The sequence below is a fragment of the Lepisma saccharinum genome, chromosome 19 (assembly GCF_977018435.1).
Source record: "Lepisma saccharinum chromosome 19, izLepSacc3.1, whole genome shotgun sequence".
NCBI lineage: Eukaryota > Metazoa > Arthropoda > Insecta > Zygentoma > Lepismatidae > Lepisma > Lepisma saccharinum.
This window is the reverse complement of record NC_139247.1, coordinates 38,155,956-38,228,044: the sequence shown is the minus strand read 5'-3', so window position 1 is coordinate 38,228,044 and position 72,089 is coordinate 38,155,956.

The window sequence follows — 72,089 nt, the reverse complement described above, 5'->3', positions numbered from 1 at the left end:
CAAGCTTCAAAATGCAGAGTTACATTGAAATGACTATAGCTCAGAAACTAAATGCCCTAGAGATATGAAAGATATACCGTTGTACGCAGAATGAATCACAGATTCAGACGATATATAATGTATGCACATTCGGCGTACATATTGAGGGGGAAAGGGGGGAAATCCCCTCAAAAATACTTTTCTTAAAAAAAATGGCGTTTCCCCCTGCCCCCCGAAAAAAATGTCAAAATGCAAAATTTATGCAAATTTGGCGTATATATGGAGGAGGAAGGGAGAAAACCCCCTAAAATTATTTTAAAAAATTGTCACTTCACCCAAAAAATGTCCTTGCACTTGGGCACAAAACGACACCTACGCACAACATTCACTGACGAAAAGCTAGAACGCAGTGAAAAATGAGCGCCAATTCTTGCAGCTGCTTGCAATTCTATTTTGAGACAATGCAGGGTAACCTCTGTTGCAACTTGTGGACACTTGTGCTAAAAAAACAAAGGTTTCCTTCAGCCTTCAGTGTGCTTCGAAATTCCATTCTCACAACGCAGATTCAACAACCAGTCTTCCCCTTCCCCCTGCCCCTGCTTGCGCCCTCATGGAAAACTTTCATTTTGCAATCGGATACTGATAAACAAGCTTCCTTCGAATGCAGTTCACAGGAGGGAGTGAAAAGCATTGCTTTAGAACAACAAAGCCGGTCTTCCTTTGTCGGCAAAAATTTGACCTTGAAAAGAGACGCAAAAGAGAAGGCCCTTTTCCCATGTTTCCCCCCTCCATTTTCATTTAGACAAAAAAAATTCAAAAAAACATTTCTGTTAAATACATGTGTTAGGAACAATATTAAAAAAAATCGAAATTCTAGCCAAAAATAGAAAAGTTATAACGTAAAAACTACGACCTTGACACAGTGTCTTGATCGAGACGCTTGGGACTGTGAGGGTGACATTTAGGTATCTCGATCGAGATGCTTGGGACACAAAAGGTTAAACAGTATTAATTTGTTTTGAAGAGTTCTTCAAATATCTTTTGAAACATTAGATCCTCATCCTAAAAATTATATGGTAGTTGTGTTAATAAAGAAACGAGAACATGAAAATTAGGTACAATCAGATTCAATCATTCCATAAACTATAAACTGATTATTTATAAAAAGCAGAATTTATCTATAAAGTAAAATTAGAATGTGATGAAATTGGAAAAACTAGAAATAGTAGACAAATTTTAGACACTAGAAATTTATTACTGTATTTATTGTAAATTTCATGAAAACTATAACATTAACAAAATATTTCGAAATATGAAAAGAGGCACATGAGTAATCCTCCTACCTCAAATTTTACATTTTCTTCAATTGAAATTGTGACAGGCAGATAGTTAGGTCCGGCCGACAGAATTGAAACAATTTGATGGGAATGTATGAATGAATGATTTTCTATTTTGATTTTTTGTTGTTTAGCAGCACGTTACTACCATTTTTGGCTAATCGTGACAATAAAGATGAGTGATGATGATATGATGAAATTGATGAAGGGACACTAACAAAGAACACCCATGTCCAGGCTGGGTTTCAATCCCAGTAGACATGAATGAATGAATGAATGAATGAATGAATGAATGAATGAATGAATCTAGGCTATAATGTTAAACATTGACTAATAGAGCAACAACCTTTTAACAGACAGCACCTAATAAGTGGCTTTTCACAGTGTGATGCTTGGTCAGGTTCCACTTCTAGTTCCCTTTAAATTATTTGTTTCTTCACTTCTTCTATCCAAGTATGTTCCCAGTTGTATTTATTTGTGCTTGGTAATCACCAAAATTCTGAGGTACTCTGTCGAGAATAGAAATTTGAAATGCTTGACAACACTAAGACCTTTAATTATTATGCCACATCTGACTTATTACTATGATCTTACTTTGTATGCACTACATCTTTAAATTGATCATAGATTGTGTTATTTTTCCACAAAGCTCTCAAGTTGACATGCATTTATTCAGTGTAATTAACTTTAGTAGCAATCTCTACAGCAATACACATCTCCTTTACAGATTTAACAAGGATATACTTACCGAAACTGGATGAACAAACTTGGTTTTCCCATGAATGGTACACCACAGGAATACACAGGGGCCAGCAAGGAAGGGATGTTTTCTGCAAGATAAGTAGGACATTTTATTTTAATCTTACAATATTTAGCATTAACATTTTTTTCATTTATTCTTAGTAGATTTGGAAGCGGCCCTGGCACCCACACAGTATCGAATGACATGGGTACCTGGGGGAAACCCTGGGGGTAAAGGCGGTCAGGGGCATGATGCTGATCACATCACCCCCACTCACAACCGGATCAAGAAAGTGTGGGGCATTACCCCCACACCGCCTATATGCCTTCATGGCGTGGTGCTAAGCACAGGGGAGCACTTAACCTTTTTATTTTTTTAGTAGATTTGTTTGTTTGATTTTTTAACTTCTGCAAGTAATGAATTGAAAACTGGAGCCAGTTGTCAGAAAAAGATATTAATACGATCCAGGGTAATGATATATAATTATAAACATGTTATTTCGTTAGTAATTTTAATTTGAAATGTGTATTTTTAACTCTCCTAGATATATTGAAAACAATTACTAAACGAACAGATACAAACACAAATATTAATTTAGAAAATTATGCTGAATGCTTATTATTTTCCTTTCAGAATGTTGCACATTCCACAAACAGTTTCTTGAAAAGTGATGGAGTGTAACATCTTGGAATCCTTGTGGCTTCCTTGTCAGCAAAAGACATGACATAAACCATGGCTCTACAGCCCGGGAAGGGCCTTGGCCTATCTCCCGACTGCCAGTCTCCCTACCACAATCCTAACTGGAGGTGTGGAGATCTTCAACCGGTAATGGGGTGACTTGAGGTCAGCTGTTATAGGAGATTTTTATGACCAGGTGACGCTACTCACTCGTAGCTCCCCAATCTCATCACGATGGTGGGTTGAGACTGAACACAGGCAGACTTGAATCTATGCTGTCCGGCAGTCGGAGGCCATGGTGGAGAACAAAATCCAAGTTAAGTATAAGGATAAAATTTTGAATTTTAGATTTAAATCTTTACATTATTATGAGGTAGTATAACAATCTATAATTATTAAACACTTTATTTCTTTAGTAATTTTAATTTCAAACAGGGCATTTTAAACGTTCTTAAATATATTCAAAAATTTAGTAAACTTATTGATTAACAAACAAAAATTATTTAAGAAAATTATGTTGATTGTTCATTATTTTCTTTTCAGATTGTTACACATTTCAAGATAAGATTCTTGAAATGCTACGCAGTTTAACATTTTGGCAACCTTTGTGGGCTCTCTTGTCAGAGAGAGATAAATCCAAAGTTAGTATAGGGATAAAATTTTGAGTTTTAGATTTAAAAACTAACATTAATACAAAGCAGGAAAATAATTTATAATTATAAGCACTTATTTCTTCAGTAAATTATTTCAAATAGTTCATTTTGTAAGTCTCCTAGATATATTCAAAAATTTATTGATCTAATACTTTCACAAACAAATATTATTTTACAAAATTATGTTGATTGTTTATTATTTTCTTTTCAGAATGTTACACATTCCATGAACCGTTTCTTGAAAAGTGACGGAGTATAACATTTTGGCATCGTTGTGGCTTTCTTGTGAGAGAAAGTTTAATACAAGGTCAGTAACATGACATAACCAATGGCTCTAAGGTCTCGAAGGACCTTGGCCTATCTCCTAACTGACAGTCTCCCTTCCACAATCCCACCAAGAGGTGTGGAGATCTTCTACAGGTAATGGGGTGAAGTGAGGTCAGTATGTCGGACCCTTGGCCGTTGTAGGAGATTTTTTTATGACCAGGTTATGCTACTCACTCGTAGGTCCCCAATTTCCTCACGATGGTTGGTTGAGACTGAACACAGGCAGACTGGAACCTATGCCGTCCTGCAGTTGGAGGCCACGGTGGAGGACAATATTCAAGGTTGGTATAAGAATAAAATTTTGAATTTTAGATATAAAACTTAACATTATCATCATGTAGAATAATAATTTATAATTATAAACACTTATTTCTTCAGTACACAAGTTCCCTCAGAGGGTGCTGGGAGGGGTTCACAAGCACAGTAGGCGATCTGCAGATGAACACTGTGTGGTTGGCAGTGTTGCACAATCATGCACTCTGTCTTCCATCAGCTAAACATATTGCCTTCTTTTACTTCATTCTGTATATTACAAGTCTGTTTTCTCTTTCAGATAAATCTATGTACTTTGGCCATATCCTAGTTTCTTGAATGTTCGGGTAAGTGCTACGTAATCAGATACTATGTAGATTAAACATTTTTGAATATTTTTTTCACTAACAAACAGACAGCTCAATGAATACTTCAACTAGCTCCACGAAAAAGGTAATTAATAATTATCAATAGATTTTAATATGATTGAAATACTGTAGTATAATATGTTCAAATAAGCTAGTAATGAGATTACAGACCTTGTCATTATGTGTAATGTAACTTGTGACCATACTAAATTAATTTCTTACAGCTTCGATTTAATTATATTCTTCCAATTTCAGGTTTTTCTTTTGTTTTTGATTTTTTGTGTAAAATAATCCAAAGGAAACGAATGGTAACTAGAGATTTGATTTGAATTTTGTTATTTAGCATTGCTGTTCTATCAGTTTTGGCTAATTGCAATGATGAGGATGAGTGATGATACGTTTGTACTGATGAAGGAATACTCACAAAGAAAATCCATAACTAGGCTGGGATTCAAACCTTGGATCTCTGATATCATAGCTTTTCCAAGAAGAGAGAGTTACTGTCAGAATCATTTTCTTTAGATTTTTAATAAACAAAAATTTCATACGAAGTAATTGGTGACAGTTTATATCTCATTGTAATATTAATAGTGTCTTTTTACAATCCACATGGCTTATAAGGTCTCTAATTAGTTTTAAAATGTATTTTATTCACTTCAACCTCTCTCTTCTTCATTATCTTCAGTAACATTTTATTTTTCCATGAAATTAAGGCACTTGATGTACATATTTTTGTCTTTTTGTAGGAAGATGAAATCATAATTTTTAACCACACCAGATGTTACTTGCCTGAATCAAACCCAATATGAAAATCCATGTATTTGTTGAAATTTATACTTATATTTATTGGCAATTATAGTTGCCAATATGAGTGATTCTGTTTCTTCATGCATTGACTCTTTAATTCATAGAATGATTAAGTTAGACAGCAAATAAATTAAACTATCTTGCATGTTCAACATAAATGTTTGCATCTTCTCCTACTTTTAAGTCTGCCAGAAATTAAACCAGAATAAAAAAAAGAGACAACACAAACATCCACTTGAATGTCCAAATGGGATTCCGAGCAGATGTAATTTCAATATCATAGTGTTCTTTCAAGAACAAATGTTTGAGATAATCTTGCCTGTCACAAGCCAAAGGTCCAGTATAATAATGGAAAGTAATATTACTTTAACCATTACAGCTGTACTTTGGAAGTTAACAGAACAGGCAAGTACCAGCTGACAGTCCTCAGTCTGCAAGTGGGAAGGGAAATTATGATTTCTTGTAATATTTAGTAGTATAATAGAGAGAGAAAGTTAGTGTATTGAAATACATAGTTATTCTATTTTGTTATTAACTTTTACACGCCTCGTTCAATAAGAAGACTTAAACGTTAAGAGGAAATTTTGGTCACAAAGTTTATATTTTGCATTGGGATCTTGCATAAAAATTTCATATTTGGAATTTTGAAAACTGTGGAACCATCTATTCTTTAGATTGAATGGCAGAGTATGAAAACATAACCAGGTTCTTTTATAAGGTGTGTCAGGAAAGTAAAGATACAACAAATATATATATATTAGGAAAAATGTGTACGGCATAAGATGACAACACTGTGAGTAAAGACGAATGTCCAGCAGACATTCATCATCAAATTGCGGCAGTTTATGGGAACATTATGAATCATTAAAATGTGACAAAGTGCCTTCATTGATGATGAATGTCTACTGTAAATTCGCCTTTTGCCTGGAGAATCGCATCACAGACCGCACTTCATTGGCAGGATTTTTTTTTTTTTTAATTTACAGCATGTGTGTCTCACACAAGCGCAGCAATGCAAATTATCATTACTGGAAAGAGTAACGATCAAGGTTGCTGTGAGTGTTGTCAACTTATGTCTTACATATTTTCCATAAGATATACGAGGCACATGTCAAAAAAAGGCCGATAATTTTTTTACTTGGGACTGGCAACACAGACAAAGCTGCGCATGCATGGAAGCATGCTTTAGTATTCTGTGCCTGCAACAGAGGTATATTTTTCAGTGTGGAGGTGCGTACATGTGATTAGCATGAAGTTGAAATGGCTGCTGTAATAGAAAATCCTGCCAAATGCAAGGTGAGGTCAGTGAATAGGTTTCTGAACGCAAAAGGACTGAGTGCAGCTGACATTCATCAGGAATTGTGTGCCTTACGGACCAACAGTAATGAGTGAAGGAAAGGTAAGACAATGGTGCTGTGCTTTTTGGGAAGGACGTTCAAATGTTCATGATGACGAGCGCAGCGGCAGGCCTAGTGTTCAGATGGACGACCTTGTATAATGTGTTGATGAGAAAGTGCGATCCAATCGCTGTTTCACCATTACTGATCTAGGCAAGGAGTTTCCTGAAGTGTCTGATGAAACATTGCACCAAATTATAATGGACAATCTGGGTTATCACAAACCATGTGCGAGGTGGGTGCCAAAAATTTTGACAAACACTCACAAAGATGAAAGAATGAAATCAGCATGTGATATTTTGGCCTGCTGGGAGAAGGATGGGGATGACTTGTTTTCTCACATAGTGACTGGAGACAAAACATGGATATCGTACGTCACTGGTGAGTCAAGGCAGCAATCCATGCAATGGTGTCACTCTGGTTCACTGCAACCAAAGAAATTCAAGCAAACACCATCACATCGCAAAATCATGGCAACCGTGTTTTGTGACCAAAAAGGTGTAACCTCGTGGAATTCCTGGAACCAGGACGAACCATCACAGCAGATGTGTATTGCCAAACACTGTCTAATCTGCAACATGCCATCCAAAACCGACGAAGACGAATGTTACGGTCTGGAATTCTGCTTATTCATGACAACGCCCGCCCACACACAGCTGACTGTACTGTTGCGACAATTAAAAAATTCCGATGGGAACATTTTAATCACCCACCATACAGGCCCAATCTTGCACCAAGTGATTACTTTCTGTTCCTTTCACCTCAAAAAGTGGCTTGCTTTGCAACGTTTTGATGATAGTGAAGTTCTCAAGACATTAGTTCTTGACTGGCTGAGATCCCAGGTGGCAGATTTCTACACAGAGGGTCTACGTCAACTTGTTCCACGGTACCAAAAATGCTTGGAGCATCATGGTGACTATGTAGAAAAATAGCCAAGGTATGCACTTGTATAGCATGAAAATAAAAATTTTCTCACTTGATTTTATTCTCTGTAATAACCAATCGGCCCCCTTTTTTTTTACATGCCCCTCGTATATCTGCTGTGCTGTATCTTTACTTTCCTGATGTGCCTTGTATTTTAAACTCATTACTTTCCGATCTAATGCACTTTTTACTTTGGTTATTGTGTTTGAATACTATGGTAAAAAGGTAAAGTTCCCATTGTATATAGCACCATGCCATGAAGACACATTTAGGGGATGTGGAGGTAGGGCCACACACATTCTTGATCTCAGCCATTTTAAAGATGATGTGATCTGCACCATGCTCCAGGCACCTTTATCCCCCACAAGGTTGCCCCCGGAACATATTGATTTGAGGCTGGGAGAGTGCCATAATTTATGTACAGTAAGGCTAATTGGGACTGAACCTACAGTTTATAGTGGGATCCAAACCACTAAGTGCCACCCCTGGGTATAAAACCCAGGACCCCTTGATTACAAGGCAATGATTCTACCTCTGCACCATTGGGGAAGCGCACTGACATCGATGGGTGTAGATAAATTACTGGTCTCTCGTCTCAGGTAAATACTTCTATCTATGGCTGATTTTAGGTAGTAAAGTCCTCCAATAAAAATGTATGCACCAAAATTATCCTTCTTCATTATTCACTTTGTTTTAAGTAACGATAGTTTTTATGAATAGAAATAAGAATGTTAATTAAGCAGAAGATAACATTTTCACAAACATTGGTTTAACTTTAATTAGGGAGTCTTGGAAGTGCCAGGTGAGCCAATTAGTGGACCCGAGCTACTTATAACAGGAGGATTCTAGCTGCTAAAGTTTCAAACAAAAGCATATTTAGTAAAAATAATTATAGGTGGAATGAAGTTCTCCATGTTGGTTGCACCATACCATAGGCATATAGAGGATGTGAAGATAGGTCCCCACAGATTCATGCTCTGGCTGCCTTTATATCCAGGGTTGTCCACAGGTAGCCATTTACTAGACACTGGGTGAACTATAGAGATACTTTCTGCAGGGAGAAGGTTGGAAAAATTCTAACCTTAGGTCACACACATGATTATCAAACAAGGGTCTCCTCTGGCAGTCAGGGACCCTACTGAATGGGTCATTGAGGCTTATAAAAAAATGAAGTATTCAAAAAAGAAAATATTGTTTTCAAAACTATTAAAATTTCAAAATAATTAATAACCTAAATCAGGTCTAATGCCTATGTTGACATACTTGTAATTTTACTCAACAAATAGTAAATTTTAAGACCACAGAGCTCAATTTTAAAAAAAACAACAACCTTGAGTTGTAATTTTGAAATATAAAACACAACTGGCCAAAGTTATACACAACACCTTTTGCTGTCAGCTGAAATGCACCCGTCGCTCGCATTTCCGGGAAAGGCAGGGAATCAGAGACTCATTTGCTTGCTATGTGGTGGCAACAGTCAGGGACGTCATTAAGGGAGGGCACTGGCCCCACCAAATTTCCATGTGGCCCCGGCAAACTGTTCTGTATTTGTTGGAAATTTTACTTTGATGACAAATATTGCAAAATAGGTCTACAGTAAATTTTGCTCAGTTTGAAACACTGTTCTTGAATTTTCAGTATATTCCACGGAGTTACCGCATTGTCAGTTGCGAAGAAAGATGTGTACAGATTCACGAAGTACAGGAGGACAGAATACTAATGGTAGCGTCGATACAAACTTGCCAGAGAAAGTTAGTAGATAGGTACAATTGTAAAGTCCTTTCACCAGTGTTTACTGCATAGGGTGGGTGGTTTCGGGGAAGAGGAGAAAGGGTTATTGCTTTGCTAGGTTGAGTCCGGGGGGTATAGTGGCATGCATGCCTGATATATAGGCCCTTTCCCATCGCCTGCAGAAAGACGTGTCTGTTGGAATGGGGGGGGGGGTAAAAAATGGATTATGGCAACATGGAAACAGTTGTTGAAGGAGGTATTATTGCTCTTGGTGTGGATGGCAACTGTGAAGTCGGAGTTTTGGGTGGAGGAGCGATGGTTATTTATCCTATGGTTCAGGGGGGTGGAGGTTTCAACAAGGTAGATGTTGCCGCAGATTTGGCAGATAAGGTTGGATAAGGCAGATAAGGCAGGTGCCCTTAGGGTGAAGGGTGAACTCACCTGCTGCAGTGGGGATCTGGAGGGTGGGGTAGGTGATAAGTATGGGGCAGGTCCTGCATCTGGGTTTATTGCACCTGTGAACTGGGGGGAGTGGTGTGGAGGGGGTGGGTGAAAGGTTTATCCCAAAAGATGTCCCTGGTGTCTGTATCACTGTGCCGGATGGGAAGGAGGGAGTGGAGGGTATGTCTGATTTTCGTAATGTGGGGGTGGTATTGGGTGATCAGAGCTGGAGGGTTGGTTTTCGGTTGTTTGGTGCAGTTGTGGGAGATGGCTCTTGTGATTTGTTTGTTGATGAGGGTGGAGGGGTAGCCAAGGTTGGTTAGGGCTTGGTGCAGGCGTAGGTTGTAGTTTTGGCGGGATGAGGGGGATGAGTTGAGGCATTGGCGTCTAAGGGCTAGGGAAAATGGGATGGCTCTTTTGGTGTGGTAGGGGTGTGAGCTGGTAAGGGTGTGAGCTGGAATAGTGGAGATACTGGAGGTGGTTGGTCGGTTTGATGTGTACGGATGTTTCCAAGTGGTCTCCCACAATGTGGATGTCCACATCTAGGAAAGTCAGTTTGTCTTTGGAGTGGAACCAGGTGAATTTGAGGGTGGTGTAGTCATTCAGTTGGTTTAGGAATGTCGTGAGGGAGGGTTCACCATGTGTCCCTAGAAGGAAAATGTATATATAAAAATGGTGTAGGAGACAGTAAACACTTACCACAATTGAAGAAAAGTTTGATATTTCGAGGCTATAGCCTACTGTCTCCTACGCCATTTTTAATTATCTGCCCTTTTGGCACTCTTACTCATTCTATCCCTTATATACATATATAGTTGTATTGTATGTATGTATACAGTATAGGCCTATATAGTGTATAAATAGTTTGTTTGGGCCCCCCAAAGGGATCAACCTAGCTACGTCCCTGGCAACAGTTAGGCTTTGCCATGCTTAGCTTTTTTTTGGAGGTGTCATCTGTTTTGAAAATGACTCGAAATGAAAAATTTGGCAACGTAAAATACCTAGAAAATTTCCCCTTCTCAAGGCAACTAGATAAAGTCAATTGTTTCAGTAATTCATGTGACCCTCCCTAGATTTCAACAGAAAAGGCAAAAATATAATTTTGAAGTTTGTTCTTTCGCTTAACAGGCTTTAGAGAAGGTTAGAAGGTTTAAAATATAAACAATATACATTTTTCAGATCACATCACCCCCACTCATGACAGGATCAAGAAAGTGTGGGGCTTTACACCCACACCCCCTATACGCCTTCATGGCATGGTGCTAAGCACAGGGGAGCACCTTACTTTTTTTTTTTACATTTTTCAGAATTTGGAATATTGTATAAGTTTTTCAAATTGTCCACCACCAAGAGAAATTTTCGAAAAAGTCTAGTCTGATAAAAATGTAGATGGCTAATGTTGTAAGTGTACCACACTGTTTCTGCATAGCCTGGGGCATCAGGTTTTAGGCTTGGGCTACAGAATGAATGCTGGTTTGAGCATCCTGGAGGGAAACAACAAGTTTTCTCCTGAGATTTTAGCCTGTGTATTGTACCAGTGGCCACCCACCATGGAAAATGGGTGCTTGGCCCTCAAGTGCTGTTGTGCTTGCTAGTCAAGCTTATTTAGTTGAAACAATGAGATAACTATGTAAACAATACCACAATAATGTATAGATAGTATGCCTTGTTATCTGCACATTGTCAATTGTCTAGCTGGTACTTCCACTATTTATACCTACTCTTGGACTACGTTTACTTTTTTTTTTTACATTTTTCAGAATTTGGAATATTGTATAAGTTTTTCAAATTGTCCACCACCAAGAGAAATTTTCGAAAGAGTAACTCTCTCTCTCATCTATGGGTGTACAATTTATTTTGGTTAGTGGTGGTGGGGATGAAACCTATGACAGATCTGTGGTTTTACTACAAACCTAGTGTGCTAACTAGTTACTCCACAGTACTTCTCATTATCCAGAATAATCAATAACTTCACAGTAAGCCCCTCATGACATTGTTCACTCGAAAACAAAACAAGAGATTCCCTCTCGACACATACCATTAGAATTGATATAAGTAGTAGAAGCACTAAACATTGGATAATGTCCAATTCACATTGAATGCTTATGAAGAACCATTACCACTAGATTACCGCGGGCCTCCCCCATGGCGCAGTGGTAGCGTCATTACCTTGTAATCGAAGGGTCCCGGGTTCGATACCCGGTGGAGGCACAAGTGGTTCGGATCCCACTTTAAACTGTAGGTCCAGTCCCGATTAGCCTTACTGTGCATAAAGTGGACTTAAAACATCAACTCAAACCAAACTAGATTACTGCATGGGACCACATTTCCTCACTTGTATCACTTGAATCCCCTACCCTTGAGCATACAACACTTGTGGTGGAATAATATGCAGTTGTTATTCCCATGTACAAGGCTCTTCCATAGTACAGAGCCTAATAAGCAGCACTATCAACCTAAAACCAATGAATGGAACAAAACTACTCCATGCAATCACAATTCTAAATAAGTCCATACATTACTATGTAAGACAAAAGACGGAAACATAAAATGGAAATCTACATGCTGACATGCTTAAACAATTCAAAATATTGTATCATAGTGCAACAAACAGCAGTACACCTAGGGTTACCAGACGTCCGGGTTTTCCTGGACATGTCCTACATTTTAGCCTTATGTCCGGCATCCGGGAGGAATTTGAAAAATATCACAAATATCCTACATTTTGGGCGTTACATAATATTAATTAGGAAAATACGTGTTTCAGTTAAGCAAAGCATTACAAGTCTATTGACTGCACTCCCAAACTCAATAGTGAAATTTATTTTGACTAGTCATTACCAAAAAAGAAAATAAAGGTTTCTGCTAGAACACTAGGGCCACATTCTGATGATGTCACTGTTCAGTGCCTGAGTGGAATTTCTTGCCTTGGGGTTTATTACTGATGGAACAAGGTGTTTCCCATTTCTATTCAATGCTTTGATTGTGAAGCAGGGGTTATAGAGAACAAAGTTATTGAACTAAAAGCTACCCTAGAAAAAAATTATGGAACCATTTCAAGTTATGATAATTGCTGAATATTTGATTGCAATTTCTGCTCATAATAAGAGAGTACTTTCATTACCATCAGCACAAAGGAGTCATGAGAGAAATAATATTTTCAAAAAGTCTGTAAAACGTTTGGTACTGGGGTTCAGCATAATTTTAAAGAGTTTGACTGTTCAGTCTATCATAAATATATTTTGACTAAATTTGGTAAAAATTGGCTCCTTTGAAAAGTGTCAGATAAATTCAAGTTGTAAGAAGTGTATTGTGCAGTAATGATTGCAAGTTTGGAAATTTTGCATTTAAGAATTCATTAAGAAATCATATTTTTTTAAAAAGCTGAAAATTTTAAATTACTTTCTAATATGTTCTGGAAATGTGTATTATTTATCGTGAATGTTGTGTGTCCTACATTTTGGGACATTATGTCCTGCATTTGCCTCATAGCGATCTGGTAACTCTAAGTACACCATTCTTCAATATGGAAAAGGATAATTGTATTCTCTGAAATAATAAGATACAGTAATAACATACATTTAAATATTAGTTTAATGTAACAATAATTGTAAAAGCAGATGTGTAAAATGTCAGCCTAGGTAGTTTCAGACCAGAATCACCCATTTCATTTTCATGTACCACTTTTGTATTGGCAAGATAAACCAAACTATATTTTAATATGGAGGTGATGACTATGTTCACTTAAGATTCAATTTCACTGCATCTCATCTTTCACTTCACAATCCATATTTGAAGACCAATTACCATAGACAAATAACGGTTATATGGAGTGCTGTAGCCCCAAAATTTCCACAGGGTATATGCAAATTTTTGTGAAATGTTAAGTGGAGACCCAGTTTCCATTAATTTTGGATTAGGTTTCCATCACATGCATGAAAAAAATCATTTCACATCTACAAAAAATTTGCATTCTCCTTGGCTGACTGGTTAACACACCGTGATATGATGCCTGGTGTTCAAGGTCTGATCCCTAGCCTGGGCATGGGTGTTTTGTGGATGTCCCTTCATCAATTTCATCATATCATCACTCATTCTCATCCTCGAAATTAGCCAAAATTGGCAGAAAAGTGAAGTAAAAGAAACCAAATTAGTCAATCAATCATCTACAGAAAATGTCATTCGTGGTAAATTACTGATGGTGATGATGTACCCAAGATTGGCATAAAATACAAAATAAATTAAAATTCAATAACATGCTGTGTTGTAGCCTACAAAACATTACTTTAGCCGTTACATTGCATTATATAATAATAAAAAATAAAAAAATCTGTTGCCCAACAGCCCATGAAGGGCCTAGGCATACCTACCGACTGCCGGTCTCCCTCCCATGCTTTCCTTCGTCACCTCTAAGCATGGAGATCTTCAACCAGTATTGGAATAGTCGGGGGGTCAGCCCGACGTATCCCCAGCCGTTATAGTAGGTCTCCATGACCGGATTACGCTCACTCAGTCGGAGCTCCCCAATTTCCTCATGATGGTGGGTTGCCACCGGCCCTATACGTAGGCCGAATAAATTCCGACCAGAGCCGGATTCGAACCTACGCCGTCCCGCAGCGAAAGATCTCAAGACGAGTCAATGCCTTAACCCGCTCGGCTACGGAGGAGGACCATTGTATTATATGCCTTATATTAAATATAAACAAAACAAAAGGAAAGATATATATCTTTGTAACAGAAGGTATACGCTAACGAGTAAGGTTAACCCCAGAATGTACATGGAGTATAGTTTAGTTAGTTCAGCACTATTTTCTCCTCCCAGTTTCACACACACTGGTTTCTTATCAAAGTTTGGGCCCCACCCCCCAAAAAATGTCCTGGCTACACACAGTGGCGGATTAAGCTTCCTCGCCGCCCCTAGGCACAAACTTAATGTGCGCCCTTCTCAAAAGAAAATTAGTAACTTATTTGCAGTATTTTTACAGGCTAATATAAAAATTAGTGAACATACTGAAATAAAAAAACAAAGGATAAAAATCAATAACAAACAATTCATTTTCTGTATGTGCTATACCTAAAAGTATGTAATGTTTTGAGAAATTAAATTCACCACTCACAAGTCATAAATGAAGCCGCTTCCGCCTCACTTTGGTTGCAGCAAACTCATGTGTAAGTTCTTCAAAGTTGATGTGTCCATCAGTCAAGATGTCTGCTTAGATGTGGAGAATAGATAACTCGTTCAGTCTTTTTAGGACCGAAAACGAACGTTCAGCTGAACAGTTTGTTTCCGCAGTACAGAAAAATATTCTTAATGCATTGTCCACAATCTTGTCTTACCTGCTATGAGTCTTTGCGATTTAGAAAAATCGTTTTCAGCATTCTGATTAATTCCACGTCTTAGAAGAATGTTAATTGTAGACTCATTCAGACACCACTCGGCAGGATCGTCACTAACGAAATTTGCACTCTCACTGTCATAATCAGGAACTCCTACGAACTGAGGGGAAACTACCTCAGGTGCACTTTCTTCCTTCACTAAACCCACAATATTTTCGACATTTTGCGTTTCACAGAGTTCACTCAATGTAGCCACTTCCACTTCAATTTTTGAACTGCTTTCGGAAATCACTTGTTCCTTTCGCCTAAAAAACGTGTTCACTGTACCAAGCTTTTTCTGTAAGGTTGCTTCTCTTTCACGCTTTTCGTTTGCAAGTTTACGATAAGCCGCCCCACTTAACTTTGTTCGCTTCATGCTGCCTGCTGCATATATAAAAAAATGCAAACGCACTAGCAACAAACTGAATGCACCAGCCAGAGAATACAGTAAGACAGAAACTAATTGCAGTCCACGCGAAAGCTGCACTCACTCACTCACTTATCAGCAGTGTTTATGTGTTTATTTTTTTTTATTTTTTAAGACTGGCATTGTTACAGATGCGAGTTTCAAACAATCAGTCTCCTTTCCTGCCTGGGCATTAACAAACGCTTAGTGGAAGATCGAGGGGTATGTATTTACAAAAACAAACCAACAAAGGCTGGGCGGCTTGCATTATCATTGTAAGCGATAAATGCCACAGCAAGGGTTAAAAACAAATTGATTGGCGCCTGAAGGAGGCAGAGCAGACGAAACATTTGTTGATAACACATAAATCCGATACATCAAGGTTTCTTTCGAATGAAGCAAAAGTGTTGCAAACCGTTGATTTGAGACATTGGTTTCATAAGTCTAAATTGCCACTGTGTACGTAAGACACTTTTTATTATTATTGATATTCTGGAAAAAAGATTTGCCGCCCCCAAGAGTTGCCGCCCCTAGGCACGTGCCTAGTGGGCCTATTTGGTAATCCGCCATTGGCTACACATCTGAATATTATTTTGTCATTGAGGTACCCACCAGTACACAACTCACTATTAATTCACATGCTGAGTAGTTGTGTGCAATTCATTGTGAGGAAAGAAATTTCAAATGTTTCAACTGGAATCCAGAAAGTAGACTGGAATGTTTGTGGTGCTTAAAATATAAGTATAAGTAAAAAGTAAAGTGCTCCCCTGTGCTTAGCACCACACCATAAAGGCGTATAGGGGGTGCGGGGGTAACGCCCCACACTTTCTTGATCCGGTCGTGAGTGGGGGTGATGTGATCAGAATCACGCCCCTGACTGCCTTTACCCCGCAGGGTTCCCCCCAGGTACCCATGTTATTCGATGCTGGGTGGGCGCCGGGGCTGCTTCCAACATTAGAAAAGTTCCCGGATTTGAACCGGCCGGGGATCGAACCCAGGACCTTTAGCAAGGTAGTCAGACGTGCTACCGACTGAGCCACCACGGCAGATTTTTATATAATGGGCATCTCAGCACATAGGGTATTTTTGCCCATCACTCAATTGGGGATAAGCACATTACCTAAAACAAAATTCACGACATCAGAATGAAAATTTGAAATTCATAAAGGAAAGAACACTAATAAATCTACAAATTATAACTCTTCAATGTAACGAAAGTCCTGTTCGCTGGCCACCAATTTCTTGCAACTATACATTACACTGAATATATATAGTATGCGAAGGATGAGCAGACTATAATGCAATTTTAAAATTAAATTGCAAGTCCTCAGCGTTCAACTGGTTTTACTTATGTTGCAAGAATTAAACAACACAACTCAACTTCATAAATATTATTTCACTTTCAATCATTCGATACAAACATTTGCACCTTTTGAAACAAGACATTTTTAAATCAATCTTCCTGTGTAACAAAAACAAATCGAAATCAACAACTGAAAAAAATATCGACATTGATACCTCAATGGTTTTCTGTTAATTTTATAAACTTGTGTACAACAGAAATAAAGTAAATAATGATTATTTGTAAATGTAGAAGACAGTTACACTTCTACATAAAGGCTTAGCTATAGCTAGGGGTAACCACTGTCAGTACCTATATCTTGGCAGATACACTGATGATACAATATACACTACACTGTACACCACTCCAGAACATAGTGCAAATGGTGCAGACACCAAATACACTATGTGGCACCAAATCAACAAGCTAGATGAATGTATGTTGCACTTTGTAACCAACTAGACACGTGAGTGCAAAGTCAAAAAGTGTAAGGAACTACACAGCGCCAGTCAACTGTACTTATCTTCCTATTGTTACTTGCTTACCTGCTAATTATCTTGCAAGAAATATTCTCATAATTTCTTTATTTTAAATGTGATAGTACTAAACAATGCTGCAGGCAACAATAAGAAATCAATGAAGGTTTAGATACTGCTACTAAGATACACATTTTCACGTAATTGTTGTTTCATAGTTTCATGGTGAGGCCCTAATGATGAATGTAAGTATTTTTATGAATATAGCTGGACCATGGTAAGTATAAAATTCTTACCTTTTCTATCCTAGCTCATATTCTCTCAGTATTTCATCCATTCTGTAGTTCCACGTGTTCCTTGATGATGAGCTTATGATGTCCACTCTTCTAGATTTGATTTCCCCATTGTGATGCATAAACTGTCTAAGCTGAATGCATTTTGAACATGTTTTGGGAAGAAACAGTTCTACAGCAATTCATCTGGTATCCAAATTAAACACTTGTTTCTGGAAAGTAAAACAAATACTGTTTAATTTATTGGAGCTTAAAGTAAGGTCTACTAAACATATCCCTGCATCATAGAGAATTTTGCAAAATTCATTATTTCATTACAAAATAATAAAATTTACCTCTTTAAGAAGCATGTCACCTTATATTCTATAAACTTCTCTGCATATCACTCTGTAATAATTATTACTAAATTTTCATCTAAAATGTGTTTTCCAAAAATTAACTCTCTCCATATTACACATTAATCTACATTATATATTATATATGAAATAAGAATGTGTTTTAATCAAATAGTATCAGTTTCATGGATTAAATGACTTCATGTGTTTTGTGTATATTAATATATTTTTATATTTTCTGTCCCACATTTGCACATTAGTATTACACAGCAAACATTTGATCACACAGTAAACCACAAGCTCAAAGCTAATTAACATAATCTAATTTTTACCCCCCCTGCTTGGATGTTATAAATACATAATCTAAACTCAGAAACATATAAGTATTGTCTCATTGTGCCATCTTGTGTCTGAATATGGAACTACGACTGGTAAAGAATTAATTAATTGATTTATTGCACTCTTTTGCCACTGTTAGCCGATTGCGAAGATGGGGATGAGTGATGATATGATGAAATTGATGAAGGGACATTCACAATTAACACTCAAGCCCAGGATGGGATTCGAACCCACGGCCCCTGGCATTGTAGCCCATTGTGCTAACCATTTGACCACTGAGACCAGCTGGGAAAGGATTAACTGAATTAATCTGTGAATATATCTTGAATGTTTACACCCAAGCTAAACTATTAGAAAATAAAGATCTGTGCATCAGACATTATTAGAATCCAATGCCAAGTAGTGTAAATATACTTAGTATGCTCACAAACAATAATTGTATGGCAATAGCCTAAAAGAAAGGCCCATCATTTATAATGAAACCACACAAACAATAGTGGGATTGATGATACAGTGTTCACTTTTATGTATCCCACCTCGTCTAAAAATTCATTTCAAAACAGTGGTGTATTCTCCCATACTACCTGCAGTAAACCAACTTTTTTCATGTCGGTAGAAATTGCTGGAAAGTTTAAAGTTATTGGACTTATGTTTTTGTTTTATTTACATGCCTGCATTAATGTTTTATTACTATTATATCTAATTAATACGTACAATAAATAAGAATTGTTTCGATAAACCAGGTCAAATTTTCAGAATGCACCACTGTTTCAGGAGTTGGTAAAGTAAAAAAAAAAAGTAAAGTGCTCCCCTGTGCTTTGCACCATGCCATGAAGGCATATAAAGGGTGTGGAGTTAGGGCCCCACACTTTCTTGATCATGGCCGAATGTGGGGGTAATGTGATCAGCATCATGTCCCTGGCTGCCTTTACTCCTCAGAGTTTCCTCCAGTTACCCAGTTAGCCGGGGATCGTTAAAAATAAAATAATAATAACAATAAAAGACATCACATTACAATAAAGTGTTAAAAATATCAATGTCTAAGGAGACTGCTTTCTTTCCGTGTTTTGATTTAAGAGATAGGCTAATCTGGACTGGACCTGAAGTTTTAAGTGGGATTCGAATCGCTATGTGCCTCTACAAGGTATCAAACTTGAGAACCTTTGATTGGAAAGCATTGACATTACAACTATGCCATTGGGGAGGCACAGAAATTGTTCTCATACCTAGTGGGTATGTTTCTGTAGTGCAAGGTAATTCTTCTTCTACAAAGGAATGCAAATATCTCAAAAATAATGCAATACATTTAGAATATCATATATGCTTCATGAGAAACATGTTCATATTACACAAAGTGCTAGGAATTGCACGGCACCACTGCCCACACAGAATCAATGTAATGCAAATTATGCCAAACATTTGATTCCAGTTCAGCTTGTGATTTGTTGACACCACTTTTCTTTTTAAGGCAGTACTTGAAGCATGGGATGGGGTGGTATCTCCCCCAGCTAGGAAAATTTGCAAAGCATCTCCCAGCTAACTCATGTCTCCATGTTAAACATAGGAACATCCACTCCAGTTTGCCTAAGGTTCGAGAAAACATCCTTCCCACATAACGATTTCCACTTAGAACACTGTATTACAACACACTACAGGAAAAAGCAGACAGGCTTACACCAGCAGATTTTGGTACCCACAAAAAATGGAACAATATGTGGCATTTAGGTAGCATACACCTATCTTCCAGAACATATCTTGATGAATCACATGAAGGTTTTCTATTGCCCATATGCCCATTTTATGAGTGCTGTTGAATCCAGCCACTTATCTCCAAAAGGGATATCAAACTTTCTAGGAGGAGGGAACATCACAGTTACAAAATTGGTGTCTACTAAATGTCTGTTTTTAAATTCCAGATTTGTCCAGGTCTATTTATATTATTTTCCAGGTCTATATTTTTTTAAACAAAGAAAAGTTGTTATTGTTAATAACCCCTACCAGGAGGCCAGTTGAGAAAAATTTGCAGTAACTAACAAAAGCAAGCTGTGTTCTCAAATTTAACTACCGTGTAATTCATATCCCTTGGTAGTAGTATATATTTTACATTTTGTTTTTACTACAAAAGTTCTAAAAATCATTAATTTAAATTCTAAGCATATGTTAATTTATATAATTACATGTTACTACATTTATTTCTTGGATGGGAATGACCAGTTACTTTATTTTTACAAAATTTACTCATACTCATACAAATTTATTCATAAAATATACATACAATGTGCTTTGTGCTTGTACAATAATTCTGTAAGTAACAAAAACAATGTGTTCAGATTGGAGTTCAGATTACACCGTGAACATTGAATTTGCCTACAACTAATTACATGTTAACAGATGAAAACAAGAGAGAGAAAAGAGAAGTTGGTAGGTGAAAAAGAAATAATACGGACTTCAGAGAAAAGGCACTACAGGACGACAGAAGTGAAGGGCTGTCGAGGGGCAGTTTAAGGTCATACCCAGGACCAAGCTTTCGCTGACTTTCTCAAAATTAACGAAGAAATCCCTTGAATCGCAGCATTTCCCCCCCCCCCCCACCAAAAAATCAAGTGGAGGCAGTGACAGACTCTGCTCATATATCCCCGTGGTCGCCATCCACATACTCACAAAACATAAGCCTCTAAGTGAACATATGCAGTGAAAATGGTAACTTTGAGAAAAATCCAGGTTTCTGGTTAAATTCCAGGCTTTTTCCAGGTTATCCAGGTACAAAAGTAGATTCCAAGCTAATTCCAGGTTTCCCAGGTCAGTAGACACCTGGTGTGGGTAATCTAAGATCAAAATTTTTTCGGCTTTGTCCCCGCATAAGGAGGTTCTAGGGCCCACCCAGCCTAAAATCAAATGGTACCTGGGGGAGGGGGTAAAGGCAGCCTCAGCATGGTGCTGATCACATCACCTTTAAGAGAGTCGACATCGAAAAAATGTGATGCCCACATACCTAAATGTGCCTTCATTTCACGGTGCTATATGCACAGGGAACTTTAACTTTACCTGTATATATTGCATTCGTTTCTGTACCCCTGAGTAACTAAGTTTGTTTCTTACATACGCATATACGAACCCTCTACTATGTTAATGGCTGACGGCCCCCTAAAGGCTTACTTATATATTACATATAGAGTAAGATTAAAATACAAGGAAAGTGAAAAATCTAAATTTTATATATCATAATAAAAATATATATATCATCGTAATTTATTGAAAATTTCATGAAATGCATGGCCTAACCAGGATCAAAGCAGAGTCGTTAGGATTCTGAAAAATTAAGTATTGTAGTAGACAATATGGCAGGTTGGTAGATCAGGCAGTAGGCCATTAAAATGTTTAAGTGCCATAATTTCCTAACTTTTTTCAATAAATTATAATTCTTTTATGCCATAGGCTGAGTAAACAAATATTTTTTTTATTGTTCTTCAGCTATTCAAATTTCTTCAATATTGCTAATATATGAGAAGTAGATCTTTAAATGGACAAAAATGATGATTACTAAACTTATAAGACCCAGGTAGATTAAATGACACTTCAACATTCTAGAAATAAAGGTATCTGAACTTAAGTGAAGTAAATAAGAACATTTCCACTGTCCAGGTGTGTTCCTTTTTGATTCCCCACATTTCTAAATTTATTCCCAACCCAGAAAATAAAGTTTTCTTCTCTGATAATATACAGGGTTTGCAAAAGTAGGTTACAGTTAACATATGACAAGTAGGCAAATCCTGTCAACCTACTTTTGCACCACCCTGTAGTTTCTTTCACTTTTGTGTCATTCGTCATATCTTGGGAGATTTACAAATTGTTTTTGAGTAGGGAAACTGATAATTGTGCATTGATATGTCAACTCTTTGTAAAAAAAAAACCTAATGTTCACAAGAATATGCAATGATTGAATATTAATAGTACATAAGCATCAGTGCCTTTAACACACATTGCGCAAAACTGCACTGAATTCCTTTGAACATATTTGGTTTTTCAGATGGGTCCAGCACACAGAATGGTAACAATCTGATGAAAATATATGAATCAATGGTATGTATTTTATATTTTTGTTATTTTGCACTGCTTTTCGGCTAATCAAGATTATTGAAATGAGTGATGAAATGATGAAATTGATGAAGGAGCACACAAAACAAAACACCCATGTCCAGGCTGGCATCATATCACACTGTGCTAACCACTCCATCACAAAGGTTGACATATGAAGGAATGAATCTAGCTATAATGTTAACATTAACTAATAGAGCAACAACAATTTAAGAGGCAACACCTGATAAGTGGCTTACTTTTAACTGACTGTTAATTATTCATTCCTCCACTTCTTCTATTCAAGTAGCTTCCCCAGTTGTACTCACAGTGCTTGGAAATCACCAAGATTCTGAGCGACACTGTCTAAAGTCCGCCTGGCCAAAAAATGGGAGGAAACGCAGACTGTCCGCTTGCAGTTCAAGGGGGGAAAGTGGTGTTGCTACCAGTTGCTACATGCAAAATTTTATCCAGTCAATTCTCTGTGCCCTCCAAAATGCTTTATAATGAAATGATCCTGGGTTTGATACCTTGTCTCCAAAATGCCATAGTGGTAATGTCATTGCTTTGTAATGAAACGATCCTGTGTTTGAGCACAAGATGCTACTTAAAACTACATCCTATCTGCACATCATAAAGTGGACCATTTATTCCCATTATTTACTGGAACAATAATAAACACAACTTCATTAAAAATGCAATTTATTTTAATATTTATTGGAGTTAACCTAACATATTTTTTAACAACAACTCAAAATGAAAGCAGTCTCTTTTATCTCATTTAAGATTTTATCATGTAATGTGATAGGTTTACTAAAATTTTATTGCTAGCCAACTCTTGAAATATTATTTAGAAAGGATGGGTTACAAATAAAGTGAGCATGCTAACATAGAGAACATCCCAGTATTGTTCATGTAGTGTCATCATAAACGATAGACCTTTATTTAAGTCTGTTGTCATCTAATTATTGTCTGTCTACATACTATGTATATTTACACTACTTAGTATCAGATTGTAAGAATGTCTTTACTTTCAAATCATTTAGTTTGGATTTAAATATTGAAGATATGTTCACAGATTCATTGAGTTAATCCTTTACCAGCTCTAGTTCTACATTCAGACACAAGTGGCAAAAGACTATACTTTTATTTTTCTGAGTGTAGAAGACTTATTTATAATCTCCAAGTAGTGCATTGTGACACCAGAGTGCAAAATTAGGTTATGTTCATTAGTTTTCAGCTTGTGATTTACCATGTAATCCAATGTTTGTTGTGGGATACTAAACTAATATCTAAATATGGGACAGAAAACAAAAATTATAAAAATATATTAATATACACAAAACATGCAGTTATTTTATTCATGAAACTGGTACCATTTGATTAAAGTATATTCTTTGCCTTATATTTTCATAATTTACAAATGAATATAGGTTAATGTGTAATATGGAAAGTGTTATTTTTTAAAAATACAAATTTTTAAACTAAATTTAGTAATGTTTATTACAGTGAATAGTGGTATATAGAGAAGATTGCAGAATATAAGGTGACATACTTCATAAGGAGGTAAATTTTGTTGCTCTGTAATAAAATATTGATATATGTCAAAATTCTCTAGGATGTAAGAATATGTTTAGTAAGCCTTACTTTAAGCTCCAATAAATTATTGTTTTTTGTTTTATTAAATTTCCAGCAATAAGTCTGTGATTGGATCCCAGATGAATTGCTCTAGAACAGTCTTCTTCCCTAAGACAATGTTAAGAATGCAATCAGCTTAAATAATTTATGCATGTCAACGTTCAAAATCACATGCAGAAGAGTGGAGATAATCAAGTACTTCACCAAGTTATATGCTGAACTCTAGAATGAAAGATATACTTAAAGTATGTGAGCTAAAATAGGGAAAGGTAAGAATTTCATACTTACCATGGTCCAGATTTATTCATAAAAGTACTTACATTTGTCATCAGCATCTCGTGAAATTATCTAACAACAATTACTTGAAAATCTGTATCTTAGTTGCAGTATCTGCATCTTCATTGATTTGTTATTGTTACCTGCAACATTGTTTACAACTATCACATTTCAAATAAAGAAAAGCATGAGAATATTTCTCGCAAAATAATTAGCAGCTTTGCAAGTAACAACAGGAAAATAAGTACAGATAAACTGGCCCTGCCAAGATCAAGACTTAGCCTATCATGGTGGGTTAAATTAGTTTGAAGTTTCCATAACTTTGTTATTCCTGCCTTCTAGTTTAGGTTGTGGCCTTATCTCCATGTCTTGGTTGCAATTCTTATTTTTGTCTCTTGTATTCCTTTTTGCACGGTTGTCATGTTACTTGGGTATGGGATCTTGAAACACTGGATAGTTATATTTCTATTGGCACGTATTGCCTTAGGACCAGGTAATAGGAACAATAGGCTTAATTTATTCTAGTCTAAACATGACAAGTATTTTCTAGTGAACTTTTAATTAACAGTAATTGAATTTTTTTTGATTTGGTAGAATAGGCAGACGGTCACCAATCCAAATGCTTTCCAAACATAATAATGCTTGATTTTCCTTTTCATTAGAGTACATTAATAATCTGGCATATTAGATTTGTTTCTTAATTAAGTCTATGCATTTTGTCAACAACTATTCAGGAACGAATCACCAGCAGTGTAAACTGAAAAATTAACGTGGTTTACTGCAACAATTCTCATTTATTGTATGTACTAATTAGATATAATAGAATCAAAGCACCAATGGCAGGCATTCTAGTAAAACAAAAATAGAAGTCTGACAACTTCAAATTGCCCACAATTTCTATATACAGAGTGTATCAGAAGTGATAGCACAAAGTAAAAAGTACACAATAGCAGGGCAGTTACTGATATTGTTTCAGTGTTGCACAATGACCAGATATTTTACAATGAAATTTCATACTTTTTGTTAGTATTTTTTTCATTTGTTTTCCTATTAAATATATTGAAAATAAACAAACAATTTTGCCTTTCATAGCTTCATAAAGCAAATTTCATTACGATCCATTAAAGAAAAGTAGGCAACCTGCGAAATTTTACAGTGAATGAGTAGATGCACAGGTACACGTTGCAAAGCTGGAACAACGGCCTGATCTCTAGAAGTCTAGAGCGAGGAGTATTGGAGCGACATTCAATGCTATTCTTCCTATCCCCTGCTTCAGTCAGCTTGGTCGTTGCAATGGATTTACAACACACCAAGGTCAAGCGACCCGTTTTGGATCCCCCGGCGGGTGAGGGCAGAAGAGGACGGACCAGCAACAAACGCTGGGATTAAATTCTCACTGTCCTCTGTCGTATAGAAACAGACAAAATGTTCACGTTAGGCAAAGATAAATATTTTCTTTTGGGGCGAACCTGAACCTAATTTAAATTATGTGTGATACCGATACCAATGCTTGAAACCTGTAACAATTTGATTTGATTTGTTGTTTTTTAAATCCACTTTATGCACAGAAAGACTAATCAGAACTGAACCTACAGGTTAAAGTGGGATCCGAACCACTGTGCCATGTGCCTCCATTTGTAACAATTAAAAACTGTTCAATATACTGATTTATATTATTGGATGAGTATTCCAGTCCAATTGCAAGCATCGATTCATCAGAGTTTTCCATCAAGATATTTAACTATTGAATCAGAACATTAAAGTACTTCTTACGTAATCACAAGAAACACAATTCTGCATAATATTGCTGTCGAATAAATGGAAACTTCAAATTTTGCATGATGATTATTAATTGTACTCCTCGAAAGTGTCACGTATCACTCACATATAAAATTATAAATACATATAATTACATTATAAATATATACAAATTAAAGTTATATAAATATATTATATATTGATGAAGAAATATACAATATATATTTGCTGCAACCAGCAACATTCTGAACCATGAGCCGCCACTGCACAATAGTAGAAGCAAGAAAGTCTCGGAAGACATGCTGTTCGACGTGCCTTTACTGCCATCATGCCAGCAATGTTGAGGAGAATTTCCCATCGTACATGGTGGAGAATCATACTCTGTTATGAAAACGATGGTGTACACACAGACACTCTGGACTAAACCATAACGAATAGTCACACTACCTCCGAGTTGTCCTCTGCCACGATCTCACATTAATACAATGCGGCCATCTATGACGATGTGGACACACAATAGGGGGTAATGGGACTTTGTGATCACTCTGTACATCGACTCAGTGTTGCACTTTGTAATCAAATACACACGCAAGTGCAAAGTGAGTCAAAAAAGTGCAATGAACTAGACAGGGCCAGTTATATTGTTACTTGCTTACATGCTAATTATTTTACTAGAAATGTCCTCATGCTTTCCTTTATTTGAAATGTGATAGTAGTAGACAATGCAACAGGTAACAATAACAAATCAAGGAAGAAGAATGAACTGCTGCTAAGAAATAGATTTTGAAGTAGTTGTTGATAGCTACAATTGATGAATGCAAGTACTACATGTATTTCATGAATATAACTGGACCATGGTAAGTATTACATTACCTTTTTCCATCCTAGCTTGTATTCTTACAGTATTTCTTTCATTCTAGAGTTCCATATATTACTTTGTGATGAGCTTCATCATCTCCACCTTCTAGGCATGATATCCACATTGAGATGCATAAACTATCTAAGCAGATTGTCTTTTTAACATTTTCTTACAAAAAAGACTGTCATACAACAATTTATGTAGGGTTCAAATCAGAGACTTGTTGCTGGAAATAAAACAATACATAATAATATATATAAAAAATAAATTAAAAAATATAGTGCAATATAGTCAAGTGGCAAGTCAATCATTACTTCTTCTCCATCTAAATGTAGCATAAGTAGATTGTATCTACAACTGATGGAGTATATCTGACTCTGTCATGCAATGCGTATATTAAAGATGCTCTTATATACATGTTGCTTGATAACATGACCATGTATATCAGGATAAATTCCCTATTAACACGACAGTTGTGAGAAAGGAGGGACTTCTCAAGAATATCGATAAAAGGTCAAAATTCATTACTCAAGGGCAGGGCATCAAATACGTTGAAACTTCACCAAAATTAAAATGCCATGACAGTCTTGATCTTAATCTTTACCTCGATTTGAATAAAACTGAGCTATACTAGAAGTATGAAATTCTTAACTTTCTATCCTAGCTCATATTAGTTTAGCAGTTTCTTTCATTCTAGAGTTCTACATATCTTAATAATCTCCACTCTTCTAGATGTGATTTCAACATTGAGATGCATGAACTAAGCTGATGGTATTTTTAACATTATCATAAGATAAAATACTTCTTACAGCAATTCATGTTGGATCCAAACCACAGACTCGTTGCTGGAAAATTAAAGAAATGCACTGAAGCTTAAAGTAATATATACCAGTAGGCTAGAGAATTTTGGTATATTTCACTATTATATTACAAAATAACAAATTAACGTAATTTAAGTGGTGCTATCCCCTGGTGCTACAATGTACTTCTACAACCAGAAACGTATAGTATTGACTTGCTTTGCACCTTGTGTCTCAATATGGAACTAGGACTGGACAAGGAATAACTCAATGAATCATGAACATATCCTCAATGTTTCCATCCAAGGTAAATGGTTTAAAAGTAAAGATCGTATATCAGACATTCTTAGAATCTGATGCCAAGTAGTGGAAAATATACTTAGTATGCTCAGAGACATTAATTGGAAAGCATTGGATTAAAAGAAAAACATAACATTAATGAGTGCTACACAAACAGTGTAACTCTATGTTACCATGTTCACTGTTTGTAATTGATCTTTTCTCAAAATTATTTTCAATAGTTGCTTACAAATAAAAGATTATCCTATTGTCTTACATGATAAACTGTTAAAAAAGGCAGTGGTGTAGCGGCTGTTACAATCTGCCACTGACTTCATTGTTTGTACACATCACAAGCTTGTCTCTTTTTACACTACGAGATTTCTTTGTCTAAAACTGAACACTGACAAACACGTAACATACTATGCAGTACAATAGTCTGTGGTAATTTTTGAATTTGAATTAATTTTTTTGGGTGCATCAGCACCGAGGCTATTTTGCACCCATCACACTATACGGGCTCCAGCCCCTTATCATAACAAAAATAAAAGCGCATTTGAAAACTAAAATTTGCTTACCTTGGTTAAAAGCTGAGGCTAAAAAGGGCGCTCAGTACAAATAAGGAAAAAAACACAGGACAACACAAACAAAATTATACTGGCCATGGGGCCAGTCGCCAGAGCCTCGTTAGTCTGCAGTCCAGGGTGTACTATGTGGAAGTGAGGTTGACTATTGGGTGCACTATGTGGAAGGAGCACCCCTTACACCCCTAGTCCATGGTAATAAAAAGCAATAGTAATATCTAGTGAGGTGAACCTTTCATTCTGTTGTTTGTTACTAAGTAGAACTATGACACATCACATGGTTTGTTTACAACCCCATGTCTTACGAGACTTTCTTGCTTCTACTATTGTGCAGTGGCGGCTCGTGGTTCAGAATGTTGCTGGTTGCAGCAAATATATATTGTATATTTCTTCATCAATATATAATATATTTATATAACTTTAATTTGTATATATTTATAATGTAATTATATGTATTTATAATTTTATATGTGAGTGATACGTGACACTTTCAAGGAGTACAATTAATAATCATCATACAAAATTTGAAGTTTCCATTTATTCGGCAGCAATATTATGCAGAATTGTGTTTCTTGTGATTACGTAAGAAGTACTTTAATGTTCTGATTCAATTGTTAAATATCTTGATGGAAAACTCTGATGAATCGATGCTTGTAATTGGACTGGAATACTCATCCAATAATATAAATCAGTATATTGAACAGTTTTTAATTGTTACAAATGGAGGCACATGGCACAGTGGTTTGGATCCCACTTTAACCTGTAGGTTCAGTCCCGATTAGTCTTTCTGTGCATAAAGTGGATTTAGAAAACAACAAATCAAATCAAATTGTTACAGGTTTCAAGAATTGGTATCGGTATCACACATAATTTAAATTAGGTTCAGGTTCTCGCCAAAAGAAAATATTTATCTTTGCCTAACGTGAACATTTTGTCTGTTGCTATATGACAGAGGACAGTGAGAATTGAATCCCAGAGATTTTTGCTGGTCCGTCCTCTTCTTCCCTCACCCGCAGGGGGATCCGAAATGGGTCGCTTGACCTTGGTGTGTTGTAAATCCATTGCAACAACCAAGCCGACTGAAGCAGGGGATAAGAAGAACAGCATTGAACGATGCTCCAATACTCCTCGCTCTAGACTTCTAGAGATCAGGCCGTTGCTCCGGCTTTGCAACCTGTGCGTCTACTCATACACTGTGAAATTTCGCAGGTTGCCTACTTTTCTTTAACGGATCGTAATGGAACTTTATGAAGCTATGAAAGGCAAAATTGTTTGTTTATTTTCAATATATTTGATAGGAAAACAAATGAAAAATATACTAACAAAAAGTATGAAATTTCATTGTAAAATATCCGGTCGTTGTGCAACACTGCAATATCAGTAACCGCCCCTGCTATTGTGTACTTTTTACTTTGTGCTATCACTTCTGATACACTCTGTATATAGAAATTGTGGGAAATTTGAAGTTGCCAGACTTCTATTTTTGTTTTACTAGAATGCCTGCCATTGGTGCTTTGTTTCTATTATATCTAATTAGTACATACAATAAATGAGAATTGTTGCAGTAAACCATGTTAATTTTTCAGAATACACTGCTGGTGATTCCAGTTCCTGAATAGTTGTTGACAAATGCATAGACTTAATTAAGAAACAAATCTAATGTGTCAAATTATTAATGTACTCTAATGAAAAGGAAAATCAAGCAGTATTATGTTTGGAAAGCATTTGGATGGGTGACCGACCGCCTATTCTACCAAATCAAAAAAATTCAATTACTGTTAATTAAAAGTTTACTACAAAAGACTTGTCATGTTCGGACTAGAATAAATTAAGCCTACTGTTCCTATTACCTGGTCCTAAGGCAATACGTGCCAATAGAAATATAACTATAGTGTTTCAAAATCCCATACCCAAGTAACACGACAACCGTGCAAAAATGAATACAAGAGACAAAAATAAGAATTGCAAACAAGACATGGAGATAAGGCCACAACCTGAACTAGAAGGCAGGACAACAAAGTTGTGCACACTTCAAAATAACTTAACCCACCATGATAAGTCTTGATCTTGACAGGGTCAGTTTATCTGTACTTATTTTCCTGTTGTTACTTGCAAAGCTGCTAATTATTTTGCGAGAAATATTCTCATGATTTTCTTTATTTGAAATATGATAGTTGTAAACAATGCTGCAGGTAACAATAACAAATCAATGAAGATGCAGATACTGCAACTAAGATACAGATTTTCAAGTAATTGTTGTTAGATACTTTCACGAGATGCTGATGACAAATGTAAGTACTTTTATGAATAAATCTGGACCATGGTAAGTATGAAATTCTTACCTTTCCCTATTTTAGCTCACGTACTTTAAGTATTTCTTTCATTCTAGAGTTCAGCATATAACTTGGTGATGTACTTGACTATCTCCACTCTTCTGCATGTGATTTTCAACGTTGACCAGTGGCGTAGCATGGACATTTCGGGTGGGAACGCCAAGTCCGAAGGAAGGGTCGGCCCTTTCTTGCTTAATAATTTACTTATGGTATTAGTCGCCACAGGTACTGTAATGTTTATTTGCCTGAAGTCAGCTGGGTTTTCAATAAAACATCATCCATGCATGTTTTAGCTAGAAAATTAGATGCCTCACTATGCCACAAATGTTTTGAACTCTGGTGTTTTATACCTTTTTTTATACCTATCTGCATGATGCAAGTCATTAAAAACCTACTTGAATCAAAGCACCTCTGCACAACAGTAGACGTTATTGTTGTGGGTGATCCAATTACTGATTGATTTGGTTTATTTTACTTTGCTTTTCTACCACTTTTGCTTAATTGCGAATATGAATATGAGTGATGGCAGTGGCGTGGCGTGACTTTTAAAAAGTGTTACCGGCTATCAATCAGTACGACAATTATGCCTGCTAGACGTTATTACACCCCCCCCCCCCCTTTCGGTAAAGAAAACATGTCGTCGAGCTAGATTTTTGTTCATTTCGTTCTTGTTTTGCAATCAGCACAGTGATTTAGCCACAAACACTCCTAGAAAGAACTATCACTCACGAGACAGTTAACACAAAAATCCAATCAATAGTGGTAGACCTTTGTTAATTCTTCATCTGTCTCCGTTTCTTTGAAATGAGCTGCGAAGGGGAAGAAGAAGAACCACACTTTTCTCGGGTCAGTTTGACGTTTGTGTGGTGAGCACTGACCAGACGACAGAACTCCGCTCCTTTGTGGAAAGGAAGCCCAGCTGTATACGTACTACTGTTGCCAACTTAGTATTTTGGAGTAAGGTTTGTCCAAATCACGAATCACACCAAGGAACTATATTTTCGTCTATTACCTAACTGGTCTCCGTTGTAGTTCAATCCAGCCTTGGCTTTGAGGTCTTCCTCTAGTTGCTTCACAGAAATTGTATTCCTATTTTAGGTGGGATTTAGCTCTTTTATGCCAATCCGATGTGACAACACTGGCTGCCCCGGTAGGTCTGACCGGCAACAGGGCCCCTTAACAGGCATATGAATAACCCCATAAAGTCCTTCCCCGCTCTTTCCTTGCATTGGCGCCCTCTAATCCCTTGTTGCCTCTTCAGGGTAGCGGAACGGCCTCCCTCTTCGCTTCTGTCGGCTGCAGAAAAAATGTCCTAGGCAATATCTACTCGACGGGAACGGTGTTCATTAACGTATTTAACAATGTTGTCATTTTATTGAAACAACTTTTTAATTCTTTACATTTTGCTGTTACCTGCGGTAACACCGGCTACATACACGCCATGCCTCTGAGTGATGGTGATATTGATGAAGGGACACTGACAAAGAACACCCGTGCTCACACCGGGATTCGAACCAGGGACCTCTGTTGTCTTGGCACACTGTTGAAAGCACCCTGACACGGAGGTGGGTGGATGATCCAAATATCGTACACTCTACTGACGTAACAGTGCCGATTAGTAATTTAGACCACTGTTTATTACATCTTGAGAATGCTGATAAACATTTTAAAATAATTTTGTCCAGAGACAATTCGATGTTAAGAGTTTTCAAATGAATGGTAAACATTTCCATTGACAGAATATTAAGCAGTTAGATAATAACAAAAAAATAATAACAATAAAAAAATAATAGTTTTGTGGGTTAAGTCGTAGAGCAGCCACAGGCTGAATTTCTACCACGAGGACTTCACCAACTTATTTGACAAAAACTGTGTTGATCTTTTAGTTTCTAATGCACATCGCTGTTCGTGCGATAAATTATATAATGCAGTGATCATTAAGAAGCGGTATATTTGAGATTGGTAAAGTTACGTCAGTCAATATTGCGTATTGTAGCATCACATAACACGAGTTGCATGAGCGCGAAGAACCAGGTAGGAATTCTACCGCTGTCGTCTGCTTCAGAAAACAGGAAGGGTCACATGAACCAATCACGGTAGACTTCTGCTGCAGCTCCGTACGCTGGCGTACGAGAGAGCATTTACGTGCGTGCTGTAGACATCGAAGCTTTCCCTCCAGAAAGGCAGCAAGGAATATAGTGTCTTTTACGCTGAACCTGCTCGGCGTCCGGCTGGGAAAGGCATTGAAAAGAGATGCTAGAACGAGTGTTGAGAGTGGAGCGTTGCAAGCGGATCGCAAAAAATAGCTATTATAATGCCATGAAGGTCAAACATATATGGAATTAGTCAAGTTTTAATTTATATTCACAGCATTTACGCATTTTTGAAATTTTAAATCTGGGAACGCCGGGCATACGGGCATACTATAACGCTACGCCACTGACGTTGACATGCATAAATTATTTAAGCTGATTGCATTCTTAACATTGTCTTAGGGAAGAATTCATCTGGGATCCAATCACAGACTTATTGCTGGAAAGTATGTATATATATATATATATATATATATATATATATAATAATAATAAATTTATTGGAGCTTAAAGTAAGGCCTACTAAACATATTCTTACATCCTAGAGAATTTTGACATACGAGGTTTGGCTAGAAAAAAACCGGACTGATGCTATGAAATCTTTTATTCGGCATTTTGTACAACAGGAACTTTATCTCCTTCAAAGTACTCCCCTGCACGATCTGTACACCGCTCCATACGAATTTTCCATTGCTGGAAGCAGTGTTGTCAGTCATTTTCGGAGATCATGTTCATTACATCCGTCGCTTTTCTTTGCACAGTTTCTACTGTCTCAAATCTGGTTCCTTTTAGGGTGGACTGCACTCTGGGGAATAAAAAGAAGTCACAGGGAGCAAGGTCCGGCAAATACGGTGGATGTTCTAACACTGGGATGTCATATTTAGCCAAAAATGTCTTCACTGACAGGGCCGTATGGACAGGAGCATTGTCTTGGTGCAGAATCCATGACTTCCGTTGCCACAAATCAGGTCGTCGTCTTCTTACTCGCTCACGAAGGGTTTTCAGCACATTAATGTAATGATGTTGGTTTACAGTTTGACCCTCGGGTACCCAATGAACGTACACAATGCCTCGAATGTCGAAAAAGACAATCATCATGGCTTTGAATTTGGACTTGCTCATGCGAGCTTTCTTGTGTCGTGGCGAACTCGGGGTCTTCCAATGCATTGATTGGCGCTCTGTGGCAGGGTCGTACGTGAAAAACCACGATTCATCACAGGTTATCACTCTCTCTAAGAATGTAGGGTCTGTTTCAATGTTCTTCAAAGTGTCCGTACAAATGTTCACTCGAGCTCCCTTCTGTTCCAATGTCAGGTTCCTTGGCACGAGTTTTGAACATACTTTACTCATGTTCAAATTCTCGTGTAAAATTTGTCGAACACTTTCTTTGTCTATTCCTGTGATTTCAGCAACTGCTCTAATGGTCAATCGACGATCTTTTCGAATCACATCACTCACTTTTTGAATGTTTGTTTCCGTTTTCGACGTGCATGGTCGTCCTGAACGTGGGTTGTCTTGGATGATTTCCTGTCCTTCTTTAAACCGTTTAAACCACTCAAACACTTGTGTGCGTGATAAACACTCATCCCCGTACACAGATTTTAACATGTCGTACGCTTCTGTTGCGGATTTCCCCAGTTTGTAAAGGAACTTCATATTGATACGCTGTTCCATTTTAATACTCAGCATTTTTCCGACGGAGCACAGACGCACATTCCGCTTTGTCAAAGTGCCACAGCGAAACTGAGAGGCCTGCACCCAGGGCAATTAGTCATTCTGTAGGCAGGGTATGGTAGTATAGAATCATGCATTGCTCAACCTTCGCGCATTCGTTGTTTGCCAATCCGGTTTTTTTCTAGCCAAACCTCGTATATCAATATTTTATTACAGAGCAACAAAATTTACCTCCTTATGAAGTACGTCACCTTATATTCTGCAATCTTCTCTATAGACCACCATTCACTGTAATAAACATTACTAAATTTAGTTTAAAAAATTGTATTTTCAAAAATTCACCCTTTCCATATTACACATTAACCTATATTCATTTGTAAATTATGAAAATATAAAGCAAAGAATATATTTTAATCAAATGATACCAGTTTCATGAATAAAATAACTGCATGTTTTGTGTATATTAATATATATTTATTATTTCTGTTTACTGTCCCATGTTTAGATATTAGTTTAGTATCCCACAACAAACATTTGATTACATGGCAAATCACAAGCTGAAAACTAATGAACATAACCTAATTTTACACTCTGGTGTCACAATGCACTACTTGGAGATTATAAATTAGTCTTCTACACTCAGAAACATATAAGTATTGTATTCCTTTGCCTCTTGTGTCTTAATATAGAACTAGAGCTGGTAAAAGATTAACTCAATGAATCTGTGAACATATCTTCAATGTTTAAATCCAAACTAAATGATTTGAAAGTAAAGACCATACATCAGACATTCTTAAAATTTGATACCAAGTAGTGTAAATATACATAGTATGTAGACAGACAATAATTAGATGACAACAGACTTAAATAAAGGCCTATCGTTTATGATGACACTACATGAACAATACTGGGATGTTCTCTATGTTAGCATGCTCACTTTATTTGTAACCGATCCTTTCTAAAAAATATTTCAAGATTGGTTAGCAATAAAATTTCATAAAAACCTATCACATTACATGATAAAATCTTAAATGAGATAAAAGAGACTGCTCTCATTTTGAGTTGTTGTTAAAAAATATGTTAGGTTAACTCCAATAAATATTAAAATAAATTGCATTTTTAATGAAGTTGTGTTTATTATTGTTCCAGCAAATAATGGGAAAAAATGGTCCACTTTATGATGTGCAGATAGGATGTAGCTTTAAGTAGCATCCAAACTACCATGTGATATCTTGGTACAAGGTATCAAACACAGGATCATTTCATTACAAAGCAATGACATTACCACTATGGCATTTTGGAGACAAGGTATCAAACCCAGGATCATTTCATTACAAAGCATTTTGGAGGCCACAGAGAATTGTTTTCACACCTAGTGGGCATGTATCTATAACAGTTGGGCTGAAAAGTTCGTAGGCTAACATAGTAAAAAATATTTTTTTGACAAAATTCGATTTTATTATTCAATATAGTTGCCTTCGAGGGCGATACAATGATTATAGCGGTCATACAATTTTTCGATGCCATTTTTATAGTACGATCTCTCTTTAGCCTCAAAATAGGCCTCAGTTTCGGCGATTACCTCTTCATCAGTGCTAAATTTCTTTCCAGCAAGCATTCTTTTAAGGTCTGCAAACAGGAAAAAGTCACTGGGGGCCAGATCTGGAGAATATGGTGGATGGGGAAGCAATTCGTAGTCTAATTCATATAATTTTGCCATCGTTTTCATTGATTTGTGACATGGTGCATTGTCGATTGTGAGCACGCGCGGCACCCATTTTGCACACAGCTTTCGCATGTTCAAATATTCATGCACAATATGTCCAACACGTTCCTTTGATATTTTTAAAGTCTCAGCTATCTCGATCAACTTCACTTTACGATCATTTAAAATTATTTTGTGGACTTTTTTGATGTTTTTGTCGGTAACAGCCTCTTTGGGGCGTCCACTGCGTGCATCGTCTTCGATGCTCATTTCGCCTCGTTTAAATTTAGCAAACCACTTCTCAACGGTTGATTTTCCTGGTGCAGAGTCCGAATAATGTTTATCAAGCCAAGCCTTGGCTTCAACAGTATTTTTTTTCACCAAAAAGCAATGCTTTATTAACACACGAAATTCTTTTTTTATCCATTTTTTCACAATAACAAAAGCTGCTTCACTCACAATGCTATATCTCACGAACTAATTATCTGGCAGCTGTGAAATTTATACACGTATCTTTTGAAGGTTAGTACTAAGTAAAAATCACATGGATTTAATTCTAGTAACGCCATCTATGAGTCAGCCTATGAACTTTTCAGCCCAACTGTTACATCCTTGTAGTACAAGGTGATTCTTCTTCTACAAGACTCCAGGAAATGCAAATAACTAAAAAATCATGCATTACATTCATAATACACATATATGCTTCAAGTATTGCACAAAGTGCTTGTAATTGCACACCACCACTGTTCACACAGAATCAAATGGAATGCATATATTTGCAAATGTGATGTGCAAGACTTTTTCACTGTAACAGGAACTTCATGCCACACGTTTGATTCCAGTTTCAGTATAGCATACACTTTTCCGGTAGTTGTCTCATAGTTTCACATAATTATTTGCATTTTCCAGTCTAGTAATTAAAAAATCACCCTATATATATTCGGTTGAATGCATGTAACTTAGCTATTGGTAAAGGGTGCAGAAACTTGCATGGTGTAAATATGCATTCAGAAATACCATGCGAAGTTAAAGGTTATACCACAGGCCTGAGCACTTGTGGAGATAGTATATGCTCTGTGTGCTCTATGTGATGTGAGATTCTTGCTTGCTTGCTGCACCTCAAGGAAGCAACACAGGAGGGAGGGAGGATTGCAGTGATGTTCAACTTATAAGGGCCTGTGGGGCTTAAGCCCACTTGATAATTTGCGTTGTGCTGTTAATATATTTTTTAGGGCTGAGCTGATACCGATGCCGATGTACAGGTATCGGAAAGTATCGGTTGAAATTCATTAACCGATACCAGCCGATGCTTTTCCGGCATTTTGGTCTTTCATGGTGCCTGCAAAAATGCTGTGCAACACTTTCGCGGAGTCTAACAAACCTGAAAATTATGCAAAATGCAAACTTTTCATTTATTTTGCACCAATCTTGCACAAAAAACTATATTTTGTGACTACATGATATGTATTTCAATATTGTGATGTAATTCTTGAATATTCTAAAGCAAATTCCTTGGTAATTTGATGCATATAAATGGAGAAGAATATTTACACACTAATATTGGTCAATATTTTGAACAAATTTTAATTATTGCAATTTTCCAAGTATCGGTATCAGTTCAAAGTGGTATCGGCCCAGCCCTATATATTTTAGAAAAAAATCTCTACATTTAACAAAACAGACAGTTTAAGACACTCAAAGAAATCTCACAACTTAATTAATGTACATAATAATTTGTCAGATCTCCAATTTGATACTTGTCGGTGTTCTATCTCATTTACACTGTTCTTGGTCATACCAATATTGTGAAAGTAAGGGACTTATGTCATGTCATGTGTTGTGTTGTTTAAATTTATTCAACAATTTCTAAGTCTAGCCCACAAAATGTTTTCCAAAAGTTGGCACCACTGGTGGCTTACATTGAGAGGTAAAATATACCATGGGGAACGGCACTCTCCTTTTTCTCCTGCCATGATTATAACACCACACTGCACTGTTACTCATCACTCAGATATCGAAAAGTTTCCCATGGCACCGACAAAGCCTTCTGGCTTACTAACTTTCTCCTTTCTACCCCTCTTACTATGCTACAGTACATCTGCTCCCTCTGCAGTCCAAATGGCCATACAAGAATGCTCTTCCACAGGCAGGCTGACCAAGTCTGTGACATAATTTATAGTACTTGAAACTCATCGGCAGTGTAATTTTGACTTTGTTAGAACAAAGTATTTATCATACTCCAATGATGAATATGCCAGTAGCTTATGAAATGCTTACTGACCATCTGTTCAGGAAATTAAAATTTCATAAAAATGCAACGAAAGATCAATATAATTCTGAGTCAGTTAAAGTAGTGAATTTGTACATATAGCTTATACATTACAATGCAGAAGAATTGCACTTTGGGGAAAGTAAAAAGGAAGGGGTGTATTTTGTAATCATGATCCACTTACAGTTTGAACTGAGCAGAAGAATGTGTTGAGCAGTAAAGGAAACATGCGTAATATCAGTTTAGAAGGATAAGTTAAGTGGAAAATTGAACTCCAATTGTCTCAAGTTTTAAATTTTCTATTTATTGCAGGTGAAGAAGGTGCAGTATTCGTGAGCTGTCTGTTTGCTTTAATATTCGAAATTACACCAAATTCTGAATGGCATTGTGTTCATTAAACACAATTGGGAAATGACTGTCTTTCGCAGTACTTACCAAGTTACTTACAATATAGAATACATCTCAAAATTATATTTAAATGGTATATTTTTGTTTTGAGGAGTTTTCAAAATACCATTTGCAATCAATCATCAGGTCCTGATCATAATTGTATGATAGTCATGTTAATAAGAAAACAAGTACATGGATTTTTATATCAATAAATACTAACTAACTAACTAACTCTCTAGCCTTCTTAAACCCGAAGGTTCATGGCTGCAGCAACACAGGCCTTCCATCTGTCCCTATCTTGAGCAAGATCTATATACTCTTTTCCATCCCTACCGATTTCCTTTAGGTCCATCTCAACGTTGTCCCTCCATCTTCGTCTTGGCCTTCCTACAGGTCTCTTACCATCTGGTTTCCCAACAAGAATCCTGTAAACTCCTCTTTCCTCTCCCATTCGTGCCACATGGCCTGCCCACCTAAGTCTTCTTGATTTAATTATTCTAATAATATCTGGACATGAATACAAATTATGTAGTTCTAAATTATGTAACCTTCTCCACTCACCTGTCTCCTCATCCCTTTTAGGTCCAAAGATTTTCCTAAGGATCTTATTTTCAAATACTCTCAATTTATGTTCCTCTTTCAATGTAAGGGACCAAGTTTCACACCCATATAATACTACAGGCAAAATTACTGTTTTGTATATTTTAACTTTTAGTTTCTTAGATATTAAACGAGAAGACAAAAGTTTATGAAGAGAGAAGTAACATGCATTTCCTGAATTAAGCCTACTTTTTATTTCCTCTTTAATATAATTTTCATTTGTTAATATTACTCCTAAGTATTTGAATTTGGAAACTGGTTCAAACGAGTTGTTATCAATAATTAGATTTTGATTATTACCTAACAATTGGTTTCGGCCTGTAAGCATATATTTAGTTTTCTCTTTGTTAACTTCCAAACCTATCTCTTTAGCAGTTTTGAAAAATATTTTAGCATTATTCTTAATCGTATTTATATCATCCCCCAGTAAGTCTACATCATCTGCATATGCTAACAACTGAGTCACACCATTTAATTTTAGTCCTTCTTTAGTTTCTTTTACCTTCCTTACAGCATATTCTAAGGCAAAATTAAAGAGCAATGGAGATAATGCATCTCCTTGTTTTAACCCATCATGAATTATAAATTTGTCAGACATATTATTACCCACACGAATTTTACTTTCTGTTTCACTGGTGCATATTTTTATCATACTAACAAGCTTCTTAGGTATTCCAAACTCTACTAATATATTATATAATTTCTCTCTTTTGACCGAATCATATGCTTTTTTGAAATCAATGAATAGCTGATGGACATTTTGATTATATTCCCACTTTTTTTCAAGTGTCTGTCTGATGTGAAAAATTTGATCTGTAGTTGATCTGTTACGTTTAAATCCACATTGATAATCACCTATAATTTCATTAGCATATGGGGTTAGTCTTGTTAAAAGAATGTTAGACAATATTTTGTATGTTGTTGAGAGCAGAGAAATTCCACGGTAATTATTGCAGTTCATTTTATCACCTTTTTTAAACACAGGAACAATTATGGATTCTTTCCACTGTTGAGGGATTTCTTCTTTACTCCATATTAAACAAATTAATTTATGAATTTGACATATTAATGAATTTCCACCATATTTAATTAACTCAGCTGGTATTAAATCAATGCCAGGTGCTTTGTTATTCTTAAGCCTTTTAATAGCATCTTTAACTTCGGTCAAGTTAGGTTCTGGAACTAAAGGTTCTGCTGTGTGTACTTCATTTACTTCTGATTTATCCCCTACATGGACATTTAAAAGGTCATTAAAGTAGTTCTTCCATCTATTTAGAATATCGCTTGGGTCAGCTAGAAAATCACCGTCTTTATCTTTTATCAAGTTTACTTTAGGTTGCCACCCCTTTCTAAACTCATTTACACCTTTATATAAATCTCTGATATTTTTATTTTTGCTGTTTGTTTCAATTTCGTTAATTTTGCTTTTCAAGTAATCTCTTTTTTTACTTCTAAACGTGCGGTTAACTTCTCGCTTTATTGTATTATAATTGCTTAGATTTGTATCATCCGAGTTATTTAACCACCTAAGTCTAGCCTGATTTCTTATTTCTATTAGATTATGACATTCATTATCAAACCATGGCTTACTTTTTCTCGGTTTATGGTATCCTATAGTTTCTTTAGCTGCTGATTCTATTGCATTACGTATGTGCTCCCAATTCTTATTTACGTCTGTTTCATTTATATTTTCATCATCATTTAAATCCTGCAAAACCTCAAATCTATTTGACAGTTTAATTTGGTAATCTTTCTTAATTCTTTCATCAGCAAACTTTCCTGTATCAAATTTTAGAACTTTTAGATTTTGTTGCTTATGATTTATCACTGAGAGTCTTTCTCTTAATTTAGCAATTACTAAATAATGGTCACTGGCACAGTCAGCACCTCTATGTGTACGAACGTCAATTATACTAGTATGCCTTCTCTTATCAATGAGAATATGATCTATCTGATTATGAGTTTTACCATCTGGAGAAGACCAGGTATATTTATGGATATCTTTATGTTTAAAAGTGGTACTTTTCACAATTAAATTCTTTGAGGTTGCAAAAGTAATCAATCTTATACCATTATCATTACTTAATTCATGAAGACTTTCTTTACCAATCGTGGGTTTAAATGTCTCTTCTTTGCCAATCTGTGCATTACAGTCACCTAACAGAATTTTCATATCATACTGAGAAAATTTATCAAAGACCTGTTCTAACTCTGTATAAAAATCATCTTTAGTATTATCATCTTTATCTTCCGTTGGTGCATGTATGTTTATTAAAATAATTTTACACCACCTACCCTGTAAAACTGCATATGATATCCTATCATTAATAAATTCTACTGTTTTAAGAGCCGAGATAATTCTATTATTTATGAAAAAGCCTGTTCCAAAATTATGATTTTCAGTACCACCATAGAAAAAAGTATAATTTTTAGTTTTACAATTCCCTTCTCCTGGCCACCTAACTTCCTGGACAGCTACTACATCTAATTTATACTTCACTATCTCATTAACTGTACACTGAAATGCCCCAGGCCGGTAAAGGCTCAGAACATTCCAGGTGCCTAATTTAATATCCTTATTCCTAACGTAGATCTTATCCTTAGTCCAGGGACCTCCCAAAGTAGTCCCCACCCGGAGATCCGAACGGGGGACTATTTTATCTCCGGAATATTTTACCTTGGGAACATCCATGGCCTTATATTTCTGTTTCTTGACATGTCTTTTTACAGTGCAGAGTTGTCAGCTCATAAATACTTTATGTAATATATATAGAGAGAGTAAAATTACAGGGTGTCCCACGAACGGCACAACTGGGAATTAAGAGTGGCGTTACTTTGTAACCGAAACCTGTACATACATAAGTCATACACCAAATGTTAGCCCTGTCCAAGTAGATATTTTTAAACATAGAAACAACAAACGGGGTGCAGTGTTGTTCATGCAGTGTTGCCAAATGTAAGTGAAAGTGTAAATTTATTTTTCCACAAAGCATGGAAAATTGCATGTCAAACATTCGTACGGAAATTTGGACGTCAATTTCCACCTTGGGTAGGTGGACTATTTCGCCATCTATAGTTCAGAGAAGAAAACCGATCGTTTTTGCGTATAGCCAATCCTGAAATGCCTGATAAAGGCATACCAGTCCAAATGGGTGTTTTAAAAAAATTATGATGTACAGTGGCAACACTGTTGATGTTTGAAGGCAACAAAAGGTGTGTTTAGTGATGGTCTATAACATGGAAATACTGGAAACAGGAAAAAAAGAAAATGAAAATTATGGTGAAAAAAGTGTTACTTACCTACTCCTGGCAACCATGCAATGCACGTAACAGGCAGTGTAGCTTTACAAAAGATGTTGAAAATGACAACCATTTTCCCTGAGGCATTCATCAACATGTTTTATCATGTTGGAAGCAACTTTATGCAAGGTTGATTGGTTTATATAGTTAATGGCTGTGCAAATGTTTATTTTTAGATCATCAAGTGTTCTTGGGTTATTAATGTAAACTGTTTGTTTCAAATAACCCCATAGAAAAAAATCTGGAGACGTCAGATCCGGGGAGCAACTGGGCCATAAGGTTTTGCTTATAATGTGATCGCCAAAGAACTCTGCCAACATGTCTAAAGTTTCATTACACATGTGACATGTTGCGGAGTCTTGTTGAAACCAACAATCACGTTCATCACGTTCCAACAGAGAAATAAACTGTGTGATAAGGTCACGATAAACTATTCCGTCAACTGTTGTGTTGAAAAAGAATGGACCGATTATTTTTCTCTGCGAAATCGCGCACCACACACCGATCTTTTGTGGATGAAGTGATTGTTCATGTAACAAATGGGGATTGTTACTTGACCAGTGTCGAGAATTTTGACTGTTGACATATCCATTTAAGTGGAACCATGCTTAATCCGTGAAAAAAAAACCTTATACAAAATATTCACATCATTGTCTCTAATAAAATTTCTAAACCACTGGCAGTATATTACACGTGCACCTTTGTCTGCTTCCTTCAGTTTTTGCACAGCCTGTACCTTATATGCACGTAGGTGCAATTGTTTTAACGCTCGTTGAGTTGTTGTTTTTGATACACCTGACTGTGCAGCAAGTTTACAAACAGATTTCCTGGGAAATTGTGATATTCTCTGCTCCACATCCTGCAGCACACCTTGTGTCAAGACTGGTGGTTGTCTGTGGTAGGGTTTGTCATTAACTGATCCTGTTTCACGAAATCTGGAAACAAGTCGATATATCGTCGAATTTTCTGAAACACTGTTATTCGGATATTTCTCGCGAAACACAGTTTTTACACTAGCGTATGCTTTTGAACAAAAATAATGTTCCACAATGAACACCCTCTCTTCCAAAGAGTACTTCATTTCACAGAAGAATTCTAATCTTCCCCTACGAACAATGCGAAATGCATGGCTCAAACAGTTCTGAGTACACAACTAACTGATTCTTTTGTTCTCGTTCGGTGGGCACTCTTATCGCATTGCATGGTTGTCAGGAGTAGGTAAGTAACACTTTTTTCACCATAATTTTCATTTTCTTTTTTTCCTGTTTCCAGTATTTCCATGTCATAGACCATCACTAAACACACCTTTTGTTGCCTTCAAACATCAACAGTGTTGCCACTGTACATCATAATTTTTTTAAAACACCCATTTGGACCGGTATGCCTTTATCAGGCATTTCAGGATTGGCTATACGCAAAAACGATCGGTTTTCTTCTCTGAACTATAGATGGCGAAATAGTCCACCTACTCAAGGTGGAAATTGACGTCCAAATTTCCGTACGAATGTTTGACATGCAATTTTCCATGCTTTGTGGAAAAATAAATTTACACTTTCACTTATATTTGGCAACACTGCATGAACAACACTGCACCCCGTTTGTTGTTTCTATGTTTAAAAATATCTACTTGGACAGGGCTAACATTTGGTGTATGACTTATGTATGTACAGGTTTCGGTTACAAAGTAACGCCACTCTTAATTCCCAGTTGCGCCGTTCGTGGGACACCCTGTAGAATACAAGCTAAGTGGAAAAACTAAAAACAGTAAATATACATTTTATCATGAAATATATGGCCTAATATGGAATCAAAGCTAAGTCCTGAGATTCTGAAATATACTGCTGGAAAAAAAAAAACCGGACACTTGCATTTTTTGTGATAACGCATACATTCTGATTCGAAAGCTAACTAAATTATTGGAAATATATTCAACAGAAAACAAACTTTGAGGATGTTCTACATACATTAATAAGTTAAATTAGAACAAAAACGAAAGTTACAAAAAACTACCAAACTGAGAGCATAATTCATAAGTAATTGCAATTCAGATGTCAAATATTAAAGTGTCTGGTTTTCTTTGTCCAGCAGTATATTAAGTATTGTAGTAGAAAATATGGCAGATTGGTAGATCAGTTAGTAGGCAATTGGAATGTTTAAGGGCCATAATTTCATAAAATCTTTCAATAAATTATAATTCTCAGCCATAGGCTGAGTAAACAAATCAATTGTTTTATTGTTCTCCAGCTGCTCGACTTTCTTCAACATTCATAACACATGAGAAGTAGACTTTTAATCTAATTAAAATAATGATTACTAAATTAATCATGTAAGACCAGTTAGATTAAATTAATCTTCAGCATCCGAATTGAATTGAAGTAAATAAGAACATTTCCACTGTCCATGTATATTCCTTTTCCATTCCCCACATTTCTAAATTTATTCCCAACCCAGATTATAAAGTTTTCTCCTTTGATGTTCACAAGAATATGCAATGATTGTTTATTACATTATTTTTAATAGTACATAGGGCATCAGTGTCTCTAAAACAAATTGTGCAATACTGCACTGAATTCCTTTGTACATATTTGGTTACAGATAGGTCCAACGCACAGAATGGTAACAATCTGATGGGAATATGTGAATAAATGGTTTTGCATTTTGTATTTTTGTTATTTAACACTGCTTTTTGACTAATCATGATGATTGAAATGAGTGATGATATGATGAAATTGATGAATGGGCACTCAAAGAACACCCATGTCCAGGCCGGGATTCAAACACGGGACCCTTGCCATCGTAGCACACTGTGCTAACCACTCCACCACAAAGGTCGACATATGAAGGAATGAATCTAGCTATAATGTTAAATATTCACTAATAGAGCAACAACCCATTAAGTGGCTTCCTTTTAACTCAATTTTCATTTTTTATTACTCCACTTCTATTCAAGTAGCTTCCCCACCAAAACTCTGAGCCACTCTGTCTAGAATCAAAATTTGAAAATGCTTTCAACACCACCAATATCTTTAACAATTATGATACATCTGAATTTTTACTATGATCTTATTTTGAATGTGAATTCTTGCACCAAAGCTTTAAATTGATCATAGATTGTGTTATTTTCCACAAGCTCTTAAGTTATGTATTTATTCAGTGTGATTAGCTTTAGTAGCAATCTCTACAGAAATACACGTCTCTTCTTTTCAGATTTAACAAGGATAAACTTACAGAAACTGCTGGATGGTCGAACTTGGTTTTCACTTGAATGGTAACAGCACAGCAATACACAGGGGCCAGCAAGGAAGGGATGTTTTCTGCGAGATAAGTATGACATTTTATTTTAATCTTATAATATACATTATTAACATTTTATTTCATTTATTCTTAGTAGATTTGCTTGTTTGAATGTCTGTCTTCTGCATGTAATGAAGTGCTAGCTGGAGCCAGGTGTCAGAAAACCATAAAGCAAAGATCAGCATAAAGACATGATTTGGTGCTTTAAATTGAAAACCTAATATTAACATGATATAAGATCAGTGGCGATGAATGGGTTCCAAAACAGGGGGCAATGTACCAAAAATGGCAGGGCAAAGACAGTATATTTCTCTTTTTAGATACGGTTTAGCATAGTGCGAGAGCAAATGTGCAAAAAGTGGGGGGCAATGCCCCCCCCCCCCCACTCCCCAAATTGCAGTCACTGTATAAGATAATATTCTGTAATTATAAATACTTATTTCTTTAGTGAAGCCACAGTGGTCTGGTCAGTAGGACATCAGACTGCCACACAGGAGACCGGCATTTGACTCCCAGGGTGGGTGATATAAGGTTAGAATTTTTCAGGGCATTGTCCCACATGAGCATCTCTGGGGCATACCCAGGCTCAAAAAAATTGTACCTGAGGGGAATCCTGTGGGACCCTATCCCCACATCCCCCTATAAATCCTATATATGGCATAGCATGGTGCAAAGTTAATGGGGAACTTTACCTTACCTTGGAATGTCAATACTCATTTAAATTTAATAGACTAATAGATTCACAAACTATTATTTTACAAAATTATATTTTATTTTCAGAATGTTGCACATTCCACGAACAGTTTCCTGAGAAGTGAGGAAGCGTGACTTGTGACTTTCTTGTCAGAAAAAGATAAATTCAAGGACAGTAACATGACAAAACCCATAGATCGACAGTCCTAAAAGGGCTTTGGTCTATCTGAAGCCTAAAAGGGCCTTGGTCTATCTCCAGACTGCCAGTCTCCCTTCCACACTCCTACCTAGAGGTGTGGAGATCTTCAAACAGTAAGGGGGTAATGTGAAGTCAGCATGTCAAACTCTCAGCTGTTATGGGAGATTTTTATGACTGGGTTACACTACTCACTCGTAGCTCCCCAGTCTCCCCACGATGGTGGGTTGAGATTGAATACAGGGAGAATGGAACCTATGCCATCCTGCAGTCGGAGACCACAGTAGAGGACAAAATTCAAGGTAGGTATAAGGATAAAATTTTGAATTTTAGATTTAGAACTTAACATTATTATGATACAGTATAACAAGTTATAATTATAAACACTTTCACTTCTTTTGTAATTCTAATCTGAAATAATACATTTTTAACTCTACTAGATACATTGAAAAAAATTACAAAACTAATAGCAACAAACACAAATATTAATTTAGTAAATTATGCTCAATGCTTATTATCTTCCTTTCAGAATGTTGCACATTCCATGAACAGTTTCCTGAAAAGTTACCCAGTGTAACATCTTGGCAAAATTGCTGGCTGGCTGGTCACAGAAAGATAAAGGTAAGGTTAGTATAACAATATAATTTTGAGTTTTAAATTTAAAACCTAATATTAATACGATGCAGTGTAATTACTAATAATTATACACATTTTATTTCTTTGGTAATTTAAATTTGAAGTAGTGCATTTTTAACTCTCCTAGATATATTGAATACATTTACTAAACTAATAGACACAAACACAAATATTAATTTAGTAAATTATGCTGAATGCTTATTATTTTCCTTTCAGAATGTTGCTCATTCCATAAACCATTTCCTGAAAAGTTACTCAGTGTAACATCTTCTCACAGAAAGATAAAGGCAAGGTTAGTATAAGGATAAAATTTCGAGTTTTAGCTTTGAAAACTATCATTAATATGAACTAGGATAATAATTTGGAATTATAAACACTTATTTCTAGTAATTAGAATTGAAATGGTGTGTTTTTTAACACTCCAAGATATATTAAAAAATTGACTAAATTAATAGATTCACAAACAAATATTATTTTAGAAAATTATATTGAATGTTTATTATTTTATTTTCAGAATGTTGAACATTCCATGAACAGTTTCTTCAATCGTTACTAAGCATAACATCTTGGCATCCTTGTGGCTTTCTTGTCAGAGAAAGATAAATCCGAGGTCAGTAAAATGACCTTGGCCTTTCTCCCAACTGCCAGTCTCCCTCCCACAACCCTACCTAGAGGTGTGGAGATCTTCAACCGGTAATGGGGTGATGTGGGGTCAACATGTCGAACCCTCAGCCATTATAGGAGATCTTTATGACAGAGTCACGCTACTCGCTTGTAGCTCCCCAGTCTCCCCACGATAGTGGGTTGAGACTGAACCCACGCAGACTTGAGCCTATGCAGTCCGGAAGTTGGGGGCCACTGTGGAGGACAAAATCCAAGGTAGGTATAAGGATAAAATAAGGAGAATGAGAAAGATTATTAAGGCGGAAATTTTCATGATATTGTTTCTAATTCTAATTTAATTTAATATAATTGATAATATGTACCTCTCTTTCAATTAAAAGATAATATTGAAATATTTTATATTATTTAAAAAATAGATTCTACTCATTAAACATAAAAACAAAAATATTATAAACAATTTTTTTAGCACACTGTCATAATTAACATGATTTAGATTTAAAACTTAACATTATCATCATGTAGAATAATAATTTATAATTATAAACACTTATTTCTTCAGTACATAAGTTCCCCCAGAGGGTGATGGAAGGGGTTCACAAGCAAGATACAGTAGCCAACCTGCAGAAGAACACTGGGTGGTTGGCAGTGTTGAACGATCATGCACTCTGTCTTCCTTCAGCTAAACATGTTACCATCTTTACTTCATTCTGTATATTACAAATCTGTTTTCTCTTTCAGATAAATCTATGCACAACGGCCACATCCCAGTTTCTTGAAAGTTATGGTAAGTGTGATGTATTCAGACAATATGTAGACTAAATATTTTTGAATAAATTTTTCACTTACAAACAGACAGCTCAAAGGATACTTCAACTGCCTCCAAGAAAAAGGCAAATACATAACTCTAAATATATTTTAAAATTATTGAAATTCTGTAGTATAATATGCACATATAAGCTAGTGATAAAATTATAGACCTTGTCATTATGTGTAATGTAACTTATAACCATACTAAATTAATTCTCTTACAGCTTCAATTTAACTATATTCTTCCAATTTCAGATTTTAGTTTCTATTTGTCGAAAATAATCTCCAGAAAAGAAATTGGAACTGACATTTGATATGATTTTTGTTATTTAGCATGGCTGTTCTAAAACTTTTGGCTAATTGCGATGATGAGGATGAGTGATGTTATGATTAAACGATGAAGGAATACTCACAAAGAAAATCCATGACCAGGCTGGGATTTGAACGTTAGATCTATGATATCATAGGTTTTGCAACAATACTGTCAGAATAATATTTTTAATACACAAAAATTTCATACTAAGTAATTGGTGACGGTTTTTATCTATTTGATTTGATTTTTGTTATTTAGCATGGCTGTTCTAAAACTTTTGGCTAATTGCGATGATGAGGATGAGTGATGTTATGATTAAACGATGAAGGAATACTCACAAAGAAAATCCATGACCAGGCTGGGATTTGAACGTTAGATCTATGATATCATAGGTTTTGCAACAATACTGTCAGAATAATATTTTTAATACACAAAAATTTCATACTAAGTAATTGGTGATGGTTTTTATCTTATTGAAATATTAATGGTGTCTTTTTACAATTCACATAACTTATAAGTTTCCAATTAGCTTTAAAATATATTTTATTCGCTTCAACATCTCCCTTTTCCACTGTCTTCAGTAATATTTTGTTGTGTCATGCAATTAAAGCATTTGATTTACACGTTTTTTAATATCTTTTTAAGAAAATGAAATCATAATTTTTAACCACACCAGATGGTACTTGCCTGAATAAAACCCAATATGAATATCCACATACTTCATGAAATTAACACTTGTATCTAATGGCAATTATATTTGCCAATATGAATGATTCTGTTTCATCATGCATTCTCTTTACTGCATAGAACAATCAACATAGATAACAAATAGATTAAACCATCTTGCATATTAAATAAATGTTGCATCTTCTATTTTAAATCTCCCAGAAATAAAACAAGAAAATTACTACAAAATATTGCATATTAATGCTCCACAAAACTTTATGCAAAATTTCCCTTATTTTGAAAAACTGACTTGATATCCCAAATTATGAAAATTACCTCTGCTTAGAACTCCTTCTCGAACATTAAAATGGATTTCTGTGTTTTTTTGTTGCACTGTTGCCTAGAACTCTTTAATAGATAAGAGTCTTACACCATCATGAAACTTACAGATACCTAGACAACAGCAAAAGGAGACGACACAAACATTCACCTGAATGTCCCAATGGAATTCTAAACATGTAATTTTAATATCGTAGTGTTTTTCAAGAACAAATGTTTGGAAAAGTCTTGGTTGACACAAGCCGTACATAGTCCCAGCAGCACTATAATCCTGAAAAGTAATATTATTTTAACCAATATCATTGAACTTTGGAAGTTAAAAAAACAGGCCAGTACCATCTGTCAGTCCTAAGTCTGCTAGTGGGAAGGGAAATTATGATTTATTGTAATATTAGTAGTATTAGAGAGAGAATTACTGTACTGAAATGCATAGTTATTCTATTTTGTTTTTAACTTTTACACACCTCGTTCAATGAGAAGACATTAAAGTTAGAAGAAAATTTTAGTCACAAAGCTTATGTTGTGTGGCCTCTCACATATTTGGAATTTGGAAAACTGTGGAACCATATATTTTTAGACTAAATGGTACACATAACCTGGTTCCTGTATTTTATGATATTTTTTCGATCAAATGCAGTTTCTACTTCAGTTATTTTGTTCGAACTTCTTCAGTTTAATAAACTCGAGAAGAAATAATAGCAGAATTCCTCTTGAAATTACAGATAATAGTGAAAGTGTAAGAAGTGACTGAAGGGCAGAATTCTTAAATGCTTATTTTCATGTAACTTCTGTCCGCCTTCCTCCCTTGAAACATTGCCAAATGTTAGATCAGTCTGTTCTTTCTCTCTAACAAAGCTTGCCAAAACAACCAACAGGGCCATCGTTAGGGATGTACGATGCATGCCACCGTACAGGGCCTCGTGCTCTGAGGGTTTTTATTATTATTATTATTATCCTTCCTAAGAATTGGGGTGGCTGAAGTGAGAGAGTAAAAATAATAAGCTCTCTGCTTTTTTGTAACTTGAAATTAACAATGTTCATATCCAAGAGGGGGTTCATGGACCTGTTAGACCCCCTTACTGAGGTCCATGCAAGAAAGCAAAAAGAAGCACACATGCTTGTTCTAGAATTCGATCCCGAGTATAAGTGCCAATATTGATGACTGCACGTGGAACAAAGTCACAGACATTTCTGGCAAATAACTACCCCATTGAGGTTGCTATAACCCAGAAGTGTCTGGACTGTACATGGTTTGTTTTCCGGTGCAAGGCTGTATTGTACAAATGGCCTTGCTTCCCTCTCTAATTGAAAAAAGAGGCCTGCACAGATGGTAGCCACGTTGACGCCATTGTGGGGATTTCCACCAAGAGCCACCTGTCCCACTTTGCAGTCTTTGCAGTTCAGGTAAAACAGATGCATCTGATACATTCAAAGAAAGCAGCTTTCCTTCTAGAGCTCAAAGCAGCCTTCCTATGAGGAGCAGCGGGAGCTTTGAGGGCTGATCAGCACAAGACCTACAGTTTAAAGTGAGATCAGGACAGGACCGGCCTTATATCCTTAAGACTCAATCTGCTTCAACTGAAGAATCGCTCAGATGTCTTTGGACATGGGACATCAAGCTATGCAGGATGTGCCACGACTACGAGGGGGTATTAAAAAGTTCGTGCAATCTCCTGGAAGGAAACAAACTAGAAATCCCCTCGGATATGTGTATTATACAATGGCCCTTCTAGGTTAAGCACACACATTTTTGTCTGTTTTGGATATTTATTGCTATTCTTTTTTTACAAGTGAATAAAGGAAGGTGTCATAATTGACAAAATTGAGGTACAGAGAGTCATCAAATTCCTGCATCTCCAGGGGAAAGCAGCGAAGCAAATTCACGATGAAATGAAAGCAGTGTACGGGGAGGAAAGCCCATCCTATGAGATGGTTTCCAAGTGGAAACGGCAGTTCCACACCGGTCACATGGTAATCCCCGATGCCTCTAGCACAGGGAAAACATACTTCACAAATGATGCCATTTTGATGGAGAAAGTGGAGATGATGATAATGGAAGACATAAGGATCACCATTGAAAGTGTGATGGCTGTAATCGGTGTTAGTTATGGGTTCATCTGGAATATCCATCACCAGCTGCACCTTCATAAAGTGTTGGCACGGTGGGTGTCACGATTGCTCCCCCCTTTCCAGAAGAGGACTAGAGAGGAAGCAGCACTAGAGATGTTAGGCCGCTGTGAGTTGGATGAAGAGGATTTTTCCAGCAGACTGGTTACAATGAACAAAAGCAGGATCTACCTTTATGACCCAGAAACAAAGGAGATGAGTAAGCAGTGGAAACACAGCTCCTCACCCCCTCCCCCCATGCCCCCAAAAAGGCAAGAGTGCAAAAGTCAGCTGCTAAGGTGATGCTGTCCATTTTCTGGGACTGTGAGGGAGTCACCCTGATGGACTACCCGCCACAGGTAACACAATCACAAGTGACTATTATTGTAATCTCCTAGCTCGGTTACATGAAGAATTGAAGGTGAAAAGGCGAGGAAAGCTCACAAAAGGAGTGCTGCTATTGGCAGACAACGCACCAGCTCATTCTGCCCATGCATACATTTCAAAAACAGTTCAATTAGAATGCGAAATTTTCCCCCACACTCCATATTCCCCAGACCTGGCACCGAGTGACTTCTTCCTCCTTCCGGAAATGAAGTGTCCACTCAAAGGATGCCACTTTGACATGAGGGATGGTGTCATTTCTGAGGTGGAACAGTGGATTCAGGCCCAAAATGCAGTGTTCTATAAAAATGGCTTACGCAAGGTGAAAGACCACTGGCAGAAATGTGTCACCAAGCATGGTGACTATGGGGAGAAGGACTAATACCACCATGATTTCGTACTTGTCCAAAGTTGTTTCCTTCCAGATGATTGCATGAACTTTTTGATATCCCCTCGTACTTCAGAAATGGTCGTCATCCAATGAATGTCATCTTCAAGTCATAAGCCTACCCTTCTCTTCAGCGGTATGTAACGTATGTAATGGCATCCTCTGCATTATTCATTTCCATGGCTCAATCTCTTGCCACTATTTCTCTCTTCTCTATTCCTCTGTTTCAAAATGTCCCGTCTTTGAAAATACCCAGATTCCATTGTCATGGGTGGGACACGTGGACTACATCTTTTATATGAAAGTAACTATTCTACTGAAAGTTGAGCAGTGGCATCACGTGCGGTACACATACGGGTGTACACAATACAATCCTTATACTGAATGAAGATTTACTCCTCCCCCTTGTAACTTCATCTTCAATTGAAAAAGTGAGAATAACAGTTCACCTTATTTTGAACAATTTCTCCCCCAAATCATGCTATATTTCACGTAATACAATATTTCTTTATACAATTAACACCATTTTAATTACATTATTTATAATTAGTAATGGCTAGTCCAAACTAATTAGTATAACATGCAATCTCAGGTATGTACAATGCAAGACTACCATACTTCGCAAGATACTTTTTCTTACACGGACCATATGTGAACAAATGATATTCATTCAGCATTGAAACCACATCCATCATTAGCAGGACAGAGGGGAACATGCATCCTCCCAAGCATCCAGAAAAATGTATTGTGTGTATGTAAGATATTTGGGTATTATACAGAATGCCCCCAACCCACAATAACTCAGTAGCAATGCTTATGATTGAAGTATCAGTCAATGTGACATTGCTCATATCCTTCTCCCTTGTAACGTAACAAGTTGCACTTCGTAGTTCGTTACAAGAAAAACGTGAATAGTCAATTCCTGAATTTGACCATTTCTAACATAGCACATTTTTGTGCAGTCAAACACTCGGTCGAATGTTCGTGTTATCCTAGCATGTGAATCAATGGGCAAGTTGTGTGTGTTGAGCTTGCCATTGCGAATGCCGAGAAAGGAAACTCAACCGCAATTACCAAATGCTAACCGGCATCTAAGTCTTACGAGCAGAACCCATGTTGCCGCTTGTTAGTGCACCAGACGTACTGTTCTATCATAGTGAATTAAACTGCTTCTGCTCGCATTTCAAAGAAACGTCATACACTACGTCATTGGCCAGGTGGCGTAATTAAGCCACAGCAAAGGTAGCGAAGTAGGTGCTGCCATCTATTGCGAATCCAAATAACTAAACAGCAAATACTTCGCGGATTAGAGCGGACAGCCCATATCAACACGTAGGTGTTGACATTGTAGGATCTTAGTCATATTTAGAATTATAAACAAGAATTTGACAGAAAATGCTACACCCTCATGTTATGATTTTTTCCTTCTTGGTTCAATGACCATTTAAAGCAGGGGTTCCCAAACTTCTTTGCTTCACACCACCCTTAGTGTTTCAAGATTTTTCCACGACGCCCAAGTCAGAATGTAGGCCTATCTAACACTTGTGTCAGTCAGTTACTTGTAAGGTAACAACTATTTAGTTTAATAGGGCCTCATACTATTCTGAGTATAGTTACTAGGAAAATGCATATTCAATTGATGTAAATGTAGTCGACCCTTTCCTTTGTAATTTAAATTGGTGAGAGTTATTTTCTTCGCATGAAAAACGTTTATTACTAAAAAAGTTGCACAGTCTGAATGGCCCTTAGATGCACATGCGCAAATCATATAAACCTCAAAAGATATTATGGAACTCCTGCAGATTAGTTTCGAAAGAAAAATCGCTCGTAACTATTCCGTGAATTTTAGCAGCCACTGAAATTTAAAATCTGACAGGTTTAGCGACTTCTCGGTAGAGTTTGCAACTATGTAGACCAGATCATTTTGAGTCCCTCTAGACATGCCTCACATATGCTGCATTCTGGTGCCCAAAGAAAGTATTGTCGCTTGCATCAGTGTCCACACAGCTAAGTGAACATCTACGAGGTATAGTGGCCAACAGCCACTTATCTGTCAGTTTTATGCAACATGCACAACAATTGTGTTCAAAGTCCTCAGTTGAACACCGTGGGAGTCAGTGTTACAAACTTCTTAGAAAAGTTATCAGACGTGAAAGAAGTCGTGTTAGTAAATTGTGTGTATACTCGAACATCAAACAAAGTTTTTTTTTTCAAATAAAAATATATGTGCGTGCGTGCGTGCGTGCGTGCGTGCGTGCGTGCGTGCGTGCGTGCGTGCGTGCGTGCGTGCGTGCGTGCGTGCGTGCGTGCGTGCGTGCGTGCGTGCGTGCGTGCGTGCGTGCGTGCGTGCGTGCGTGCGTGCGTGCGTGCGTGCGTGCGTGCGTGCGTGCGTGCGTGCGTGCGTGCGTGCGTGCGTGCGTGCGTGCGTGCGTGCGTGCGTGCGTGCGTGCGTGCGTGCGTGCGTGCGTGCGTGCGTGCGTGCGTGCGTGCGTGCGTGCGTGCGTGCGTGCGTGCGTGCGTGCGTGCGTGCGTGCGTGCGTGCGTGCGTGCGTGCGTGCGTGCGTGCGTGCGTGCGTGCGTGTGCATTTAATATGTACATAATCTAAAACATATGCATGAGTGTTCACATGCTTATACGAACATTATCAGGCAATGCACCTATAGTTGAGCAACATTTATCTTACAGTTTCTGTGCAATGAAATACGAAATTTAACACTGTTGATTAAACACCACCACCCTAAAAATACTTTCCCAGATTCGTAGCTGCAAGTAAACAATTTTGTGTCACAGGTGGGACAGATGAAACACTTCCTCTTCACTTAATAAGAAGTTTATTTTAATTTGTGTGAATTGCAGTGGCGGTCCCTCCATGGAACAGAGGGAACAGGCTGTTCCCTCCTACTTACTGCACTTTTGGGCTATTTAAATTATTTATATTAACATAATAAGAACACTTTTCTCTCGAAATCAACGTTTCCAAAAGTAACACTGAAGAAAATCTTTCACCGTGGCTGAACGTTTGTTGACGTCATCTACCTCCAACGCATCATGGTTCTCACCGCATGCTCTACCATGGTCTCTTAGTATCATGCCCTCTACTGTCTGAAGCTGAGTATTTCCGACCACGCGCGAAGGTAAACGATCCCCACGGCACCACGGAAGCTGAACACTCTAGCTGTTCCCTCAGAGAGATATTGCGGATTCGCTTTTCTTCCAGTTTTTGCTATGTGCTGAAGTTTAATCGCGTCACAAGTGATACATTTGAGTGTAGAAAGTCTATAACTTCCTAATCTCGTTGAGAACTTATGTCTGACATTCATAACGAACTGGAAAAATCTTCTACAGTTTAAGCGTCTGCTAAATGCCTTGGCTAAACGCTGGGAAATAGCTTCCGAGGGAACAGCTCACATCCACCTGTTCCACCAACCCCAAGACCAAAGTTTCAAGGCATGCAGTGGCAGGACAAGAAGCGAATGTTGCGAGTGTTGTATGATCGACCGGCTGAGGACGAAAGCCTTTAGTTCATTCAACTTTGCAGAAAATACAACAAACCAACACATATTCTAACTGAATTAAAAACTAAAACGAAATCACACACAGAGCATTTTCAAACGAGTTACTACAACTCTGTAAATTATTAACTGGATATTATACCAGTGGCAAATTATATTGTTGTCCTTGTTTAATCCTGAGAAGGGAGTCTGGAACAGGTCGGGTTTTGTCACATTAACAACTTCAACTAACAGGGTGGCTACTCACCGGGAATTTCTTGAATTCCGGGAATTATGCGTGAATTATTGGCTCTGGGAATTGTGCGTGAGTTCTGCTTGAAATTTTCTCTGTAGACATGAAAAATTGCAACTTTTTAAAATCCTAATTCCATTGAATTTATACATATTTATTAATGACCTGAAACAAGTTTTTCACAGTTTAGGTTTTATTTTTATTGAGGAAGGTAAATAAAGCTGCGTGGAAAATAAAACAGAATTCTCTCAATCCATTTGCTTTGTTAGTGTTCTTTGAAGAACAATCCATCTGATAGACTGAATATTATTGCAAGATAAAATATCTTGAAGTTGATTAGGTAAATTTAAAATTCTTATAGAATTAACAATTTTTCATAGATTACTATTTCCCGTAACATATGTGACTTGTGTTTGTAGATGTATTTGTAGTCCCGAGTAGCAGTGGCGTGCCCAGGATTTTTGTAAGGGAGGGGTTACCTATACTTTTTCTCGGTAGTCCGCCCTCATTTTGTCATATTTTCCTACCATTGACGTTCCTTTTTTAGGAATATTGGGCCAAAGGGGGGTATAACCCCTACCAACCCCCCCTTGGGCACGCCACTGCCGAGTAGCTATGTGAAATGACAAATGTAAAATCCGCGCCTTAAATTATATATATGTACCGTCCAAGTGAATTAGAATTATTGGATTCATTGGAATCACACAAACCATATATTGTTAATATAAGTATTTGTTTGTGTGTATGTGTGTGGGTGGTGAGAGACTGTAAAACCTTAGTTTGAAATAGATAAAACATCTGCTTGAATTTTTGTAAAGTTCGCTTTGAAAACCGGGAATTATACTTGGATTTTATTATGGTCCTACAGTAGCCACCCTGACTAATCTAGCGAACGTCATGAAAAACTCAACCATCTGTGTGCCATTATTGGATTGAGAAAGTTTGAATTACAAGAATACTCAACTCTATGAAAAAACGTCAAGTTAATCTACGAATAAAGAGATGAAACAGGTCACGACAAAATATTATTTTCTTTCTCTGATGACTCACAAATTTATATCAAATTTTTCTTTGTTGCGCATCAACAATTTTATTTTTAATGTTTTCTTTATATTATATCACATTTGCTTTAAAATTATTATTGTCATATAATTTTAAAGTGCCACATGTTTGTCACTTCTGACATTTCAATAAGATTTGAATTTTACTTGATCTATTGTATTATATTAAGACACCCATGCGATGGGGAGCAAGTGCAGGTGACCTGTTCCCCTGCCTGATTTATCACCGCACGCCACTGGTGAATTGTCAAATTATAAAAAATAAGTTATTTAAGGCAAAGAGAGAAGGCAATTGACCATTTAATATTCTAATGGAGTTAGAGCTAGAGGAGGAATTAATTGTTTTTTGGTGCCATGGGTGGGACACAATAGAAAACAAAATTAATCAACATTATAAAGTAAAGGAACAATACGTAAAATATTTTCTACTTTCTAACTTAATTAAGTATAATACTTGAATTTTTATACAAACGACAATTTTAGATTGTTCACTCAGAAGACAGGATGAAGTTACAGCATTTCATTTAATTTAAAAAATTGAGGTTCTGGATCACTTTCACATGGAATGCTCCACACACTAAAATATCGTTCATGACAAAGTTGCAATAATGAGAACATGCATGCGTGTAAAACCTCATTTCATTAATCTTCCACATGGGCAGGAGGAAAATTTTATGTGAAAAATGATCATTACAAAGCATTGTTTACTCTCAAATTATTACTCCATTCTTTCATTATTTCATTATTTAAATATGTACAGATGGTAAAACTGACCCACAGGTTGTTTCAATGTAGACAAAGTAAAATGGAGTCAGGAAGGTGAGATGGCAAAACAGCCAGGGACCAGTGACATATCAACATGGTGGATCCTGTTTTGAGTGCCCCACTGGCCTCTCAACTTTGGATGTCTCATTTATTACCTTAAATTAAATGGACAGAAACATGAGAAATAGTCCAAAAAATGATTGTATATACTTTTAGTGGAAATGTCAGTTATAGAAGAATTATTTTACCTTAATGATGGATATCAGTCATATTTATCTAGCTATTCAGAAAATCTGATTATCCATCATGTTCACGACAATTATCATCCTTGAAAGAGTCAGTGCAATGTATTTTTCATTCAAAATATTGCCTTCATATCAGTCTATTAAAAAAAAATATATATATTTATTCTCAAAACATAAATAATCCTACAAAATTTTATTTTTGTACAGTTGTAATCATTAATTTGGTAACACCCTAATTGCAATACTCATATATCAAATTTGGATTGATATGCCATTTACATAAGTACATTATTCTCCTACACTATAGTAAAAATAAGTTACTGAAGTAACACTGCTATCAAAACTATTGACTGACGGGAATCATGGTAATAAATAACAGCTATTTTCCAGCAAGTACAACTATCATAATTGGGTCTTCTTTTGAATATCCACATGGTTGTTTTAAGTTTTTTATGCAGAGTAGCACAAAAGTAGCAAAGTAGCGAGGAGTAAACAGGAGTAGCATAGCAAGCTACTTTTTGGTAAATATAGCTGTAGGTGCAGCGAAGCTACATTTTGGAAGAGTAGCTGTAGCGAATGTAGTGTTCTGATCGCTGTTGAAGAAGTTTATGCTGTGTAGCCTCTTACATTAAAATCTTATTTTTGGAATTTTTTAAACTATGGAACCATCTATTCTTTGGTTTAAATAGCAGAATGAAAACAACCTGATTCCTGTATTTTACACTTCTTTCGATCTAATGCATTTTTTGCTTTTGTTATTCTGTTTGAATAATATTTGAGTTATTAAATATAAATATAATAGGCTTCATGCTATGACAGTTGATAAATCAGTTTGATCCCCTCCCCCCACTTTTTCCTGATGCTGATGGGTGTGAACAAATCTGTGGTTCCTTATCTCAGGCAAATACTGTACATCTATCCAGGGTTGATGTCAGGTAGTATGGTCGCCCCCATAAAGATGTATACCAAAATCATCCTTCCTTATTAATTTTTTAGTAAGTATAGAGCATTTGAATAGGAACAATCATGTTAACAAATATCTTCACAAACATTGGTGTAACTTTATTCAGGGAGCTGTGAAAGTGCCAGGTGAACCGAGCAATGACCTGATCCACTGACAACAGGAGGATGCAAGCTGCTACAGTTTAAAACAATTGCATCTTTAAAGGCATAGCAAAATTAGTGAAACAAATTACTCATGGTGCCATTTTTGGAGGTGATGTGTTCACCATGCTCTGGCAGTCCTTAACCCCCCCCTTCCTTTTCCTGTGTCCTTAGTACCCATTTATTAGACCTGGGTGAACCATAGATGTACTTTATAAGGGAGAAAGTTGGAAAAATTCTAATCTTAGGTCACGCACTATGAGAATCAAACAAGGGTCTCCTGGGTGGAAGTCAGGGACCACTGTGGTTTCTAAAAAACTCAAAGTATTCAAAACAGAAAATATTACAAGGTACATTAAATAACGAGAAAAGTAGTACTCCCTCTGTCCCATAATTATTGTCCGGTACACCTTTGTTTGTTGTCTCATAATAATTGTCCGATATTCAAAGTGTGACATTGGTGTATACAGAAGAAGAACATGAAACAAGGGAATGAGTCATACAACTTTACTACTCAAGAATCAGTACAAATTGTGCTTTCCATCTGCCTCTTCATCTGTCATTTCCGTACTACCATTTTGGCATACCGGACTATAATTATGGGACAGAGGGAGTATAAAAAATCTAAAATACGACCGTGATTATTATATGTTTGTTATTTTGTGAAGGCATCTGTAAGCTATTCACAGCTTGGGCTGCAAGCCTGCCTCGTGCACGGGACGCTGGGAAACAGTTACACAAGACGGCAACACCCTTACAGGAATGCTCCAAACTGGAGTAATGAAGTGTCGTGAGATTTTTGTTGAGTGAGGGCATGAAACCGATAGAAATTCATCGCCGCATGACAGTTCAGTACAGTGAAAACTGTAACGACAACTGTCGATCACAATTGTACAAGTAGGCTGAGACGTTCAAACAGGGCATAACCAGTGTTGAAGATTCTCCGTGTCCAGGTAGTTCTGTTACTGCATGCTCAACGGAATGGTGGAAAGGTCATGTTAACTTTGTTTTGGGACCACAAGAGGTTAATTCTTGAACATTATATGCCCAGAGGCCATAATGTAAACAGTACCACCTACTCCAACCTCTTGCGGGAAAAACTGAAACCAGCCATTCTGCAGAGATGATGTGGTCTGGTGTCCACTAGTGTGCTTCTGCTTCATGACAATGCGAGACCACACACTGCCAATGTCACATTGTCTACCATCGAGGACCTAAAGTACGAGTGCTCACCCCACTCTCCATATTTGCCCAATCTCGCACCTTCCGATTTCCACACCTTTGGCCCACTGAAAGATGCACTAAATGGATCGAGGTTCCAGAATGACGACGAAGTCCATTAAGTGGTGTATGACTGGATACACAATCGTCCAAAAGAATGGTTTACCTGTGGAATCAGTGCCCTTATCAAGCGCTAGCATAGGTGCTTTGAACTAGGGAGGGAGGGGAACTATGTTGAAACCTAGTACTGTAGTTCATTTGGTGCTTGTAATAAATATTTTTTTTACAACATATTTCCAGTTATACATTGAATGAGCCTTGTACTTTGAAAACTATTATAATTTCAAAATAACTAATAATATAAATCAAGCATAAGGCTTTTTTTATACTTCAGACACATAGAAGACAGCTAATGAATAAAGTACATGGAAATGTTAATAACAAGAAATTTGCTAGAGAACAAATTAGGATAGTTCAATCACAAAGGAAATAATGAATCACCTTGTCCCTCCGTAGTTACTTTGAACTTATGTCTACTTGAAAATAACTATCTTTTTCTTAAGAGCATAATATGGTTTAATAAATGGTGATAAAGATTCCTCTTCACTAAATTTCTAAGTGAGAGTATTAAGGGGAGGGAGCAACACTGGTAGCTAAGCAGTGACATTCACAGTAACTGATTATCACAATTTATCACAAATTCACATTGGCTCAACATATCCCAGTTACTGATAAAACGAGCTTATTGAAATTCACTGAGGTAAGTGATATTTTCATCCCTCAGCTATCATTTAACATCTGAATCAGTCACACAAAGAACGATGTAACCTATGTTTTTATCCACAGAGATGAGAAGACATTAGAATGTAGTTCATGTCATCGAGGGTTAATTGTGATTTTTATGGATAGATGGCAGGCTTTACTGTACCATGTAGTTTCTGTTTTGAAGAACAATGCTTAAGAGAAACAATATTGCTGATTGTTGTGCTGTTTCTGTGACATTTGGTTTTTGCTGGTGAGAATGTTGTTTGTAGCACTGATTCAATTATCTACAGGGTTTCTATAAATTAGTTATACAAAAGTAACCGTTAATTGTGAAGAAAGTGTATGTGTAACAGAAATGGTTTATACATCAATGAATACAGCATATCTTCAAGTTTATTGTCGCACGTCATTTGCTTCCAGTTGTTAGTTTCAGATGCCACCACTGGAGGCGTGAGTGTTTGCTTATCTTCTCTAGTATTGTGCCTGTCATCATGAACTGTCAGAGGCATATCATATCTGGACATGCTTGAGAATTATATAATGCCACAATTGCATGAAGATATACTGCTGATTTCATTTTCCTCTGCATTTTCATAAAGAAGTAACCGCCTACCTCAATCGTGAAGTACCGACTTGGATTGGAAGTGGTGGAACGATTCCCTGGCCACCTCATTCGCCTGATTTGACCCCAAGGATTTCTCTATGTGGGGCTACATTAAAGAACATGTGTTTGTTCCCCCTCTTCCTAGCAACGTCGATGAGCTGCGGGTCTGGATAAAGCAGGCAGCTGCAACCATGAATGCAGACATGCTTGAAAGGGTTTGGCAGGAAATCAAATACCGCTGGGACATTTACCGTGTGATGAAAGGATCACATATTGAACACTTGTAGAGAAAACTTTAAGATATGCTGTATTCATTGATGTATTAAACATTTCTGTTACAAATACACTTTCTTAACAATTAACGGTTACTTCTGTATAAGTTATTTATAGAAACCCTGTATAGCTCTCTCACATCTGGTCAGGTATTGCCATCCACTTGCAAGAATGCAATAAGAAGCACTCTTTCAAACATTAAGCGAAAAAAACAAAACAATAAAAATTGCATACTGAGCATACCATTTAAATGTAGAAGAGCTTGCTTAGAAGAATCAAGACATTCTCTGAAGAACAGGATTTTATCATTGAGGCATTACTTTTCTGCCACTTTTTAGCTAATCATGATAATAAGTATGAATGGAGATTAGATTGACCATTAAATACTATGGACCATCTCTCAGACAAATTTATCTTTTACTTTATTTATTGTACCCCTCCAACTACAACTGAACCCTTCTCATTACCTTTCAGTTGCAGTGCTGGGGTCGGGTACCCTATTCTACACCCTCGAATTTTCAAATTGTTTTTATTTTCTTCTTTATGAAGATTATGTGATCCTAATTGTGAATATAAAAAAGTTGGAGCGCGGAAAGAAGTATTTACAGCCGTCTAAAGTTGAGATTTTGTCGTTTGAAATTGTTGAGTCCAAATTTCCCACCGTTTCCGGGCTCCGCCCCTGGGGTAATTGACTTACCACCCCCTACCGCTACTGCGGCCCTGCCTTTATCTATAGAGACCCTTTTAAAGGCATGTTAGAAATTGGCCGGAGTCACTTGCCCCCAACACTTTTTCTCACTGTTTTCCGCATTGACACATGAAGATACCAAAAATGAAGGCTAAAATTAAACCTAAGAAGGTAACTTACCTCTTTTTAAAAAGGCCAGGCACTAAATTGTGGGTTGAAGTTAAATTTGTAAGTCCAAAAATGAAGTAACTCCTACGTTGAAAGTTCTTGTTGTCCTTTCCTTTTCCACAGAATATCACCCTCCACTCCCTTCCCATCATAAAAATTAGAAGTCGCAAATTATCCCATCCCACAAGTCATTTAGAAAAACAACCCTCCCCTTTATGGCCTGCAGTTGCCAAAAAGAAATAATTAATTCCAATTTCTGAAGTCGCATAAATGAAATCCAATGTCTGAAATGTCCAATCCGCCAATATATCACACAAATAACATATCGCAATCGCAAATCTTCCCAGACGTGCGCCTGTGACATGAATCCATGATCCGAAATCTTCAGACTTGCGCCTGTGACATGAATCCATCATCCGCCATCATAGAAGTTCTGAAAAACCTTTTTCACGTTACGCAAGGAATTTTAATTTTATAAAAAACGAAAGTTTCATAGCACGTAGATATAAAAAATTAACTTCCGCGCTATTTGCAAACACTGTTTATTATGAGGAACTAAATATTTTCAAATGGGTGGTGGACTCTTATCAAAGTGTTCGAAGATTAATATGGAACAGTGAAGTATCTATGAAGTGCATGAATGTAATATGGTATATAACACATACTCCTGAACGCATGCGTCGATTGTGGGGAAAAAGGACAGCTTGCTCTGTGACGACATTAATGAGCATTTCTACATTCTAATTTCTTCATATAGGAGAAGTATTTATTTTACATGAGAACGCTCAACTAAGCTTATTTTACATTTCTTGGATCTGAAGTGAAAGAAAGTAATAATTATTTTCCCACAATTGACGCATGCATCACTTCAGATCCCAGAAATGTAATATAAGCTTAGTTGAGCACTCTCGTGTAAAATAAATACTTCTCCTATATGAAGAAATTAGAATGTAGAAATGCTCATTAATGTCGTCACAGAGCAAGCTGTCTTTTTCCCCACAATTACCGCATGCGTTCAGGAGACGCCTCTGCTATGTGCCAACAATTATGTATGGAGCAGTGACTTGGACAATGACAGGGAGACAAAAGAAAGAAGCAGGCAGAGGAGATGAAATTTTTAAGGATTATATTGGGGAAGACTAGAAGGGATAGAATAAGGAATGAGACAGACCGACCGACAGTGGGGGTGATGAAGCTTCAGGACAGAATATATCAGACATGGATGAGATAGTTCGGACACATGAAGATGAAGAGAATGCACACAGAAAGAATACCAGTAAGAGCTAACAATGCACAAGGAGTGGGAGTAAGGCCAAATGGGAGACCAAGATGATGGTAGATAGAGCAGATAGTGGACAGTGTTAGGAGAAGAGGACACGATTTGAACACCGTGGAAAGAAAGGAGTGGTGGAAGACTAGAAGAAAATGGAGAGGCTTAACTTCTAAGCTGATCCAGCCAGAGGCAGGAAACAGCGAAGGTTGATGATGATGTAATAAAGTAAAAAAAAAAAAAGAAAAAAGTAAAGTTCTCCCCTGTGCTTAGCACCATGCCATGAAGGCATATAGGGGGTGTGGGGGGTAATGCCCCACACTTTCTTGATCTGGTCGTGAGTGGGGGTGATGTGATCAACATCATACCCCTGACCGCCTTTACCCCCCAGGGTTTTCCCCAGGTACCCATGTCATTCGATGATGGGTGGGCACCGGGGTCGCTTCCAACGTTAGAAAAGTTCCCGGATTTGAACCGGCCGGGGATCGAACCCAGGACCTTTAGCATGGTACCAGACGTGTTACCAACTGAAATTTTCAATTAAATTCTTTCCTCTCTGCATAAATTCAATTACGTTCCCTTGAATAAACAATAATAATTGAAATCTGCTTTAGAATATTCTTCTTTGACTACTTCAAGTCATGTGAAATGCATCAAAAATTGAAAATAGCCAAACAGCTAGTTCACAAAAATCAAAACAGTGATCCGACAGTCCCCCCTCCCCCCACCCAGCAGTTGTGTGTTTATCAATGGTCATAGTACTTAAGAGTTCAACTGGTGATGGGACACCCATAAATAACAGTTATACCCAGGCTGGGACTCCAATCTGGGAACTTAGATGGTGAGATTGAGAGTCAACCTCTGAATGTGATCAGACACTGAGCCAGCTACAGATATGTTGAAAGTAGGAGAACATGCAAGGATCCATGAAAAAAAAAAGGTACTCCAAAGGGTCCAAGTGGGAAACCAAGAAGCATCTACATATCCTTGACATCAAATCCAATTAACCAGCCCAATTTAGGGTTCAAGCAAATGTGGCCACCCTTTGGCACAAGCACACACACAAAACTTAACTTATGGAACATCAGGGGTGTGACATTTGCAGTGAAGCAAGCAACTGATTCCATTTCACACCAATATGAAATAATAATAATTGTACCTATCATTAAGATATTATGATACATATGCAATAAAATCAGTGGTGACAATTAGGGAAGGGGCCATGGATGGGCAGTTGCCTCCCTTCTCCCAACTTTTTGTCCTGCACTATGGCCTCCTAAGGGACAGTTTGTGTCCAGCCAAACAAGAGAACCCTAAACTGCTCCTCCCTCATCGACCTTTCACCATAACAAGCTGGGAAAAGACAGGTCTGTGCACTGGATAGTCATAAGAAGAGGAGAAAATTTAGCATTATGCTTATGGAGTATTATTTTACTTGTTCTCTTGGAAATATCAAACTTAGGATGGCACAGAAAAACATATGAACAGAAAGAGGACAGGTTAAAGATTTGAATTTCAGGCAGAAAAGTCAAAACTTCCATTTGATTAGATGTAAATTGAAGTTGTATTAGTATCAGTGCTCATTCCGACGATGTGTAAATAAATCCACAAGTGGTGGGAAACTATCACTCTTTGCTAATTAAAATGTGCAAACCCCCTCTCCCTCCAATTTTGGCACCCAATCGCTGCCACTGAATACAAAGTAGCCTACTTAAAAGCATTAAGAACCACTATGAGTAGTGGTTATTTCTGTTGGATTATGTAATAATTGGTCTCTCTAAAAGTTAAATATTTCTTTTAAAATTTTTCGGCACCAACCGATTTAAATATACACATTAAATACAGTATTCCAATTTCAAGTGGTGGGTAAACTCTAGTCGAAATTATTTGTGGGAGAAAAAAAACAGCACTTTCTCATTCACATGGTACCATTGTTTTCAAGGTACCTTTAAGTGATAGCACAAGACACTTTCTACAGTTAGTTTTCCACATTTCATGGAATTTAGTCTGCACATAACATTGTTCATTTTACATGTATAGATTATGAACCACCTTTAGAAGAATAACAGTAAGAACGTCCGTGTTCTGCTACAGCTAAACAGACAAACAATAAGCAAAAAAACTACACTGTGCCATGAAGCCAGAATGGGGAATGAGAGCCTGATGGTAGTGCCACACATTGTTAACCTTGATGACAGTAGCGTACGCAGGATTTCATCAAGGGGGGTGTTATTTCTAAAACTTTTTTCCAAATTCACATATCATTGTTTTATTATACTTTAATTAAATAATAATAATCACAATTAATCAGTGGCGGTCCCTCCATGGAACAGAGGGAACAGGCTGTTACTGTGCTTTTGGGCTATTTAAATTATTTATATTAACATAATAGAACACTTCTTTCTCCCGAAATCAACGTTTCCAAAAGTAACACTGAACAAAATCTTTCACCGTGGCTGGACGTTTGTTGACGTCACCTACCATCCAACGCATCATGGTTCTCACCCCATGCTCTACCATGGTCTCTTAGTATCATGCCCTCTACTGTCTGAAGCCGAGTATTTCTGACCACGCGCGAAAGTAAACGATCCCCACGGCACCACGGAAGCTGAACGCTCTAGCTGTTCCCTCAGATAGATATTGCAGATTCACTTTTCTTCCAGTTTTTGCTATGTGCTGAAGTTTAATCGCGTCATAAGTGATACTTTTGAGTGTAGAAAGTCCATAACTTCCTAATCTCATTGAGAACTTGCGTCTGACTGAAAAAATCTTCTACAGTCTAAGCGTCTGCTAAATGCCTTGGCTGAATGCTGCGAAATAGCTTCCAAGGGAACAGCTCACATCCACCTGTTCCACCAACCCCAAGACCAAAGTTCCAAGGCACGCAGCGGCAGGACAAGAAAGTGAATGTTGCGAGTGTTGTATGATCGACCGGCTGAGCACGAAAGCCTGTAGTTCATTGAACTTTGCAGAAAATACAACAAACCAACACACATCCTAACTGAATTAAAAACTAAAACGAAATCATACACAAGGCATTTTCAAACGAGTTACTATAACTCTGTAAAATGATTAACTGGATATTCTTCCAGTGGCAAATTATATTGTTGTCCTTGTTTAATCCTGAGAAGGGAGTCTGCAACAAGTCGGGTTTTGTCACATTAACAACTTCTACAGGGTGGCTACTCACCGGGAATTTCTTGAATTCCGGGAATTATGCGTGAATTATTGGCTCCGGGAATTGTGCGTGAATTCTGCTTGAATTTTTCTCCGTAGACATGAAAAATTGCAACTTTTTAAAAACCCAATTCCATTGAATTTATACATATTTATTAATGACCTGAAACAAGTTTTTCACAGTTTAGATTTTATTTTTATCAAGGAAGAAAAAGTAAGCTGCGTGGAAAATGAAACAGAATTCTACCATCCGTTTACTTTGTTAGTGTTCTTTGCGGAACAATCCATCTGATGGACGGAAGATTATTACAAAATAATATATCTTGAAGTTGATTAGGTAAATTTAAAATTCTTATAGAATTAACAATATTTCGTAGATTACTATTTCCCGTAACATTTGTGACTTGTGTTTGTAGATGTATTTATAGTCCCGAGTAGCAGTGGCATGCCCAGGATTTTTGTAAGGGAGGGGTTACCTATACTTTTTCTTGGTAGTCGGCCCTCATTTTGTTATTTTGTCGTATTTTCCTACCATTGACGTTCTTTTTTAGGAATATTGGGTCAAGGGGGGGGGGTATAACCCATACCAACCCCCCCCCCCCAGCACGCTACTGCCAAGTAGCTATGTGAAATGACAAATGTAAACTCTGCACCTTAAATTATATATATGTACCGTCCAAGTGAATTAGAATTATTGGATTCATTGGAATCGCACAAACCATATAGGCCTATTGTTAATATAAGAATTTGTTTGTGTGTATGTGTGTGGGTGGTGAGAGACGGTAAAACCTTAGTTTGAAATAGATAAAACATCTGCTTGAATTTTTGTAAAGTTCACCTTGAAAACTGGGAATTATACTTGAATTTTATTATGGTCCTACAGTAGCCACCCTGACTAATCTAGCGAACGTCATGAAAAAACTCAACCATCTGCGTGCCATTATTGCATTGAGGAAGTTTGAATTACAAGAATACTCAACTCTATGAAAAAACGTCAACTTAATCTACGAATAAAGAGATGAAACAGGTCACGACAAAATATTATTTTCTTTTTCTGATGACTCATAAATTTATATTATCAAATTTTTCTTTGTTGCGCATCAACAATTGAATTTTTAATGTTTTCTTTATATGCTGATCACATCACCCCCACTCACGACTGGATCAAGAAAGTGTGGGGCGTTACCCCCACACCCCCTATACGCCTTCATGGCGTGGTGCTATGCACAGGGGAACACTTTACCTTTTTTACTTTTTTATATTATATCACATTTGCTTTAAAATTATTATTGTCATATAATTTTAACGTGCCTCATGTTTGTCACTTCTGACATTTCAATAAGGGTTGAATTTTACTTGATCTATTGTATTATATTAAGACACCCATGCGAGGGGGAGCAAGTGCAGGTGACCTGTTCCCCTGCCTGATTTATCACCGCACGCCACTGCAATTAATTAATAATACTTATAATTAATTAATTAGCTGAATTAATACTAATAATACTATTAATATACTACTACTATTAAGTAGTAGAGATCTACATAAATATCGTATTTATGAAAACAATAGAACGAAATTACTTTCTAGTCATTCGATTTTTATCAAATCCTGTAAGCATTTTTTTTGTTTCTTTGTTACGAAATAATTGTCTGGTCAACGAGGTGACACATTTCAAGGGTGAAGAAGATCCATAAATACAAGAAAATATATTAAAATAAATTGAAATAATCAAAGTATGGAACTCATCCAAGGAGCTGCGGTGATCTGGTCGGTAGAGCGTCTGACAAGTGACAATCATGCGGGAGATCCGGATTCGATTCCCGAAATTGGTGGAATTTTCCCGGCTTTTTCCCGCATAAATGTCCCCGATAATTCACATCCTGCGTACGCCAGTGTGTTGAACATTGTTGCAACTGAGATACAAAACAACTTTTTTCTCTTTTAAATCATAGTTACCCTAACCTAACCTCATAAACTCGTGTTTATTTTCAAGGCATCACTCTGAAAGACGCATGTATTTGGAATGCTCTGCTTTTCTCCATGCTGCATGGAAATAATAATTCAAATTTTATTATTATTATTATTATTATTATTATTAGTAGTAGTAGTAGTAGTAGCAGTAATAGTAATATTATTGTCCCAGATGTTTGACTGAAAAATTGGCCATTTAATTTTTTTTCACAAGCTCAAGGGGGGGGGGGTTAAACCCCGTAACACCCCCCTTGCGTACGCCACTGCTTGATGATAGCAGAATTGCTGTGATCAGCACCATGTTCCAATTTGCCCCTCCCCACAAGTTGTCCCAGCTACCTATTTGTAAACCCCAGAGGAGCTGCTTTATGCAGGACACGATGAGAAAAATTCTGACATGAGATCACATAACCTACGTCTCCCCTGTGACAATCAGATGCCCTAACAGAACCACTGGGGCCCTTTCTTTGACATAATACTAAGTAAATTGTGGATTGTTATTTTTATTCAGAAGATATATTATGAATTTATTTTTATAAGTCTGCTCACATTTGCATTGGTTGTGCACTACAGATACTTCAAATGACAATGGTTTCTACCAGAGGCATAGATGTTTTCCTGTGGTCCCATGCAAGTAACATATTGGGGTTCATTAGTGGAAAAAAATATCGATACTATAATGTATATATTATTGATGATGCCAAAGGGTGGATGGATATACAATAGTTAGCTATCTTCCCTCCTACATTATACAAGAAATTAACCTCTACTTCAAATACCTATCTACTCTCTTTTTTTATCAACTTATATATCGGTGTACTAGCTTCTGAAAGCAAAATCAAGATGATATTTATAGGGGGTAAGGCTTCATGTGGTCAAATATTTAGTCCATGATCCTTTGTATTGTTTCCTTGATACAATTTAAAAAAAAGAGTTACATGTGTACATACACAAATATTCAAAAAGTAGGTACTGTTTAGATAAATTGTTTAAACTCAACCGAGAATACTCCCTGCTAGGAATTTCCACAGAGAGCACTGCAGGTTATAATACAATCATAACACACTGGAAATGAAGAATTGGTTCGATGCAAATATCCATAAAATTTCAATGTGGGAGAAAAATGAATGTAACAAAATCCCCCAAAATAATATACCCTTAGGGCAAGCGGATAATTGTCCCCTCCTCCCTGAGCACCACCACCTGCTGTGCTTTCTGAGCCACTTTGAAGTGTTTACCACTCAGAAGAAACATCAACTACCTTATCACAGTACAGGTAAAAAATCGAGATAAACATGTAACACATAACTAGACCTGGGATTTTAGGTTTTTAACCTATTTTTTTTCCTTTACAGGTATGTAAGAAATAATAAGTTATGTCAGCATTTTGTTAAAAAATGCAACAACTGATGAAGTTTTATAGTGCCTAATAAAACCTATTTTGCTTGTTAGAACCTATTTTAGATTTATGCACCTAAATCAAACTTTTTTAAGGTTCTTATGTATTTTTAAAGGTTTTGCAGGATTTTTATGTCACACAGAGGCATTTGCTTCGTTTGGCCACGAAAAAATTCAATGACGAACGTGTTAGAAATATACTCTCTATCGATTTCCCTTCCTCCAAGTCCATGGTGAATTTTCAAAGCTCTAAACAAAGCAAAATGTCTGGTGCCACTGTTACCTGTAAAGATATATATGAGTGCAGTACAGTAAATCAGACATTTGATAAATTCCATAATATGTTTTCCTA